The sequence below is a fragment of the Uloborus diversus genome, chromosome 7, assembly GCF_026930045.1.
Source record: "Uloborus diversus isolate 005 chromosome 7, Udiv.v.3.1, whole genome shotgun sequence".
NCBI classification, from domain to species: domain Eukaryota; kingdom Metazoa; phylum Arthropoda; class Arachnida; order Araneae; family Uloboridae; genus Uloborus; species Uloborus diversus.
The window spans coordinates 117,888,410-117,960,498 of record NC_072737.1 but is presented as its reverse complement, the minus strand read 5'-3'; the positions used below and the strand labels follow the sequence as shown (position 1 = coordinate 117,960,498).

General features: G+C 31.5%; 1 protein-coding gene across 2 annotated transcripts; it reads right to left on the bottom strand.

The window, feature by feature from the left end:
- Window positions 1-14,746: 14,746 nt before the first annotated feature.
- LOC129227035 (heterogeneous nuclear ribonucleoprotein H-like) lies at window positions 14,747-62,624 on the bottom strand. Of its 2 annotated transcripts, none has more exons than XM_054861670.1 (11): window positions 62,561-62,624; window positions 54,872-54,971; window positions 51,492-51,647; window positions 44,280-44,423; window positions 35,854-35,992; window positions 33,696-33,868; window positions 31,921-32,013; window positions 31,246-31,394; window positions 23,442-23,583; window positions 19,040-19,126; window positions 14,747-16,660 (listed from the first exon to the last, which is right to left on the bottom strand). In XM_054861670.1, the coding sequence occupies exons 2-11, from the start codon at window positions 54,966-54,968 to the stop codon at window positions 16,569-16,571; spliced, it is 1,272 nt and encodes a 423-aa protein (XP_054717645.1). In that variant the 5' UTR covers window positions 54,969-54,971; window positions 62,561-62,624; the 3' UTR covers window positions 14,747-16,568. The 2 variants fall into 2 exon arrangements, with proteins under 2 accessions (XP_054717645.1, XP_054717646.1); XM_054861671.1 differs by having other exon boundaries at window positions 31,981-32,013.
- Window positions 62,625-72,089: the final 9,465 nt, after the last annotated feature.

Genomic DNA, 72,089 nt, shown 5'->3' with positions numbered 1-72,089 from the left:
CCTGACACCGACTCTGACTCCTGTTCCCGACAATTAATCGGACTCCGACTCCCCGACTTCGACTCTGACTTCGTAGCTTTGGCAAACATTTATACACGGAGGACAAATGACTGACTCCGATTCTTGGATATTCGACTCCGACTCTTTTATCCCAAAATGAGATTGACTCCGACTCCGACTCCGCTGCTGTGGTTTTAACTGTGAAATAATTATTGTTGATATGATTTGTTTTTATTTTCACGCTAAAGTTTTAATTTAGGTATTTGGTTTTCGGTGAATAAACTCGAAAAATATGCGCAGACGATTTTTTTTTTTTTTTTTTTGACAATGAAAATTATTTCTTTAAGTTGACATTTTATTGTTTTTTTTTATTTTGGTAAGTGCATTAATTCGTTTAAAAAATTATTTTCGGCAACAGGGGAAAAAGAAACGATTTTTTTTTATATGATGTATTTATTTTAATGAACTTATAATTATTTTTTCGTTTTAAAAGCTGTTAAAAAATTTTTTAATGGAAAGAAGTGTATTAGCTGCTTTGTTTAAAAGGTACTGCTATTTTATTTGTTCGTTTTTTTGAAGAAAAGTAAGGAATATTTTATTCCTAGAAATCAGCTTAAAATATTAAAAAAAATATGTTTGAAAAAATTTGCGATTTTAGCTATTTTTGAGAATATTAATCAGGTACTAGAAAGTAGTATGGGTATACGGGAAAGTAGGCTCGTCTAGTTCTAGACGGAACTTCTTGTTATGATTGACTCAGTTCGATAGGCTTAACTCCATTAGAAAAAATTTAAAGTGGTGGGATACTTTATTCATGCTCTAATTAATTTAAACGTTACGAAATGCAAATCTGTTAAATTCACAGCCTTTAATAATGCAAATAAATGTAATGTTTTAATTGGAAGGCCGAATTTGTTGTTTTGACAATATTTTTGTGTTCGGTTTCGAATTTTTCATTATTAAGTAGTTGCATTAGCATTACCCCCAAAACTATTTAAAAACTTAAATGATGTTTTGTAATCTTTGTGTTCATTTTATACACATTTATTTAGCGATCAATAATTTAAATACTAATAACAGTATTAAGCAGAAGTACTGCATTAATAACAATGTCCACTTTTATTACAAAATTCAAAATGGTGGTGGGGTAAGGAGGGAGTCTTAACACTCTTTTATTTTGTACATTACTTCAAAATGTTTCTCGCTAAATGACCACAGTAATCGCCTCTGGAAATTTCAGTAGTCATCAACTTGAGTCAAGCAAATGTTTCATGTATGAACATGCTCTAAAAATTTTAGTACTTAATAAAATTTCTAATTCATACCTTATAACATTTACTATAATTAGAAAAATTAACTTCTTACAAATCAAATGCGGTTTATTTTTCTTACAAAACATCAAAAATATTAAACATTCAAAAATGTAATGCAATCCATATTATTTTCTCTGTTTAACAAAAACACATGCGAAATGTTTCTATCTGTTTAAAAAATTAGCACGTAGCTTTCTTTGTTCAAGGTTTCAAAAATTACTAAAATTATTCTACTCATCATTCATCCGTTAATTTTGAATGAAATGTGATTTCTGAAAAAGTTCAATGCATTTTTATTATTATTATGATTTCTTATATTTGGAAATTTTTAGACTTTCAACCCAACTACCTAAGAAATTGAAACGAAAAATTGAAAAAAAAAAAAGAGAAGAGAAACCTCTGGGAAAGGGCCCTACAGACTTTGTTGTAGGGGGACCCAAAACTTATATATCCGGACCTGGTTTCTTTTATGAAGATTCTCTCAACGTAACTATAGGGCTACAAGCAAATAATGGTGGAATAATTTCTCTTCAACTACATATTGAGCTAATAATCAAAATATTTGAGGAGAATCTCCTAAGATTGCTGTTCTAAATTTAGATTATTTTTTCATTACGTATTTCTTACTTACAACATAAATGATTCCTTAGGCATTCCTTAGACAAAGATTCCTTAGGTGAGAGAGATTCGTTATGTCATTTTAATTGAAGTAACTATTGGGCTACAAGAAAATAATGGTTAAAGAATTTTTCTGGAACTACATATTGAGCCAATAATCAAAATTAATCTTATTTCAGTTCGTATTCATATGAATGTACTTTAAATAAAGTTTTAACATAAATCACTTTTGTGAGAATCACAAGATTTTTTTCAAAAGCATACGAGTAAAATCCTTTTGTTATAGAGAATTATATACCAGGAATTTTTATGGTATACATTTGGATATGGCGTTAAGGAATACTACCGCTCAATTTATATAAAAGCAAAGTTCTTCATTCTACAATATTGGGCATAGGATCTGCTGCTAGATTCATTTCAATTGCAATTTAATTAAAAGTGCCAATATACAACAAGAAATTAATGAAACGGACTCCAATGACTAAAATGTTCAGCGGCTATTTGCTGTTCGGAAGGAATTGTGACTTTAAATATATACTCGTATATATATATATATATATATATATATATATATATATATTCATTCTTCACGTGTTCTTCACGTGTTTTTGTGTGTCATGTACACAAAAATTCGAAAATTGAATTAAAAATTATAATTTACCATAAAAAATTAAAAAATTCATTTAAAAAATTTCAACACACACACACAAGACAAAGCTGAATGAAAGTCAACTTTTGCTGTTCACCAGTAGTTGCATAATTTTTACTGACTGTTTGCAGCTTCTTTTACTTTTGAAAACCATTTTGTAATTGAAATTACTTTTCAATTATGTTTATTGATTGAAAGATTATTATGTATCACGTCAGATTTTTTGAGAAAAAACTTTTTTTTTCATGTAAATGTTTACCTATTTATAAATTTTGTATGATTTGTTGGAATTCAAAATCTATTTTTTTTTTAAATTAGATTTTTAAATGTATGTCCCAGGCAACAAATTATTAAAGTTAAAACTCTGCAATTATTTCCTGTGTATCACTAGTCATTGTTGTATTAATCTTTTTCTTTAATTTATAGTAATTTCTCAGCTCGTTATGTTTCGCTTTAGTTTGAATTTTCACAAACACTAATGCAAAAAGTTAATCAGATGGTTGCAATTTAATTTCCCTAATTCAGATATTCTTGTGACATTTGCATTCCGTGAGTCGTTTTTTTTTTTTTTTTTTTTTTTTTTGTTATTATATTATTTCTTTCAATTCATCTCATCAGAAACAAGCACTCGCTTTGTCATGACTATAAATAATAAAATACTGGAAAAAGTCATAGTTTCCGCGTCAGCTCTATGTTTTAGTTTCGGGAACGCTTCTTTTACAGGCATTAAAGTGAGCAGATGGGAGTCAAATTCATCAACTAAAAAGTTACAGCATGCATTGCACAACGGTTAAGTAAGGGCTAAGGGGGGAGGTGAATGTGCTTTCACAACCATCCGATAAAAATGTTGAAAAATTAAATATGTTTATTTTTTGGACTATTTATGTATAATATTAGAAGAAAAGATAGAAGTGAAATATGCTTGTGAGTAAAAAGTCCATCAATTCCGCAAGTGTACTTTTCTTCCAAACGCAATTTAACTGCACAGTTGGATTTCAACAAAGCAAATGCCCGCTGCACACATCTGGCATCCATTCTTCAGAAAAAAAGCCAGGAATAGAGAACGATCACAAACTATCTTGCTATCATTGATCGGACATCGGGGTGGTAATTAGTATCCCGTCGTGTCTGTGGTCATGTGTTCCCCTCAACAAACCTTGCGCCCCTCTTTTTTCTTGGAATTCCGAGTCAAAAGCTATAGCAACCCAAGCAACTTCTGAGCCAATTCCGAGAAACTCCAATTCAACATTGGCGCCAAACGCGTGCTCACTTTCCCTGTATGTTAGCTTTTGTGTCATACCATCATTATTAGAAGTCGTTGTTTTCTCGGCAATACACTCACGCAGTGTCCAATCTTCTACTTTTACTATCTTTGCCCCCATCCCAAATGAAACAAAACCCCTTTCAAATTGCCCCCACCCTCCTTCTAAAATTTCCATTGGCGTAACCTGAACCATGGATCACATTCCCTCAAATTTTCGTAAAAAGTCACATTTCTTTAGGCAGACAGGTTGATCACGTTGGAAAAAGCACGCGCACACACACATATGCATGTTTTGAGATGAAATAGTGCTCTGAAAAACGTTAAGCACATTAGAGACGAGTATTCTTTGGAAAAGGAACGAAAAACTCAAAATAGCAGTAGCACAGTAAACGAACCTGGTCAATCCTTTGAATTATGACGCGCTGAGAAGAAATAAGTTGCTTTGCAGAACCAAGTTTTAAAAAAAATGGTTAACATTGATTCCATGTACTATTTTTTCTATTTCAAAAAATTGAATTTTAAAAATTATCCAATAAAATTCTTGTTACAGGGGGGTCAGAAGACCCTTTGACCCTCTCCTAAATCCGGCCCTAGTATATAAATGATGTACAAAATGCATTATCAAAGGTTTGCATCCAAAATTGTATTAGGGAAAGTATTCACTCAACGCTCTTTCAGAAAAAAAGAAAATATTTGCTTTATAAATTTAACGAGAGATATTTTTTAGAGCATGATAAAAAAATTATGACTCTACCGTTTATTAATAATAATTGCTACAAAAACTAACATTAATTAAAATTTTAGATTAATGATTCATTGCTTATAAAATGAATGGAATTAACGAAAATATTAAAAGATACTTGATTAGTCTGGAAAATCACAGTTCATGTTAAGTGTAAAGAAATAACAAAAGTAAGCATGATTAATTCGAATTATTTTCTCTTTTCAGAGTTCAAATTTTTAGAGGCATCTTTTTTTTCTTTTTTTTTTTGTATTTTAATAAGGAAAATTCTAATTACAATCTTGGAACTTAAAAAACAAATAACAACAGCAACATTAATAATAATAAACATAAGTCTTTGTTTTTAATCTTTCCTGATAAATATAAGAGGAACTAATGAATCACACTATTTTTTATGCCAATATCAGCTTTTTCCACCTGTTCTTTCGGCTTTCGTTCTCTCTGCTGAGTTTACTTTTTATTAAAACTTTTATTAGGCTTGTTCTGGTCTGTTTGTTTGGGAAAAGCAATTAATCTTAATTAACATGAACAATTGCAATCATAAAGTATAGTTCCTTAAATAAAAGGAAATTTATCTAACGGGTAAAATCATCAAATATGGGGTACCTTTTGTTTTTGTAACCTACAACTGCCATGACTGAAAAAACGAGATGATGTATGCATCACATGACTTCCTTTTACACCAATTTAATGTATTTCCCCATTATTGGAAAATTTAATGTGATTCAATAGTTAACTCTCTAAATATCACCAACAGTGGCCGATTTAAAACCAGTTTTTAAAAAAAATCGCCAAATTTGTCGCCAAGTTGGCGACAAGACTTGGCGATCAAAAGACTGACGATATATTGCCAAGTGTCCGCCAAATTATAACACCACTTAAGTTTGCATCGAAATTAACAATTATTTCCCCCCCAAAAAGATGTGAAACACCCCCTTTGGAACATCCGAATGCAACCAAAAAGGGAAATGCACAACTAGACCCCACTAGGAATCTACGTACCAAATTTCAACTTTCTAGAGCATACCGTTCTTGAGTTATGCGATATACATCCGTACATACAGACGTCACGAGAAAAGTCGTTGTAATTAACTCGGGGAATGTCAAAATGGATATTTCGGGTGTCAATACGTTCTTAGGCACTTATCCGCGTGTGGGCGGGTTGAAAAAAAAAACTCAACATTAATTCGGGGGTGAGCAAAATGGAAATTAAGGCCGAATTTTGAGTAGAAATTTATACAAAACTTTTACACAATACTTTCTTTTTTGTAAAAGGAAGTAACAAATGATAAGTGTTCAGCGAATAGTAAAATTCAGTGTTGTGGGATTATGATCATATCAATTAAAAAGCTTAAATCAAAAATGTCAGCGACGAATTTTAGTTCTGAAAAAAAAAAGGAGATCAAAAGCGTTCATAATTTAACTATTTCATTTTAATCTCGTTTAAAGTGTTATTGAAAACATGAAGGTGTTCTTTTTGCATAAAGAGAATTATAATTGATTTTTTTTTTTCATTTTTAACTTAAAATATCCCATTTAATTACATTTCTTACATAATTTGTACATATTACAACGTATTTGTATTCGTTTTTTTTTGTGTGTCACACTGTGCCTCAAGCATGTAACTACTATCCCCGCTACGGGACAAGTTGAGACAAACTAAGAGGCTACGCAAATTCCATTTTATGTCATGAAAAACGTTTACAATGTTGATAATTGTTTTATAAATATGTAGCTCAATATTCACTCTAATGATATGATGCACTAAATGTTTCACATTAGTTCAAATCCTACCGTAATATCAAGAATGACAAAAATGTCACTACTAACCCCGTTCTCCCCTAATTAAGATTAAAAATCATAAAATTGGTAAAAATGACGTTTTTTTTATCACAAAAATAATGCTTTTTTTTTATCAATGAACCCATTTGTTGCTCTAATATGAAGCAATATTGCCATTTGTGATTGTTAGTTACTTTATTTTTCAAGATTAATAAAAAATTATAAAACTATGATTTAAATATGAAAATTCTAATGTATGAAATTCTAAATTTCTGGTTCTCTCCACATAAATACATTTTGTGACTGGAAAAAAAAAAAAAAAAAACTAAACGGTTGATCTCGTCATTAGAAGTATTATTTTCTTCAAAAGAAAAAGAAAAAACTTATATCAAACGATTAAATTCGACTTAAAAAAAAGTAAATTGCTATGTTATAAATAATAGTCATTTTCATATTTTTTTGCAATATTTAATTTGAAAAATTTTTTATTGACTGATTTTATATGTTCAGAAGGATTTGGTTTTAAAATGCATATTTTCTATTTTGTTGAGTCGTTAGATACTTATTCTTACTTTGAAATTCAAAGGATGATATGGCTAGAGTTTTAACTTTAAAGAACGACATGTGGTCCAAAATTATGGTCTTCAGACTTTAGAGACGTTGAAGAAAAGAAAAACCATAGTCAATTTGCTCTCAAGTCAAATCCCCCCCCCCTTTCCTTTGTGTGTCATGGCTTGAAAAAAAAAAAAAAAAGATAATAAAAATTAATTTGAATTTTTGGCATCTTGAATTCAAATTATGTTTTTCGCAATCACGAGCGTGTGTGTTTGTGTAGGCGCATGTGTGTGAGTGCGTAAGTGTATGTATGCATGTGTGTGAGTGAGTGTTGTGTACGTGCGTGTGCGTGTAGGTGTTCGTGTGTGTGTGTGTAGGCGTTCGTGTGTGTGTGTGTGTGTAGGCGTTCGTGTGTGTGTATGTGTAGGCGTTCGTGTGTGTGTATGTGTAGGCGTTCGTGTGTGTGTGTGTGTAGGCGTTCGTGTGTGTGTGTAGGCGTTCGTGTGTGTGTGTGTAGGCGTTCGTGTGTGTGTGTAGGCGTTCGTGTGTGTGTGTAGGCGTTCGTGTGTGTGTGTAGGCGTTCGTGTGTGTGTGTGTAGGCGTTCGTGTGTGTGTGTGTAGGCGTTCGTGTGTGTGTGTAGGCGTTCGTGTGTGTGTAGGCGTTCGTGTGTGTGTAGGCGTTCGTGTGTGTGTAGGCGTTCGTGTGTGTGTAGGCGTTCGTGTGTGTGTAGGCGTTCGTGTGTGTGTAGGCGTTCGTGTGTGTGTGTGTAGGCGTTCGTGTGTGTGTGTGTGTAGGCGTTCGTGTGTGTGGGACATGGACTCCACCGCCCAGCAAAAGTGGATTTCGGGGGACAGTGCTCAGGACCAGCCGCGCCGCCGCCGGTGGACGGTGGTGCTGCAGGCCTGGTCCAAGCTGAAAAAGGCACGGACGCCAAAAATGGTCAAGTGAGAACAATAAGCAATCGTGATTGCTCAAAAAAATCCGTTTTTAATTATATATACACTTGAAACAAAAAATGTTTTTTTTTTTCGATTATCAGCGAGTCTATATGAGTCAAATGTTAGACATTTTTGACGCTAAACCTACTGTTCGTTTGAAGATGACAAGGGATTGCAATACCGGTATACCGAATACCGGTATTTGGAGTTATTTTGCAATTTCGTAATGCCGGTATTTAATGGGGTAGAATACCGGTATTTTCGATATTAGCTAAAAAAAATAAATAATTTTTAATTAAAGAGTTTTCAATTTAACTAATTAGATATCTACTGTTATTTTAAATATAAATTTCTTTTTCGATGAGACACAGTACTAAAACCAATCTATTGAAGTAAAAATGTGGCTTTAAAAGCACGAATATATAAAACATCAATGAAACAAGAAGTTCCGTCTAGAACTAGACGAGCCTACTTTCCCGTATACCCATACTACTTTCTAGTACCTGATTAATATTCTCAAAAATAGCTAAAATCGCAAATTTTTTCAAACATATTTTTTTTAATATTTTAAGCTGATTTCTAGGAATAAAATATTCCTTACTTTTCTTCAAAAAAACGAACAAATAAAATAGCAGTACCTTTTAAACAAAGCAGCTAATACACTTCTTTCCATTAAAAAATTTTTTAACAGCTTTTAAAACGAAAAAATAATTATAAGTTCATTAAAAATAAATACATCATATAAAAAAAAATCGTTTCTTTTTCCCCTGTTGCCGAAAATAATTTTTTAAACGAATTAATGCACTTACCAAAATAAAAAAAAACAATAAAATGTCAACTTAAAGAAATAATTTTCATTGTCAAAAAAAAAAAAAAAAAATCGTCTGCGCATATTTTTCGAGTTTATTCACCGAAAACCAAATACCTAAATTAAAACTTTAGCGTGAAAATAAAAACAAATCATATCAACAATAATTATTTCACAGTTAAAACCACAGCAGCGGGAGTCGGAGTCGGAGTCAATCTCATTTTGGGATAAAAGAGTCGGAGTCGAATATCCAAGAATCGGAGTCAGTCATTTGTCCTCCGTGTATAAATGTTTGCCAAAGCTACGAAGTCAGAGTCGAAGTCGGGGAGTCGGAGTCCGATTAATTGTCGGGAACAGGAGTCAGAGTCGGTGTCAGGTCCCCCTAAATTCTCGGAGTCGGAGTCGGGAGTAGGTCGTCAAGAGCTATTTCCAACAAAGTTTGTTTGAAGTAAATCCGCCTTCAAGTACGGAATCTACATTGACTTTCAGTTTCCCCGTAGGCGCTAATGTTAAGGGATTTGAACTGTTCAAAATTGAACGGAAAATTGTTCAAATCAAAAAGATATCTTATATACAAGTTTTTTATCAAAAGCTTTTTCCTACAAAGTTTGTTTGAAGCAAATTCGCCTCACAGTTCGGAATTGCTTTGAATTTCCCCGTAGGCGCTAATGTTAAGTTTTTTTGAACTGTTCAAAATTGAACAAAAAATAGTTCAAATCAAAAAGTGAAATATGGGAATGAGGTGTCCTCGCCGAGATCTTTCGAACAAAAAAAAGTTTGTTCGAATCGGACTATTCATTCAAAAGTTATTAGGGGGGGACAGACAGACAGACCGACAGACAGACAGACAGACCGACAGACATTTTTCCCCATCTCAATACCCTACTTTCCAATTTTTAATTTTTCAATATTTATTTAATTATTTTATTTATTTTTGACTTTTTTTTGTTTTTTTCACGATATTTTTAAGATGCATTAAGCCTTCTTTCATGCTTTTTTCTTCTTTTTCTGACTTTTACTGGGAAAGTAGGCTAAAAAGGTAGCGCAAAGATTACAAAATGATATTTTCATCACTAGATGGTGTGATGAATCGTACTTTCGTGAGTTTATGTGTGAACCAAGTTTTTTTTTTATTTTCTCCATTTTTTCGATTTGCCCTCTTGAGAAAATTAATTTTAAGTTCAATAAATGTTGGAACTTAAGGGCGTTGTGTTATGAGCAATTTGTTCGATACATTGTAATTATTTGTGGTATATATATATATATATTAATATTTGTCTCAACTGTACAGCATTTTGAGAACAACTTTCTTTGTTAACAAATAGTAATTTGTTGTCGCCGATATTAGTGTGCTGTTGTCTCGCTATTCAGTTTTACACTAAGCGAGAAAATATTTATAATGCCTTAAACATTTGCAAAGAAATAAGGCAGAATCAGTAAGAACATATTCTCAGATATTTACATAATTGCAAAGTTTTTTTGAAAAGAAAATGAAAACGAAAAAAAAAGAAAGAAAGAAATTAACAAGATCAAAGTCATTGTAAATTTCAAACTAAAGTGTTAATAAAAAGCCAACACAAACCTATTCTAATCAAGAAAAAAAAAAAAACGCTGAACGTGATGTTAAGACTGGAAAATAATTGTCGCTCAAAGAACAGTTACAATTAACTATAAAAAATAATGGTTAAAAAAATGCAATGCAAAAGAAACACCCACATTCGCATTTTTTTTTCAAAACCAACAAGTTATTATTTGAAGATGAAGGACTTCCAAGCAGCTACAGGAGGTATATCACGCGTTATTAACGATACCACCAGTCTGAGTGAATTCAGAAAGAATATTTTCAACTGCAGGAAATTTGTTCACTAAATTGAATTTCGGGCTTAGAAAAAAATTAAATTACATTACAAGCATTGTGTTTCTTTGCTATTACTGATTTTTTATTATATTTGTTCACAATAAGTAAATAATGCACTTTTTGAACGAAATAATAAAATATGTCACGAAACATTATGTTTTTGAACGTTTCTTGGAAATTTCCGGAATACCGGTATTAATACCAGCATTCCGGTATTACGTTTAAAAAATACCGAACACCGGTATTGCATTTTTGGTCCGGTATTGCTATCCCTAAAGATTTTTGCACGTGCTTTGTTGACCATGCAATGTGTAAAGCTTCCAAAAATTTAATTTTGACTAAATGAGCTATTAATAGGAAAAATTCTTGTTCCCTGACATTGGTAGACTAAAATTGGCGCCATCTATTGAGAAGAAAGTGAAACTTTTTGATGATGGACTGAAAAATCGGGAGAAAATCGTAAAAAACGGGAAATCGAAGCAAAAAACGAGTCGCCCGTCAAAAATAGTAGAGTTGGCATGTATGCATGACGCAACCGGTTGGGGGGGGGGGGGGGGGAGGTTGCCCCGCCCATTGCTCCCTCTCCTCCAGAATGCTGAGTTGAATGTTTCTCAAACATATTTACTATTGGGTGGAGGGGGGGGGGAGCGTCTTCGGAAAACAAAGTGATTTTAATAAGGAAAAAATAATGATGTTCAGTTAAAACTTTAATTTATTTTAAAAAGAAATCTTTGAATAAAAAATTCTCAATAGTTTCACCTACTCCCCCTCCCTTCTATTTCTTTTATCCTTGTTATTTTTATTTTTTCTAGTTCGCCTGAAAATAAGAACGTTTTCAAAATGCTACTCGGCCGAATCCCCCCCTCCCCGGCAAAAGCATTACAGAGTATCTCAAATTTCGTTTCCAGATCTTCAATTTCAGTATTTTGCGAAAGCTACCGAATACGAAACAACATCGCATGAAACTGCGTTCGAAAATTACTTAAAATAGCGTTTTTAAGAGGTTTAATTTCGAAAAATTGTCGGCCCTAATGTTTCCAAATATGGTCTTACAATCCCGTTTTTAAGACTTCAAATTCAGAAAATATTCGGAAAGGGGATTGGAACCTCCTTCCCTAAGTATCATCAAAAGTTAGGTTTTTGAAACTTGACTTACCAAAAATTTCAGTTAGAATTGCCATTGAACCACTTCTCCTAACATCATAGAATACTGCTTAGGTTTTTAAGACTTTAATTTTAAAAGAAATTCTAGGGGGAGCTCCAGAATTCCCTTCTTGTAAAAATCTTCAAAGTTGTCTGCAATTGCGTTTTTGCAAGTTCAAATTCGAAAAATTAGGAGAGAAAAGGGATCCACATCAATTTTTCAAAAAATAAAAATAATTGGGTAGAATCCCAGAGTTCCATTCCTTTTTCTAACGTCAATAAATATGGCCTAAAATCATGTTTTAAGGCTTCAACTTCTATAAAATTCCGCAGAGCTACTTGTACCTTTTCCCCCCATAACACCACTAAAGACCATCTAAAAATGCGATTTTCAAATATAAGTCTCACAAATTTTTGAGAAACCCCGGACCTCTTATTAAAAGAGATTTTTTTTTCAATTTGTGCCCCCCTAAAACTATTTTGGCAGTTGCACTACAGCTCTTGTTATGTTTTAAAAGGCATAAAAGTTTTATAAATTGTTCATCACTTAGAAATTACATAGTAGTTTTAACTTGGATATTAAAATATTTTCTTCTTCCAAAACGCATTATTAGCATATCAGAGGAGCAGCTGAACTTGGAATAATTTCGAGACATGAAGTAAAAACTTACACCATATTGCGAAATTTAATATTCACACATTATTTTTTGCTAAAATAAAATGCCAAACGTATTTTTTTCCATTTTATATTTATCTACAAAACCTCCCTTTATATTTTCCTGGAACGTCAGAGCATAAATTCACTCAAATAACATTTGCACTACGGCGCCAATCAGGCTTGGTGCCTTGCCTGCTAGTGAATAAATTTTATGCTTGTTTCATTCAAAAATTTCAATATGATTACTATTAACATTACTGTTGCAAGGCAACAAAATTTGAAACAATGGGTTTTATATTTAAACATTAAATGGGGAAATTACATGAAATTTGCTGTTTTCCATCCTAACTGAAATAATTTTATTTTAGAATTTTAATTTTTCAGCCGTTAGTTGTACATTAAGATTAAGCAAATCATTTTTTGAACATCTGAAGTCTCTAAGTGGTCTAATTGCTGAGATATAAGCAAAAGCATGCCTCAGATTTTTCCATGACAATCAGCCAAGTATCATAAAAGTATATTCAGTAAATTACCGCCCATTAGCCAGGGCTAAAGCAGAAATACGTGAAATACACCGCCAGCTCAGTCATTTCCAGCCGAGGACTGCAGTTTCGTGCTTATTAGCAATCATCAGCCCGGCATAGGAAAGTGACTGAGCTGGAGATGGAATGGAAAACCTCTTAAGGAAGCCAAGAGTGCGAAACAAGAGGGAAGCCAAGAGTGTGTTTGACTGAGCTGGCGGTGTATTTCACGTATAATAAAAGTGCTTAAAAATCATTCATTTTTTCTCTATATTTTTCTTAGATGAAACTTTGCAAATCCTTTGCTGAGAATAATGTTGATCTGAATCACTCCAACACATTTTACTGCATCTTCAGCATCTATGAGTAGACATATTCCCCCCCCCCTTCTGTACAACATAAGTTTCATGTATTATGTATTATTATAAAAAGCACTACACTCTAAATTCAAATTAAGTACAAGCAATACTTTCAAACATTATTGCAAAATGTCAGCATAGCACTAGTAACTTCATTATTCATTGAATCAATAAAAAAATTGATTTCTGTGGCATATTACTGAAAAAACAAGTTCAAATTCTATTCGAATAAGCTATGGCTTGGCCAATATTGTCTTATTGATCACTATACTTCTATGCAACTTTATGAAATGTCACTGTTCTGCAGGCTCTAGCCTTCCAAAGAAAGAAGTGTTGTGAGTGGTTGGTGGAGGGGGTAGTGCCATAAATTGGAAGTTCGAGGTTACTTTAGAATCAATAAAAATGTGATTTTACTATAAAATGAGAAATACCAATAGTTTAATTTACTTATTTATTTTTCAAATTATTAAAAATAAAAACCCCCTTAGAGGCAAGGTGGGTATGTATGTGTTCATGGTATTAAAATGTTGCAAAAAACATTTGTAAAATGGAACAAATTAGAGGGAGCGGGTCATGTAAAAAACACTAACTTTAAAAAGGACCACCTTAATATGTGAGGCAGAAAGAAGAAAAGGGATGTAAGTTAACATCTTAAAGTTCTGAGTGAAACACGATTAAAACTCCGGTCCTAGGTAAGCTTTCATTGACATTTTTTTCTTAATCATGCTATATAACATCACCTACCAGGGCTATCTCTTTCCCTAAAACAGAGGAGAGATTCACCTACCATATTTATGGGTTATCTCCAAATTTTGACATTAGCATTGCATTTCACTGCCTCATATATATTGTCCGTTTTCTAGGAGAAGGCATTTTGCCCCTCCTTCTCAAACGCAGAGTTCAAGTTTATGTGGGGGTGATCAGCAAACATATCCTTGTGCTTGTAAATGAGACAACTAGACAATCTTCAATTTCGGTGTGCATTTTAATGTACAAAAAAAGTCTTAGCGTCCTTTACATCACTTGCTTCACTTGTCTGTTGCTACTTTCGCTATTTTTACGTTTTAAAAACTGCTGCTTTTACGATAAAACACTATGATCCAAATATGCCTTCTGCTGAATATCATCATTGAATACCACATGACAAAGGCAAAGTCAAGTGCCTTCTCATGGAAAATGGACAATAGTCATGATTTCTTTCAAAAAAAGAAACTAAATGGTCTATGTATGCAGAAAAGAGGAAATAATGTTTAAAAAAAAGTTAACTGCATAGTGATGGTGTTCGTTCAAAACTATGTTATATTTCCTGAGTCTTTTAACTGCAATTATTTAGGTACTTATGCTATTCACTTCATCAAAAATTAAAACAATATTTCTTTGATCATTTTTTTATCAACAGTTTTATATGCTAACATTTCTTTCGGACAAACAATTCATCAATGACATCACCGTAAAATGATGTCACAGATGAATTGTAATGATATAAAAACATTTCTATTAATTGAAATGGAACCCCCCCCCCCCCCCCAAAAAAAAACTGATAAATAACACAGAGACTTTTGACTTTATTCAAATTACATGGGTATATGTGAACAGAAATGGAAATTTATAATGGCAGCTGATGCATAATTTTCATAACATTTAACAACATAATGAATGAACAAACATAGAAACACTAAAAAAATACATGTTTAGGAAAAGAGTGAATCAAGTATTTATTATGTACAGAAACATATTCACTGATTGGACGCCAGCAAAACATTTGAAACTATCTCCTCATCCTAATATATTTATATAAAAAAGAAGAAAGAACTAAATATTGATCATGCATAAAAACACAATAATTGATAATTCTTTGATAGAAAGTCAGTAAAGTATTTAAAATTATTAACTTGTATAAAGTTAAACTCTGCAATGTTTTATTTGGAACTGGAGGGGGAAAATGTGTAGATTGTTTATGTCATGATTAATTTATTTTAACCAAATCACACATAACAATTTTATTATATACAAATTTTCATAATATAACTATAAGAAATATTCAAGTATCACAATAAATAGATGTTTATTCGTAAAAGTAGATAACTTATAAAAATACAGATAATAAATATCAAGCAAAATTAAACAGTAGAAAAATTAAAGAATCTAACAGTCTAAAGTATTGCTTTTAAATCAGTAGATACAAAAAGGAGGGGGTGCATATATATATTTTTATATGTATATATTATACCATAGCAGAAAGAGAGAAAAAAGATAAATATACTTAACACTGGAAAACTCAAAAAACAAACACTTCATTTTTGAAGATTTATAAAAATCTGAACTTGAAAGTGATGAAAAGTCAAAATGGACAACATTTAATTATGAAAGTAGTTAAATATAATTTTACGACAATTTCCTACTGTTCTTTATACCACATTTAATCTTCCATGTAAAAACTACTTGCAGGCAATAAAACATAGTTATCAAAAGTATCAATAATGGCTCGGAATTATTCAATTTTCAATCAATTATAAAGAAGAGAAATATTGAACTTTTTGATTTTTTTAGTCATCATATTAAGAGGAAAACATCAAATAGACCTAACTAAAACGAAAAATAGTTGAAATACTATAAATAAAGAGTTAGAAATAAAGTTTAAATGCAAAATTAAAAAACTAAATGATATTACTTTTTAAAAAGTAAAAAATGTCAAGTAAAATTTAAAATTATTCTGGAATATCTGGAAAAACCAATGAAACACATTTAAATGGAAATTATTACATTTTAATAAATAATAATTTTAAAGCGTGTACTCGGGGATATTTTCTTTGTGAAGCACATCACTAAGCTGGCATTTAGATGACAATTTTAAATACCATGATCCAAGTACATTAGACTTTTAAAAAAGATAAAATTACAAAGACACAAAAAAGTAAACATCAGTGCGAGCAATCTTCATGCAACTTCAGCAGAGCACATAGGGATTTTACGACGGCACTTTGAATAAGTAGCACCCTGTTTTCCAAAAGTAACAATCTTATCAATAACTCGCATGCTTATGCAAATGTCTACATTTGAAGTAAAAAAAACCTTGAAGATATAAAACAAGCTATTTACAAAGAAATCCTCATGTGACAAACTTTCAGATTCAACACTCAAATATAACAGTAATAAAACTTTTTTCAACCGTTAGTTATGCGATTATGGGTATGATGACATGAGCAAGTGGCACTAACAATTACATAAACAAATGACTTGGCAAAACACAGTGTAAATGACTATGTTAGCTACTCCAAATACAATTACTCACTGGAATGACCAGAACTTATAATCAGTATGTGAATGGAATTAATGATTTTGTGTAAAAACAACTTGCATCAAAATGCTGAATAATTGCTACCACCAATCATGCTATTCATCCCTGCATGACCTTGATAGCCACCATTGCCACTTCCGCTGTAGTAGCCACCTATAATAAAAATGAACATAGAAATTCGGATCATACATTTAAAATCTATATGAATGCAACAAAGACTGTTATTTGAATTTGTACGGTGATCATTTGCTCAAATGTGTTTAAAATAATGCACATTACTTAATATTCTATTTAACTTGAAAAAGTTGCAAAGAATTAAATAAGTGATATTAAATTATATTTAGTTAATCATCATATGCACAACTTTAGCTGCTTTGAAACAAAGTTATTACAGCAATGCATTTTTTTAAAATTTACTAGCTTAGAAACTTATGAGAAAATAGTATTGATTTTTAACATTACTCAGAAAAGTGTCCCAGTAATGAGTACCCCCTAATAAATACTTCAAATTTATATTTAATTTAATAGTTAAAACCTTCGAACTTGCTTATAACGAGCGCGATGGGACCGCGATATTTGCTCACTATAACCGAGAACTCGTAAAAAAAAGGGGGGTTTGTGAAAGAAATTATAAAAATTTATACATGCTTGCTTTTTTATTTTTATATTTCTGTGCACTACCAAAGAAAATTAATTATTTGATTTGAACTCTTAGAGCAGGAATTAAAATGTACGGAGCAAGTCCAATCATAGGCTTAGCAAAAGTTGACCCAAAGACCCCAAGTCACATGACTCAACAACGACAAATGGTTGGCATGTTTTGCGTGAAACAAGCAAAAGAAACCCAATTTCTTCCACACTGCTTTGCTTTAAAATCCATCACGTGATTTGGGGTTTTGGTTTCATGAATGAAAGTTTTTACTCCCTCCATTTTATTTCTTCTCAATGCTTGAACTGTCCTATTGTCTCTTTTTTGTTATTGTTTTCGAGGAACGTCGGGTTTGAAATACATTTTCATTTGCATATGTGGCTTCAAAATAGTTCGAAGTTTTTCTGCACTTCAGAAGTGAAGTATGTCGAGGGCTATTTAACTTCAATAACTTCACATTTGTCTTTACGCCGGTCACTTTCATTCTTTTTTTCTCTTTCTTGACGGAAGTATATCTTGGAAATGATCACATTCTCTTCAACAAATATATAATTTTTAAATACTTCTCTACAAATTCCAAAAAAAAAAAAAAAAAAAAAAGGGTTGTATCATCACTTGTTCTCATGATTTATGTCTTATAGGCTGTTTAATTTTTGGCTAAATTAAAAGTGTTAATGAAATTTTTCCAAAAATAGAATCATCTTTTCTGATGAGGAAATCAATCATTTTATGAATTACAAAAATATTGCTCGCTTTAAGCGGGGTTTGCTCGATAAAAGCGAGTTTTTTTCCCATAGACCACTTTTTAATTTCCTCGCTAAATCGGAGTTCTTGTTAAAACAGGGCTCTCTATAAGCGAGTTCCACTGCATAGAATTTTACTTAATAAATAAATATATATATATATATATATATATATATATATATATATATATATATATATATATATATATATATATAAGTGTATTTAACCCATTCGGCAGACATTGATCAAGATAATTGATAATATCTCAGGGTTATAAAACATCCAGAAAATTATCAAACAGTAAATAAAAACTGAATTTTTATTACTATTACCTGAATTGTTTATTGTTATTAAAACATGAACATAGACAGGTATTTTTCCTGAGCAATTAAAAATATTTATTATGAATTAATTTTGGACAAAAGATCAATTCAAAACGTAACAAAGATGAGTAGTTTATCTAATTAATTCATTGAACTTTCAAAGTTAAAGAAAGAAACAACGAGCTTTAAAATTAAACAGAGAGAGAGAGAGATGATTGAGAAAAAAAAGGAGTATGAACAATTTTTTTCTTCTACTTTTAAGGACTTTTTGTTCAACCAAGTAAAAGTACTCAATGGTTTACACTATTTTTTTTTGATTCCTTGCTCATCAAATTAGTTGTCTAAAAAATTATATCAACACTGGTTTGTAAACAATGAATAGTCTGTAATTGATTTTCCATAATAGAACAATTTGCAGTTTTCTCATCTGATCATGAAAAATTTTGACATAACTAAAATTTTAACAAGTTGCAAAACCTAAACCATTAGAGATTCATCAAAAATCTTCAGCACACATTAAATACATAAGTGGAACAAACATGCCACTTCATCGAAATTCAAGACTATGGGAGTTAAATCATATTTTCTTGGTTGACTTAGCCCAAAAACTAAAATCAAGTTAATAAATAAATAAACTATTGTAATAGCAGTAACTAAAAAATAGACAAAATAAAAATATTTTCAGATTAATAGGAAAATATAGGAATAGAGTATTGCAAGGCCAGCTAGCTTACTGTATAAAGCTTTGAGAAAATGCTAAAGTTAACTATAACTACATAAAAAGTATGCTACATACAAAAATTGAGAAATTTTTACCTCCATATCTGTTGCCTCCATATGGTCCAGGTCCAGTGCCCATAGGCTTAGATGAGGAATTTAAAAACAATTCAATATATCGGTGCTCTGAAAAATGCAGAGTACACTCATGCACAAACTATTTCAAATCTTTTATTAAATCAAAATTAAAAAAAAAGCATTTGCATAAAATCCAGGGATTTAGAGACGTGTTTATATAAAACTAGAAAATTGCATGTCAAGGTATGAAGGGTGAAAAGGGCTTGCTCACTTGAACGAAGCAATTGCCTTCGTTAGGTAATATTTTGATAGTTTCTATTTTCACCCTAACTCCAGTATATTAACCCTAAACTTTGCATTCATTGTTGACCATTTTTTCATTTCTTCATTCTCCTAAAATCAGTATTACCAAGAAAACAGTTACCTGATCCAGTTCAGCCTTGCCAAAATAAAGCATTTCCTTGCGGGTAAAAAATTGCCAAAAATATTATCAAATTATAAATAACTTATTAAATTTGTGCTGCTTCAACAATGAAATAATGTCACTACACATGCTATGGGGCGAGTTTCACTGTTGTTGACATCAGAGCGTTACTTGATGAGTGATTTTGGCTATTATATATATATATATGAGGATTCACATTATTTCCACCAAAATTTCTCAGTTTTCACAAAAACAGGTCAGATGAGAAACTCTCACGTAGCAGACTAATAATATTGCAAACTGCTTTTAGCAGTTTGCAGTGTGGATAAAAAAAACTCAAAAATAGTTTTCAAGGTAAATCAACATTAATTATAAAACTTACGAATCAGCACCACATTGATAATGCTTAAAGATAAAATGATGAACTTAATTGCATGTAAAATGCAGGATTAAATGTTTTAAAGAGAAACGAAAGTTTCGGCAATTGTTTGTTTAAAGCAAAGTAAAAAAACTTGTCTACAATTATCCCACTTTTGCTTACTTTATGGTGTTGAATTTCAATTTTTTTTTCACATTGAATTTGACCTATTATGTATTTTTCAGAGTATAATTCATGCATAAAGTTTCAAATCTACAGTTTTTGAGAGTTATCACTGCCTGCATTATGCAAACAACTTTTTTTTTCAAGTAAAGTAACATAAAACTGACTATTCAAAATTACTATTTGAAATGTATATTCTAATAGTATGTAACAGTTAATATATAATATAAATTTACAGGAAAGTGGACAAGTAAAATGGTCGACTGTCTGACTTTAAGATTCCAGCTCTATACGATATTTGGTTCCATGCTCAGTTTTCTGTTGTTTACCAGGAGTAGCAATGACATACATAGATAGAAACATAGATAACTTTTAATATTAGATATTAACACTATATTATTAACTCATTTTTTTTCCCCAGTCTCAATGACATCTGTGAATATAAGTTTCTTTACTGAAGATCTGTGGTGTGATTTGGATGCAATGTGGGACACTTCCAAGATTTTTTTTTTTTTTAAAATTTACGATACCAACATATTTTTGGATATGGGGCTTTTAGTGAAGCTTATACTATGGTTTTACAAAAGGAAAAAAAAAAAAAAGAAAATTGTTAAAAAAAAAAACTTGAAAGAAAACGATCATTTTGATATCTTTAAATATTCAGGAGGGGGAGGGGGATACCCACACGAGTCCTTCCACTTGCTTTTGAATTTTTAACCACTCTAGCCCCCAAAAGAGTGTTAATGGAAACATAATGTTCCCCTTTAAATCAAAATAATGGTAATAAAATTGTTGAAAATTGAAAAAAATAGGGGGCACCATATTCAAAAAAGTTATGCATCATGGGGGGAAAATGGTGATCATTTTTGGATTTAGGAAGTCATTTTACACAAGAAATAACAGGAATAGTGTTCAAAATACTTTTTATTTCTCTCAATGTGAATAATTTGTTCATTATATATATAAAAAAAACTTTAACATTAAAAAAAATTATCATTTTTGAGTACTATATGGCAGACCTAAATATCGCTTAAGGACAACAGTTTTCTTTTAAAAATAATGTTACACCTTATTGTTTACATCAGTCAACTTGAAAACTTAAAAAAAATAATATATATATATATATATATATATATATATATATATATATATATACTGAAACAAAATAAAAAAAAAATAGAAAAGAATAAAATAAAATAAAATGGAGTAAACCACAAGCCCAATGCTGTGCAAAGCAGCCCAACAAACAGCCAGGTAAATATTACAAAATGCAAACAATAAACACATAAGGGATTTACAAAATTAAACAAATAAGAATACTAAAACTAATAATAAGACTAACTTAATGAAGCCAGAACTCCTCAGCAGTGGAACCTTCATCCTAAGGTCAACAGACCCAAAATTGAAATTAAAAACTAAAGAGAGGATGTTCAGTTCCGATAAAGCTAGCATTCAGGAATACATAGGGCTAAACACACCGTATGCGAAAAATGAACACAGATTTCTTTGAACTAGGACCTATTAGTTTAGGAATTATTAGGAACTATTAGTTTTAGTATTCCTATTTGTTTAATTTTGTAAATCCCCTATGTGTTTATTGTTTGCATTTTAGATGTATATATATATATATAGATAGATAGATACAGTGAAGCATCGTTTATATGTTTCTAGAGAGCCTATAAATGAAAATCACGTATAAAAGAGAAACATATGAAAGGTGCTTCACTGTGTATCTATCTATCTATATATATATATATATATATACTAGCCGCCTGCGGCGACCATCTGGTTCGCCTTCTTAGGCCATTCGCCTTTCTATGCAAGCAGCCACCTACGGCGACTGTTTGGCTAACTTATCATTTACCTTTTTACTTCAAGTTTGCCGCCTTCGGCAGCTGTTTGAATAAATTTGACAGCAGTATTAATCAATCCATCTCTATCTTTTTTTGTGCCATTCACATTTTTAAGCCAAGATTGCCGCCTTCGGCGGCTATCTACCCTTACGATCTATCTCTAAATTTTCCATCTCTATTTATTTTAACCTTCCCGCCCATTTCTTAATAAAACAAAGATCACTCAAAAAATCGCTTTTTTTTTAAATTTAAGTAGAGCAAAAAAAAAGTAATCTCCAAAATACCCCGTAGTGTGGAAAAAATTGCATTTGACAAAAAAAAAAAAATCTCGCTGTTTTTATTGAAATAAATGCGCACAACTATGAAATGTAACCGAATATAGATACAACAAAACGTCCAGCTTGGGCGGGGAGGGGGGGGGGGGGGGGAATCGAAAAAGAAATAAATGCAATCCCTGAATAAAACAAAAAAAAAAAGGAAAGGAAAAAAGCAAGCGCTGCCGGTAAAACACGTGGTCATCACTTCATAAAATGTAGAAGTAAGCTATATTGGTAAAAAAAAAAGATTAACATTTGTTTGCGATTAAGATTCCATCCTAAATATCGAATCGAAATCCAAATAGTGACGTCAGAGACATAAAGATTGAAGAACGCTTTTTTTCGACCGATGCGTGAAAGACATGTGTTCAGCATTAAAAAAATTGTAAAAAAAAAAAAACTATTGCATATTTTTAAGAACTTTTTTCTTCTGAAGAGGGCGAAATGTTTTTACTATTACCAACTTAAATTTTAGAAACGAGGCTTTAATACTTCTCGCAGGATGATATTAGAAAAAAATAAACCCAGGAAAAAATGCAAATTAAAGGCTTTTTTCAAAAATTCATAAAAAATTCAAAAACTGCTCTATCTTCAAAATTTTTTCATTCATCATATTTAAAATTAAATTTCCTACACTATAGTATAAAAAATATTTGTGTGGTGCGATTGGTTCGGGGTCTGTGAGGTAAAACGTACTAAAAAGGGCAAAAAAACACAGAAAACATTAAATAACTTTTTTTCTAATTAAAATTTCAAAAATCGAAGCCCGAGGTGCACATCTTCGACAAAAACTGCAACTGTATACCAAATTTCATCTTTCTAGGCCTTACCGTTTTCCTGGGAAGCGCGCCACACACACACACACACACACACAAACATCTTATTTTTTTATATGTATAGATATATAGATTCTTAGTAGGAAAAAATAAACTTTAGGCTTTGCGCAGCACACCAAATATACATATATTTTTTGATTTGAGTAAAATTTTATGTGGCATATGTGAGTCTATAGGGCCAACTTCTTATTAACCTAAAATTTTGAGTTTCTCAAAAAAAAAAAAAAAAGTATCTTTGATGCACCCTACTATCTAGCAGATCACATGGTTTTCATAGCTATCATACTCAGGAGGGGGAATGCCTTAGATATGTTACAAACAAAACTAGTGCAGTAGCAAAACAGAATATTATATTACTACACTTGTGGTGTACCCACTTTAGGTAAAAAATCAAATTTCTAATGAGATTTAATAATAAAAAAGCACAGCATAATCATAAGAAGGTCACATACGCATATTAGCTTTATCCTTTGTCATAGCTTTTACAGCATCTTCATGTGTAGCAAATTCAACATCAGCTTCTCCAGAGGGACGCCCACTTCTGTCATTCCTTAGACGCACATTCACCGGACAGATATTCAATGGCCGGAAAAACTATTTAAAGAATCAATCTGTTATGATATATCTGAACAACATTTAACATAAGTGTAAAATTTCCCATCCATGTGAAGAAAAGAGCAATTTTATGACTCAATTTTTAAATTTAGACATCTTTGGACTTTTAGCCAATAGCAACAGGCGCGATCTTTCCACATTGACAGCAGAACATATTAATGAATTAAAATCTGAAAATTACAGAAAAACATTTAAAAACTTAAGACTAAAAGTAATTCTAAAGCTTATGTATATCAACTTATCTGAATTTTGACAATCTATTGTGCTCCACAAAAGCTTTTGAGACTGGCAGAAAGCACAGACATTAAAAAAAAAAAAATGAAAACTAAACTCATCTTTTCAACAACAGCTATGAATTCGGAACAGACAATATTTTAGTAAGCAGTAAGACAGATAAGCTTCACTTTTTTAAAAAAAAATCTTCAAGCTTGTTATTTGTTACTTTTCTTCACAAAATTATCATCTGCTATGAATCAGAAATTCAACTTTATATAATTTGAATTCTGTGACCAGAAACCACAGATGAAACCTTTTAAAAACGAAGATCAGCCTTGATTTAGAATATGAGATCAACTTGAAACGAAGAATAAGGAGGTGTTCGAAAATATCCCTTGAACTTGAAGTAAAGTTTACAAAGGGCAGGTTTTTAAGGACTTAACATACTGGAATCATTGAGCATTTTTTTTTAATGAGATACTTTAAATTTTCATTAAAATTGGAATAAAAATCTTGGAATACTTTTTTTCTGGATGAAAGGTACCCTATGTTCTATTTTGCACCCCTGACAATGTAGAAAGTTTCATGATGATTGGGTTGAGTAGTTAAGGTGTGAAAACAGTAAACAAACAAACTGAATTTTATATTTATAATATTAGTAACAGCAATTGAATATGAATACATAAACGAAGCTAAGTAATATATTATTTATAATACCAGGGTTCATACTCTATTTGGATGAAAAAATTCCATGACTTTTCCAAGACTGTTTCATGACTTCAATGAAAATTTTCATGACCTCGTTACACAAAGAGAATAGCACTATTTAATCTCAAACTTGGTAATATTTGGAAATGAACATTAGCAAAACGTCTATATGAATGCTACAGCCTCATAGAAGCACTTACTCGTAATGGAAAAAATATAAGTGCACAATTAAAAAACTAAACTATTCTTATTTGTCTTCATCATATAAATTTAAGTAAAGTAAAAATGCAGTGAAGCGAATATGATGATGCTTAAAAGTCTGATATTTTTATAAAAACAGGCAGAATGATATTGAATGGGACAAAGGTTGAATGAGTCATCACTAAGTTTCAATAAATTTGCTTCAAAAGTTACCTTTTAGTGTCAACAGTGCCTTTAATCATCCACTTAACTTGACAGTATTTTGGTTCTTTGAAGTAAAGCCACATAGTTTTGTTCTTTATGTTTCTAAACCAGATCCTTTTTGAAAAAACCATTCAGTAATTAATCAATCTTCTGATTCAAAAGTATATTTGTTTTGTTTACAAATTTGCATAATTTCAAATGCATATAAATTAATAGGTTCAGAAATTCCAGAACACGTTTAATTCCCGACATTGAAGTGGGTCGCATGGATTAGTTTTGCGTGCCGTATGTTGGGCATTACTGTCTTAGAGCATTAGAATTCCTCTTTTTCTGTATTCTATCGCCTGATTTAAGATCTTTATTTTCTAAAACATTCAACAAACTAAGATAAACTCTGATAAATTTAATAATAAAGTCTTTACAAGTGATGGAATCGAACTCGCATGCAATTGAATTGCTCTTTTTTGAGTGGGCGTGGCAAAACTAAAAACGTGAAATTTTGCTACTACAGAATATGAAACATAAGAAGTGTTGAAAATAACAGAAAATTCAAAATAAATGATGTCCAGGCAGTAAAATCACACCGCAAAAAATGGCAAGCGGTTGCGACAGAAGTGGATGCAATGAGATTTCAAAATTCAGATTTGATTTTTGGATCGTTCAATTTTCCACTTTTAAAAGCTTTTATTTTCTATACTGTTAAATCACTCAAGATTTCTAATGTTCCTTTAGCTACTGTTCCTTTCCCTTTGTCCAGGTAAATTTTTTCATGACTTGAAATAAATTTCCATGACTTTCAATGAGAATTTCAATTTTCCATGACTTTTCCAGGTCTGAAATTCTGTTATTTTTTTTCCATGACTTTCCAGGATTTCCATGACCCGTACGAACCCTGTAATACACAATGAATTTGAAGTATTGTGAGAGAAAGAAAGATTTACTACAGCTCACACACACACAAAAAACCCATCAATTTGCCAATTAAAACGTGTTTTATTTTTATTTAAGCATTAGAAGCAATTTCAATCAGATAACATTTAAAATTAAATTTTTTTCCATAAAGAGTTATTAAATCTAATTGCTTCCAAACAAAAAAAAAAAAAAACTTGATAACTTTACTCCAGCAGTATTCTTTCTCATTCTTTTTAGTGTTAGCCAAAAACAAAGATAGATTTAACAGCAATTTTAAAATGTATTGTGTAAATAAAGGTAAGGTTTCAAAGAAATTCTGGAAGGAAGTCTGTGGCGGACCTGCATCCAGAAGATTCCATAGCACCTACAGCCTTGAAATTTTGTACAAAATTACTTCAAACCCAGGGGGTGTGCACCTGGGGTTTTATTTTTTAAAATTTGAATTAGTTTTTCAGTAATTAATTTTTCAAGCTCAAATTTTGCATAAATTGCCTATTAAAGGGGAGCCTGTTAAAGGGGTGAAAAATTACTTGCATATATTAATATTATATATCGTTGGAAAGGGTAGAATTTTCCGCGTTCTACGCAGTTTGTTTCTTTGCTCTAACTTAAATATGGAGGGAGTTATTTGGGATTTTAGCTCAAACTTTTTTAGGCTTAGCTAAAATTTAGGCACTACTTTCTTCATTAAATTTAGCAGTAAAAAGCGAAGGAACCCACAGCAGCTTTTTTTACTTCAGATCTAACTCGACCTATGGTCCAAAAATTGGGCTTCTATCTCCAAAGGAAGAAAGTTACAAGTCGTTAAAAATCAAATTCGAATAATCTCACATCCATTTAAATTATTGATGTTTTATTTGACGTTGCCATAGTAACGTCTTTTCAATTCGCATTTTTATTTCTTAATCAAAAACTTTGTTGTAATTCTTGGTATTCTAGTGGGTTTTCTCCCGTTTAACAGGAGCATATTGGCAAAGTTCTTATCAACCATGTGACAAAAATCCTCGACGCAACAGTATAGTTCTATTCGGAACTCCAGCGCTCGAATACGCTACCTTGCGGTGATTTACAAAACTGCAAATGAAACTAAAACATTGCCATGTTGCGTTCCACGTGTGTCTGTTGACGTAAACACAGGCAGTTTGTTCCGAGTATTTATTAATGCAATCGATGTGTCTTAGTTTGCTTTCAGCTACAGAAATTAATTCGTCCCTTAGTAGTATTCTCGAGCTTCTCAAAATTATGTTAGTTTTCATTATTTCCTTAATAATTGGTGAAAGCGAAAATTCTGGATTAACAAACTTGGATAACGTTATACAAGGTAAAAAATTTTATTGTTTTGTATGAATTTGTAAGAATATGGGGGTTTTTTTAATCTTAAATTAATTAAACTTACCATATTTTACAGCAGCATTTAGTTGGAATGGACAGTATGCAAAATATTTTCTTGAATATATTATCGTAGAACAAAATGAATAACCGAGAAAGAATTTACTTTATTCCTTTTATTCTCAGCTGAAAGGTTTCACCAAATTTGTTTAGTTTTAGTATAGTGCGAGCAAAGTAGCCTTGGCGAGATTTCGCGTTTTTAGTTAAACCATTTTTAATTTTTATCATGAGTGGAATAAAATGGTAGTAAGATTACAGAATTCGATAAGTGAAAAGAAATAATGGTCAATCAACTGAAAAGAAAACTACCACCATATATCCGTGAGAATTTTGTTGATGATTTGCATAACATGACACAATTAAATCGTAACTCAGAAATTAGAAAAATCGAAACAGAAAATTTTTAAATTAACCGATTCGGGAATTCGAGAGAAATAACTCAGCTACAAATGGAAAACAATAAGCGCCAGCCAAGCAAGGCAAAAAAGTATCATCTTCTTTCGATAACAATTTGTAATGTCATATTGAATTTTCTAGCATTAATTGTTATTCTTGTCAGGCCACAATTATTATTTAGTTTTATCAAGAATTGATAAATATCGAATTCAACATCGTGGAAATGGCTGCTTAGAACTACGAACTACGTAGTTTGCATTAATCTTTGACGTTTAGTAATGCTTCTTGAATTCTCATTTCTTTCTACGTGGGCCAGAATATCCACAAGACTTTGAAAATTAATTTAAAAAGAATAAAGCGAGAAAATCATACGTACGAACAAAAATCACAACACTTTTAGCATTTTCTTCGTTACCATGTGCGTTTGTTTTAGTTTTTAAGTCCGCCATTAGACAGTGACTTCAGTGCCCCCTATAGTTCGTTGGAGTTGCGAATAATAATTTTTCTTCATGGGAAGAGTTTCAATTTTAACGGAAAATCTAAGGCTCAACTCAATTCAAGCCCTGAACTAAAGAGCAAAATATATTGCTAGAGACACAAATATGAAAGTGACTTTTCAAAAGTACAAAACTGCAGTTTTGCAATGCTCAGGAGCCCCTTAGCCCTTACGGCTCTTCAAGTTGGTACAAGTTATTTTGAAACCCGGGAAAGAGGCTTTTTGTTCCAAAGGGAACAATACATTTTTAATCTGTTTCTTTCTAATTGACGATTTAAATTTTTGCGAATCAAATAAGATTGCAAAACAGTCTTCGGGGGTTGGTGAGCGTCAGCGAACAGGGGGCAGAGCCCCCTAGTATATATATATATAACAACATTTACAGCTTTTTGAGGCTCTGAATTAACTTTATGCGATTCAATAAAACAATTACCAACTTTTTTCAATGTTAAGCCTATAAGAAGCCTCAATTTTTAAAAACATAATATTTTATCTATTTCTTGAAACTTAATGAAAAAATACTAACAATAAAACTAAAAACCAACACTGACTATCTGCAAATTTTTAATACAAAAAATTAATTTTAGTATTGTTAAATTTTTAGATAAAAAGGCTTGAATAGGCATAAATGTTGAAAAAATTTTGATTTCTCACAATGTACCTTTAAAATAACATTTTCTTTGTCAAGAGTTTGTTTAAAACAAATCTGTCATTTAGTTTGGGGCTTATGTATGCCTTTCAATTTTAGATAGGTGCATACGTTATTATTATTTGTTTGAACCATTGTAAAAAAAAAAGGGGGGGGGGATGCTTCCACTGAAGGTAAAATACTTACACTGAAAAGAGTTTTTTTGATGATGAAAGAGTCAAAGATTTAAAAAGAACCACGCACATGATACACATTGTTTTTTAGAAAAGATCAAAAAACCGGAAAGCTACTACAATATCTAAATACTAAAGATAGAAACTATTATTTTAAAATAATCTCAAGCAAAGCAGAAGCAAACCATTATTTTTAAGATAAAAAATAACTGATTTCTGTCAGTTATTTTAGTGACTTTTTTGCTAAATGAAATGTATTGTTTTAAAGCCACCTTAAATTTAGTTTAATAACAATTAATTCTATATCAGCAATTATTCACCATGTTAGTTTCTTAATCCTGTTTTAAAATGAAGCAAACCTCCCCGAAACTATTCTAGTATTTTTAAAAAGTCTGAAAAATAAATAATATCTTGTACCACTTGTGTTATAGCGACCTATCGTTATAACTAGTGATGTTCCGGATATCCATATCCGTGGGAATCCAAGGGAAAATAAAGATCCGTATCCGTTACTTTTTTGACGGATCTTAATTCTAAAAATTTTTAAATATTTGAATAAAAGACTCTTAAATTCCGTTTAAATCAGGTTTTATTCCCTATTTAAATTATAATGTATCATTTCCGAGTTCAATTTGTACCCCCTCTTCAATGCAAAAAGGGGTAATAAGTTTTAAAATTGTGTATCTGTGTGTCTATTTCTGGCATCGTAGCTCCTAAACAGATGAACCGATTTTGATATTATTTTTTCCGTTCAAAAGGTGACTTGATCGAAAGTGTTCTTAGCTTGGCCTCGTTTTTGTAGAACTTTAATTACCGGGGATAATAATTAAAACCAACCTGACGTTTTTCATAATTATGGTGGTAAAAACTTATCCGTACGTTAAAAATATTGGACCTAATTGAAAGAATTAAGTTTTCTGCGTTTGATATTTGTTTGAAACTTCCAAGTTATGTACAGTAGGAGCTATAATCTCGTTAAGTACATTTTAGATGCCATTCTAAGCCTTTATACGCGTGATTAGTAGCGATTTCATAGTCGAAAAATAAGGAGAAAAAGCTCAATGATTCAAAAATTTCTATCTGCTGCGAGTTCATATTTGTGTTCTGACACGCGAAATTCATCTTAATATGAGGTCGGCCTTCTGGGACATTTTTTTTTTTTTGGAATTTTTAATTTAATATTAGTTTTTGTTATGGATTTGGGGTTTGTGTTATTCTTCATTTTGGTTTTTCTTGCCATCTTTCAAAAAAAAAAAAAAAAAAAAAACTAAATTCTCTATTTACTGTTTGTAAAGATGTTCCCGGCTCTGTTATTTCGTCGGTCGGAATAAGTTGGGTGGAATGGGTCAGCGCTGCATTTATGCTGAAATAAAATGCGAAAATTATTTCTAGCCTGTCCATTGGCAACTTTACACTCTTGCTCCTGTATCCTAGATCTATCGAGCAGGCTAGAAATAATTTTTCATTCTATTTAAGCATTAATGCAACACCGACCCATTCCTTCCAACTCTCCCTCAATTTTAACGGAGATTTCTTTAGAGTAAATCATAGTCGTTATATTTTCGCTGTAAATGACATTTTTTGAAGAAGCAGTGCCAAAATACCCTGAGGGGAATACCTTCCGTAACAAATTTTACACTTGGATAGTTGAATTGTGTAAAGAATTTTTGAGGTCCGTATCCGTATCCGCGAATCTTGACACTATTGATCTGTATCCGTGGATCTACTTTTTTAAGGATCCGGCACATCACTAGTTATAACTACCGATTTTGTTTGGAGGAAAGGGGTTGTTGTAATAAAGGTTGATGTATTTATATTTTTTCCAACATTGTTTGTGGAAAGTAGACTAAAAAGTAGCTAAGTTTGTTGCAAAGTAAATTTTCACACCCAACCCATTAAAAAAAGCAAATGATTCTTATCAAGTATTGCAGACTTTACCAGGTTGCAACATTGATAATTTCTCTCCTCCCTCCCCTATGGCAATTTGCAAAGTTGATGAAGAAAATGGGAAATATAATGATGCTGCTTTTTTTCTTAAAATGAATTATTTGGTAAATTTGCAAAAAACTACTGACTTCATTGACTGAATTCTAAAAACAGCAACCAAGTGCAGAATTCTGAGTTTTACCGACTTCTAAGCAGTGATCGTTTTCTAAGCAGTTTTATGTTCAGTACACATTTTATGCTCAGTGTACAGTACTAATTAGTAGATTTGCTTTTGAATTTCAAATGCTTTAAGCAATTATTGCCTTACTGAAAAGGTTACATATAGTAAAGTAAATCCATAAAATTCATACATCATAAATATCTTGTTCAATTGCTCTGAATGGCAAGCCTCTCATGTGAACACAATGACCAGTTGCTCCAAAAGATCTGCCCCCAACTGGTCCGAAGTTTCCTCCAAATCTTCCGTTCATTGGGTTGTTCATGCGACCACCATAGCCATCTAATAAATTAAGACAATTAGAACAGATGTTAGGTTGAAATGAGATTTTTTGAAGATTTTTTCAAATTCTACACATTTTACCATATTAGTCCGCACCCCCCCTCAAAAAAAAAAATAATATATATATATATATATATATATATATATTAAAAACTGCAATTACATAAACACATAAAACATTATTCAATTTAAAAAATAACAAACGAAACAATAACAATTAAAGTAACAAAATTTTAGGGGTCAATGCTGCATAATAATTCAATTGAATGGGGAAAATAATTAAGCTATGTTAAGCAGGTTAGTACCAAAGAAAAGAAGTAACATATAAAATTACAAGAAAATAATCTGAAATTATAATATTCCAATTAAGTATTTTTTTCAAAATAAGCATAAAAAATATTAGAAATTGAAAAAGGCAATTAAAATTACATGCTACCACAACAAGTGTTCATGCAAAATTAATACATGATCTCAAGCCATTATATTATAGCCTGCAAATGCAATTGTTATTAATTCCAGAACTTACCCATGCTACCAAAACCTCCACCACCAAACCCAAATCCACCATAACCATTTCCATAATTACCAGAAAATCCATTGTAGTCATCATCCATGAAACCTGCAGCAAATATTACAATAAATTAAAATTAATTGCATCATAAAGAAATTTATTGATAATTTGTAAACTTGGTTTGATGAGGTTCTCACTGAAGTGATTGGTTAAAAGCAAGGGTGCCCATATGCAAAATTTTAAGGGAGGAGAGGGCCTCAGATATTTTCCAAATTTTTTAGCAGGATATTTTCCCCGTAGAAAAAGATTTCAGTACAGATTAGAGTAATTAAAATTTGACATTTTTAATAACTTATTCATTAACTACTGGAGAAGAAAAGTTTTACATTTTTGCAAAGAAAAAAGTACTAAAAGCAAGGAAGTTCTAATTTCAACGGGGGAAGGGTGTGCTTGAACCCCCACTTAACCCCCCCCCCATATGGGTGCCCTTGGTTAAAAGTATAAGTGCTAATGATGCTTTTATTATTTTGAGAGAAGTTTTCATTTATACCCTATTCTTATTTTTAAAAACAAACCTTAAACAATTAAATCACTTAGCAAAAGTAAGCACATCCTCATCAACCCAGGTTCATGACTAAATAATAACTGTTCATCGTATCAGCAGTTATTTTCGTTGATAGAAAAGATAACCAAATGGGAAAGATATATTAGTTACCTTCTCATTTTCAAAAGAAAGTTTTAAAAAAAAGTGTGCTTTTTGTAAGCGAGTGATATAAATATTATTTTTATGAATAACTTTTTACACTTTTACAACTCCCAGAAAAGTCGGAAGCGTTAAAGACCAGTTAAAAACAATTTTAAGAGCAGGAGAAATTTATTTTTGGGGCACAAACATAAAAAATTGTAGCAAAACTGCAATATATTGCAGCAGAAAAAAACTGAAGATGTATAGCAGATCAAACAACTTTCTTAAAAACTTTTAATTTTTATTTAAACAAAGCAAGAATTAAGAAAGATTTAACAAGCCATGTAAAGTTAAGGAAAAATTCACTTTCCATTATTTTTGAAGTACCCTAAAGCTATTAAGCCATAAGTTACTGCCCTTAAATCAATCCTTAGTTAAAAGAAATTTCACACACCAGTCAGAGTTTGCAGCAATGGTGGGATTCAACTTATTGATTGCAGGCAAAGCTTGGGTATTAAGCAATTAGTTACCACCCTCAAGCCAGGGCAGAATCACTGGCAATCTACCAACAGCTCGGATGTTCGATTTAGAGACTGAAGTTAAGTCTTTGTTATGAACTCATCAGTCTGGAATAGACAATAACCGAGTTAAAGGCAAATGTCATTTCATTGAAACTGAGAGTGCCAGTCAACTGGTGACTAAAATAAACCTAATAAACCAGCAGGAGTCTGCAGCTAATTCTTGCTGGTATGATTAATTGCAGTACGAAAAATTATAATTGATTCTGAGATAGTGTGAAGCATCTTGAAATGAATACCAAAGAAAAAAATTTAATTGCACAAAGGATGAAGGTGAATTGAAGCAAAATCTCATGCAAATTAAAGAAATGGTAACTGTGAAAACTAAACTCTTTTATACATAAAAGAAAAGTAGAAATATAATTCTAAAGTATAAAATTCCACTTTTCTTCTTAATAAAATATTTATTGCAAAAAATGTGACAAAATGTTCCCAATATCTCCCCCACCTAGAAAGTAAGGGATCGACTAATACATGGCTCATATTTTCTGTTAAAGTAGGGGATATATTTTTATACAACAACTCACCTCTAAAATTTCTGCCTCCTCTTCCCATGCCATATCTGTTCATCATGCCACCAAACCGGTCAGACCTATCATATGGACTAGGCCTATTGGGAATGAGAGGTCTCATTTTAGGACCAGACATGCCAACTGCCAACCTTATTTCTTGAAGACTGCTTTTAAAGATTTCAATGTACCTAAGTAACATAACACATGTTAGAATAACATCAGAATATAAAACACAAATGAAAATCATGTAATACAACCACTTCTTTTACCATTTTTATCACTGAAATACACTTCATGTAAGAGCATTAATGTGAGCAATGAAAATCAATATTGGGAGTTAAACCCAACATAATAATGTATGACTTTTATAATATTCAAGCTCATACAAAAGAAAAAGCAAAACATGCAATAGATGTTAATAAAGTACAAAAAGAATAATATAAATTAATTTTTGTCATCAGCAATATGCAATAATACAAGATCAAAATAACAAATGCAAAACAATGTGCAAGAAAATAGCTAAAATTATTAGACGGCATTTAACAAGAATAGTATAAGGAAAGAAGACAGTTAAACATAGCAACACAATTTAGCCTACAAATTGGTAAGAGAAGTGGTTGAAAGAATTAACTAACATATGCATTGCAAGTATCTACCACTTTTCTGTTCAACTTCTGCCTTCGCATTAAAAGTGGCAAATTTTGATCAATTTTAAAGAATTTTTGTACCAAAGCCCTTATTTGATTGATCAAAGTTTGTCAAACATAGATTACATCTGACAGTCAATAAAAAGAAATGAAATCATCACATATTATTTGCACAATATTGCGATACATTAGAAAATATACTAATTCTTGAAAAAACATCAATTCAACACACTATAAAGAACTAAATATGAAATTTTAAAAAGATAATTAGACTAACACAATGAAGAAATCAAACAGGATAAAAATGCTAGTTTTAAAAATTTTATTCAAGCCTATTTCCTATACTTCATGTTCGAATTACAAAAAATCCTTCAAGTCTTATGGTCAATGTATAAAGAGAAGAAAGAAAAACATTTAATCTTTTAATGGCTTTACAGAAAAATTGAAACTAATTGATTTCTTCAAACTGCATAATGGCTATATCCAGGCAATAAAAATTTGATTCATTCGGGATATCTTTTTCTAATATACCTAAATTTTTAAAACATGTAATATGCTAGTTTCACACAATATTTTGGTAGCACAATACTAATTATTTAACATATATGCACTAAAAGGTGGTTTGATTTTTAAAGGGGAAAATCTTTAGACACTAGTGGCTGGTAATAACAGATTCAGTGGTTGCCATTTTTCTTTGAAATAGTGGTTAGTAATTTTAGCACAAAGTACTGAACGATATATTTTCTAATTTTATTGAAATCCGAAACATGAACTTAAGTAATACATTTCTAAAATTAGATCATAAAAGCTGCAGTTTGACATTGGTAGAAAAAATTCTATCAATTAAATTTTATTTTTGTCAAATGTTTTGGTCTCATAAAAAAACTTTATATAAAAATAATTAGTATAAAATCAATGTCTTGAGAAGCATGATTTTTTTAAGGTACATTGTTTTTCATGTTCGTAACACTTGCATATTTCTGTTGCATTTATAATTTCAACTACACAACTGGTAATGGATTTCAATTAAAAACATCTTGATAGGCTAGTCTTCAAAGGGTTTGCAGTGCTTGTGAAAGCAAAATGAGAAAACTGTATCAAAATATACATTGAATTCACATTAAAAAGTACACAGTAAAATTCATTAAATACAATTTTAAATGGAACAACCACCAAAAAAAAAAAAAGTCAAACATATCTCATAAATATGAGATGCTTTGCATTGCATCTCATAATAGTATGCAGTGAAAGCAATAAATGAAAAGTTTAACAATATAACTTTGGGTTATGATTATTCATAAAATACAACTAAACACTAAATACATTTAAAAAATAATTTTTCAAAAATTGAATCAAAACAAAGAGAAATTGAACAAATAAACAATTGAATTAATAAACAATGAGCTTAAGGCAGAAGCTGAACAGAAACCGTGTCTCAAAATAAGTACATAGACAGAAATGATGGAATAAAAAACAACAGGCCCAAAAAACGGAGTGACACCGCTAAGGCAGCCCGTCTTGCCCACCTGTGCCCAATTTTTTCCTTGTGTTTCCCCATCGCCTTTTCCGCAATATCCCTGGATGAAAACTGCACATAAGCCTCCCCAGTGCTCCTCCCCTGGTAGTCGGTAGGTAGAGAAATACCATTGGGAACAATCTCCAACCCTTTAATTGAAATCCAACCCAGTTCATACATCATAATAAAATTTAAAAACACTTATGAAAATCAATACATATGAAAGCAATAATAAATGTTATAAGTGTGCTCTAGGTTTTTTTTTTTTTTTTTTTTTTGAACGTTTAATACAGTCTAATTGAATTAGAAATTGATTTGAAAAGGAAATAGATGCACGCTATTATTAATTTAAATATCAGTTCTTAGAAAACATAGTCTGCAATTTTATGTTTTTATCATGGGCGGTCATCAAAATGTGAGAAGCTAGATTTCAACTAAGAGTAAGTAATAAAATTTCATAATTCAAGAACCTCTTGAAGAAAACTATATAGCATAGAATCCAAGTACAAATTACTAATACTGTGTTAGTAATATATACAGTAGAACCTCTGTTATCCGAACCTCTACTAACAAAAACTTTCCATTAATCGAAGTCGGTTTTGGTCCACTTTCTTCCCCATCATCTATTATCATCTAAAATTTTCTCTTAACGAACATCCATTTTTAACCCCCCCCCATTTCTTTTGTATGCCAGTCGTCCGTTCCAAACTACAAGTATAGATAAATACCATTTTGGAATTCCTTCTCACAAGCTCAATTCTTGGTATGAGTGTACTCTTCCCCCAGGGTCGGATTTGGAAATGTGGAGGCCCCGGCGTAACGAAGGAGTGGAGGCCCCTAATCAGGGTTCGAAAAGATCATCATATTTTCGAAAATATCCGATGTTTTGATATATATCCGAAAATTTTGATATATATGTATAGATAAAATATTTTCGACTCGTGAAAGTTAGGATATCTTGTAAAAATTTTATTGTGGGGGCCCCTTTGCTTTGGAGGCCCCGGGGAAATAGCCCCGCCTGCCCTCCCTAAAAACCGGCCCTGTCTTCCCCACTTTCAAGTGTCCCTGTTTTAAACTAAAGCATACACTATTTCGAAATTTAGAAGGTCATACTGCGGAGTCCCAGAACAATCAAATGTTATTCCACCGTCGGATTGTAAGCAAGTGCAAAGAATCACCTCTTTCGTCATCTCAAGAACAGAGAAGTTTTCTCCGCAGCAGAATTTGAAAAGATTGAGGTCACTTTGTGTCACTTATTCTTTGTAGACAATTCTATTCCAGTAAAAAGGAAAGGAGGGAAAACCCGTTTGCTGTTCTCTGTCACGTTAGGCATCTGGCCAGAATTCAAAATTTCCGTGCTATTCATTTGGTTCTCTTTTTCTACCACTATATTTTAGATCAGAATTTTCTTGATTCTCCAAAAGAAGAAGGTGATGATGAAGATGAGAATGATTCTGGAATAAATAAGATAAGTAACAATGATGCTTTTGGAGGTTTTTCAAAAGGTCCTGTTTGGTTGGAACAACAGGAACAGTGTGATTCCTCTGAACTCATGATCTTAAGAAAACTTCGGGATAGAGTTGCACAACAAAGGACAGCCAATTTGTACCAGATGAAGCTTCCATTTAAACCATTGTAAATTTTGTTTCAGGAATAAATTAATTTCCATTTATAATTTAAATTTATTTAACAGTTGAATGGCAATACTACATATTAAACTAGATTAGTGTTCCTGCTAGGCCATTTTTGAATGGCGCAGCGCCCTGTCCTTCTTTTACATTGCCAAGTACGTCTCGCCCTTTTCAAAAATAACAATATGCGCCAGATGCTTTTAAGATGCCTCAAGCATCGTTTGGACCCGCTGCGATATTGGGGCAATTTTATTTGTCCAGCGATCGTCTGTAATTATGCTCATGTCTTGTCATTGTCCCCAGAATTTCACACTGAAAACGGCCATAATTTTAGAGATGATTCTTTTCTAAAAAAGTTAAATTTATAGTGTTGAGAATGAAAACATAACTTTTAAAATTAGATTTGTCTGTAAAGTAAAAAAAAAATATAACAAAGTGAAAAAAATAATTTTTTTCTTCATGTGCAGCTTACCTAGTATAGCAAGAATTGAAAATAAATAAATTAATATTTAATGGTTGGTTACCTTTTTCTTTTTTATTAATATTCCACTAAGAGTGGAACTCTATATTCAATGAAAATTTTCATAATATTATTTCAGGATCAAAAGAACACCTTGCAGTTGACTCCTTTTATCACCTAAACCATGAAATCCCAAAAATTTTAACAGACAGTAAAACTTAAACCATTTGAGGTTCTCCAAAAGCATTTTTTTATACCTAAAGAATAACTATGCCAAGCTTCATTAAAATTTGAGACTGAGGGTGTCGAACCATTCTTTTGATTGATTTTGCATGGAAGGAGCAAACTAGTAAAATAAATAATTAAAATCATGAATTAACCAAGCAGATAAAAGGTGGCATATGTTAAAAAATCTTCCAACATTAAAAACAATTGAAATATTTGCAGGAAGCAAAAGGATTGAAATCTTAAAGCATATAATCTTTGGCTAAGTACATTTTTGATGATGACATGTTATGTTTCCGAAAAAGATGTGTTTGTTAAAATTGCAGAGGATGAAGATTTGAGAGGGGAAAATCAAAAGTATGAGAAAACAGGGACCAAAATGTTAAGAGAGATCTGAATCTTTTCAGATTTTAAGAGAAATAGGAGAGAAGGAGAAAAGGTGTTAAAAACCAACTGAGACAGCCGGAATTCTGGCAAAAATCATTAAAATCTCATCCCTGTAACCAGTGGCGGATCTAGCCGATCATTTTGGAAGGGGCCATTTGGAATTATTAAACACTTACTTTGGATTTTTGTCCTAACTGTCACTTTTCAAACAGTGCCAAATCATTGATTTTTCCAAAAAAATACTGCCCATACCCGTCTTTAAATTTTTATGCCAACTTAGAATTTAAAAATAACAATAGAAATAGGGGGAATTTATAAAATTTAAGATAAGATTGGTAATAAAAAATTTTTCATTTATAATTTATTGCTTTAAAGAAATGGACATCAATTTTTAGTTACCTTCGAGGGCATTTATGGAGAAGCATAGGAATAAGGGGCAATCCTCCAGAAAAGTTTCAAAATTAAAGCCATAAAACACAAATTTAGGTTCTCTTTGATCTTGTATAGGTGTGCTCAGAGAACAGCAGCATCCATAGATCGTCCTTGTGTCCTAAGATTGTCCATCGTTTGCGTCAAGAAATGATGTATACGATGAAGCAAAATTTTAGAAATAAAATAGTTTTGTTTCAAGAAGAGGAATGTAAATTCTCTCTCATTTAAAACTTAAAATTTCTATTAAAGTAACACTCATGTGTTATTTTTTAAATTTTCCTCATAATATTTTCTTTCTTTTTTTTCTTTTAAAAAAAATTCCTACATTCACAAGGTTTTGGGAGGGGCCATGGCCCCCCTCTAGATCCACCCCTGCCTGTAACAAAAGAATAAGTTATTGTAGATGCACACATGGAGATCACTTGATTGTAAGAATTATTAATTCTAATATCCTCAGTTATACTATTTCTTTTATTATTTCTCAGCGTTGTATAACAGAGGACTACTGTAATCAAGTTTGTTAACTCGGGTCACAGATAAGAATTTAAAATAAGAAAAAGCTAAAAGGAAATAAGCGCAAATAAAAGCATAAAGAAAAAAGCAAAACTTGTGGAAATTAAAGCAACTATTTTTGAGCTTGTAGTCTGCTTTCCACACAGGATGCTTTTGGCTGACATTTCACCATGCAGGCCTCAGGAGTCTTCTAAGCAATGCTGCGAAAAAGCCAGAGATATATCAACTGAAACAACAGCCAGAAGCATTCTGGATAAATCATGGCCTGCAATCCTTTACAATAGTTACATTAATTATGCTAATTGTGAAACCTTCTGTTCTTAAAGAGGAATTAAAAATTTTTGCTATCATAAAGCTTGACCTTAGGGAAAGGGTATCTAGCCTCCACCTTTTGAAAACACTCCTCGATGACAGATGGTTGTAAGACATTTAAGAAATATTTTTATCAAATGATAAAGTAATTTAAATAACTTCTTGACTATGGAGCTTAGTTTCTCAACTTAAGTTAATACCTATAACACACTTATATAAAATAGTTATAGAAAAGTAAAAGGCATATATAAAAAAAGACAAATTCAACAATCACACATACATATAACATACAACACAACAAAATTTATACAAAAGATAACAACACTAAATACAATTTTTAAGCAATTAATAATATAATATTGAAGGAAAATAATTTAAGAGTTTGAGTATAAAATTTTCAATTTTTGTGATAGAGGACAACAGTTGAATTAGTTCCAATGTTGTAAGGACCAAATAAAACATAAAAAACTGTAATAGGGATTTAGCATGTTAAAAAACAATATAAAAGGATTTAAGCACTTAAGAAAATTGAGTGTGCTTAAAATCTTGATTTTATATTGTAGAGGGGTCATTCTTCAAAAAGTGTTAACTTTTAAGTCATAGGCCTTTTACAGTAAAAACTTTAAGGAACAATTCATTTAACAATGATTTTTAATTTCATCAAAAATATATCTATTTAAACCTGCCAACAATTTTTTAATAATTATTTTTATTGTAGTATATTTTTGATCCCCAACATGTGAATTCTCACCTCCATGGCATGTCACACACTTTGTGTGACTGCTTATGTTGCTTAATAACTAGTTTCATTAAAAGTACATACTTATTTATTTATTGTTCCCTTCACAAGTGTCTCAAATACTAATTGTTTAAGTACATTTTATTGTTTAATATTGTGTTTTAGTTCATTTTAGAAGGACAAGGGGTCATGTCACACAATAAATTCTCAATTCGGTTACACAAACACAAAATGCCATTCCTCAATGACATGGAGGTAATGAAAATTCATCAAATTTTATTTTCTATGATACAGAAGATACAGTTGAAGTTTTGAGATTTTTGTCAAAAAACAAGAAGATTGATTTTGCTTTTAAAACTTAGTGTGGTTATTCTAACTTTTCACCTCTGTGAACTTGAATTTCGGGGATGTGAATTAATGTAAAAAAAGTGAACATGTTTTCATATGTTAACATGTGCAGATTATAGCAATGAAGAAAAAAATTTTCCATGAAAAATGTATCTATTAGGCCTATATTAAGGGAAAGATCCTCACTTCTGTGAATCTCACCTCCGTGACAAACCTTATCAATCATTATTTCTAAGGTGAAAATAACCGATGGAGGGGAAATACATCAGTAATCGACATTCTACCAAAATTATAAATTACCAGTATATCCTCAAATTTACTAAATACTATTTTTAACATACATTTGAAACTACTGATTAAGCCATACTTTATTTAAGAGAGCTGAATATTACATTTCTACTAATCATTAAAATAGCTGATTGTTTCCACAATAAATAAAATTACTACTTTAATATTAAATTAGCCTTGATTTTTAAATATTAAAAGTTTTTTCTTTTTTTAAATTTCCGTGAACAAGGCATTTTTTAATTATTTTATTTACGAGTAAAATAATTAGAACTTAGCTGGGCCATTGTTTATGGTTAACCATAAACAATGGCCCAGAAAGTAGGTAACACTGAGAAATGTAGGTAACACTTTCATGTAAGAATGAAAAAAAAAAAAAAAAGAAAACAAAAGGTTCTGATATTGAAAAATATTTGTGTTCAAAAGTTACTTTTTCTGGAGAATGACCCAGAGATGAGTCTTGAAAATCCAAGGTGATTGGGGTTGACGCAACCTAGGATTACTGAAAACTTGGATTATCCAAACCATTCTTAGCAATTAATAATAATCACTAAACCGACAAAAGAAGAACTGAAAGTTTTGTACTCATTGAAAATTTCCCACTCAATTCTCAACTAAAATTTCCATTTTCACTAGCCATGAATTTAATTTTCCAAGTTTTTGTTGATGCCTGCATGCATTTATGTGTGTACAAACTTGTGGACACCCCCCCCCCCCAAAAAAAAATTGTTTTAGCTGTAACCAGTCCATTTTGACAAGTTCTGTAGAGACTTTGTTCTGTCTCTTTCAGTCACTTATTACATGATGCAGCGTTTTATTATTTTACTGCACAAACTTAAAGAAGTTTTATGATAGCATAAGATTCCCACTTTCAGATTTAAACTTAAATTATTTCTTAGTTAATAAATAATGGCTATGTTTCATAGGAATGAAAGGAAGCAATGTGGTGTCAGCCTCAGATATCTTCTCGTTCAGTCCAATAATGTATTGGAGATTTTACAAAAGAAAAAAACTTTGAATTTTAAGATATTTCTCTCTTTTTTTAGGCACTTAAAAAGGTAAAAAAAAGAGAAGTGGTTCAAAATGGCAGTGACAATCTATGAAAGTCTTCATTTTGGATGCCTTGGACTTAAATAAAAATTACTTGATATTTCACAGCAATTACTGAACATTCATAAATATAGATGATTTCTAATTATGGTCAGTTTATTCTATTTGAAAAATTAATTTGTTTCACATGAGGTTCATTAATTTATTTACTAACAACTGTGCAGCAAAAACAACCCTCTCAAAATGCTCCAGACACCATTCTTGCTGATCCTTAAGTAAAATAGCCCACTTTTCAACTATGACCAGTTTTCTCCCATCATATCCCTCTTTTTGGCTATGGTGCTCCTCAGTTTTTTCCAACTTTTGACAGCTTCAAAGCGATTATTTGAGACTTGGATTTTTGAGACTCTACTGCATTCGTATGGTGCTGACAAAACCAGGCAAAAGAGTTGAAAAATCATTTCTAAGGAAATACAGTTAAATTTCCATACATTTTGGAAAGAAAAACAGCTTTACATGAAATCCTAATAAATACAAGAGTAAAAATATACAAGCCCAGGATTTTTCAAACCGTGCATAAAACGAATTGATGAGACAATTCTTAGACTTTTTTGCAACATGCATAACTGAAAACTTTGAAATGAGTGAAATTAGTGAGACTTGGCAAGAATAAGTTCAATGATAAAAATTTGGATGTCAAAAGAATTTTACAAAAACAAGTAAGGATTTTTCAAATTATATCTCTACAGAACCAAAATTTGGCCTTCGAAAACATGGCATGGCCCAAAATCTTTATACTGAAACTATTGTTATTACTTCACTGAAGTCACCTACAACTTTAAGGCTTAAAAAAATGATTTAAAAGAATTATAAGTTAGGTAAAAGGGATGATAAACATTGCAAGCAGCAAGAAAAACCATTTAAAAAAAAAGGTACATTTTATTGTATTTCTCGAGCAAGAAAATGAAATAAAAATGTTTATGTTTTTATTAAATTGCAATGCATAAACGGAAATGTGCATATTTATTCATTAGTATTAGTAGTGTACTATAAGTATTTCTATAACTATTGTTAATTTATTGCATTTAAGCTTATTTTTGGATTTTTCACTTGTGATTTCACCTTGCGCGAAAATTTTGTTGTCCCCTTTGGCGGTGTATAAGTGAGAGGTCACTGTATTTCATTCCTGATCTGAAGAATGTAAAAAAATATAATGTGCCAGATCTTTCTGTACTTCCTTTGCTGAAATTTTGGATAGATGTTGAAACCTATTTCAAAAATTTTTTTTCCCAACACATCTTTGACAATACTGAATTTTCACTGCAATAATTGGAAAAGACCGAAGCTTTACCAAAACAAATTTCATTCTATTCCAAATCATTCAGCATTAAGTTTTAATTTCATCAATATGTCAGGAAGAAACAGGATGATTGTTAATTGGCTGTTAAAAATTTCAAATCAGTAAATGAATTTGTCAGTAAAGCGACAGGCTCTCAGCATTTTTACAATCAAGCAAATATTTTCACTAGGAAGATTTTACATTTGTACTAAGCAAAGAATACTTAGTGTTTGGTTACATATATCATTTTACATGTTTAACACTTGAAAGTTAATTATGGACATTGCCACAGTTACTATAAAAATGGAAATAGCATTAGAAAGTTTTTTTTTTTTTTTTTAATTGAAGAAAACAATTGTCTAATATACAAACAACCGTTGTAGAAAATAACTAAATGATTTCAGTTTTTAAAGTCATGTTTTTAATGCGTCGAATAACAAAATGGAGGTAAAAATAAATAAATAAATGCTAGCTAGAATATCTCATTTTTAAAGCAAGTTCAAGTGATTTTACGATAACACATAGGCATATCACTTTAACTGATACATGATGAAAACTGTTAAACTTCAGTATATGAAAATTCTAGTGTACTGGTTTTCTATGTGAAACAATAATGTCAAAAAAAAAAATAAATAAACAGATACATTTAATGATAACAGAATAACCAAATCTTACTTTATTCTGAAATTAAATTAATTTTTTTCAGTATGTCTACCTGAAAAGAATTGAGATATTTCTTCTTTTGAACAGCCAAACGGTAAACCACGAAGCCGAACACAACCATCATTGAGTGAATCTTCTTGATGAGCACCACTGCGCTTAATAACCCAGTCCATTTCACTCTTTTTTGATTTAAAGACTATAAAGAAAGTAAGTTTGAAGTTGTTTTTTTACAACAAATTTTAAATTCTGAATTAATTAGCAGCATTAGTACTTACAAAAGAAAAAAAAATCTAGCTGAAAGAGGATTTTAAACATTTCCACCAACCAAGTACAGAAAGTAAACAGAATGAGTACAAATTATGGAAGAAACCAAATTAAAAATTATATTAAAAAAAAAAAAAAAATTAATTCCAGATTTTTGTTTTACACATACATATATGTGTATATATATACATATCTGCACAATCTAAAGGTCAAGATTCAGGAAATTTCTAAGTGGCCAGTGGCCACTAGACCCAAAAAACTTGGTGACCACCACTGTCGACAGGTATTGAACTACAAAATGAGAGAGGAGTTTTTACTACTTTCATGAAAAAACAGATAAATAGAATTTTACAGAATTACATTTTAAAAGCTATAAACATGCATTTTTCCCCCAAAATAAATAGATAAATAAATCCAGGCCTGGATCCGCATAACCGCAGACCCCGCAATGCGGGAGGGCCTACGAGCCTTAAGGGGCTCAACGGCTCAAGAAATCGAAGACAAAATGGAAACAAACTAGCACTAAGACTTATTAATGTTACAAATATATACTGCTGGCCTCTGGGGAGGAGCCCTACAGATTTTGTTGTAAGGGGGCACAAAGTTTATAGATCCGGGCCTGAATAAATCAATGAAAAGTCAACAGAAAACTGCATTTCAGATGAAATGTACAAAAAATACAATTTCCTGATAAAATTTCACTTTTCCAGAAAATAACTAATTTTGTTTTTAAAAGCATAATTTCTGACCCTTTTTATGTTATTTTCAGTAGTTTGCACTGAGGTAGGTATCCCATTCTGTTTTTGGAAACTTAGGTATTTAAAGTCTTGTCTGCTTTCATCTTGCGAATGACCAAACATGGCGACTACGTGAAAAATTTAACATATGAAAGTTATTTAAATAATTAAAACCCCCTCAAAAAACAATAATTTAGATGAAAGAGTCAGTTTTTAGCACATTAGCGTCTAAGCAATATGTATAAAATAATATTCTGAAGATAAAATTTGAAGGAAAAAATTTTACATTCTTCAAGAAAATAATTAATTATTCAGGAGAAAAAAATACAGCACATTGTGTAATGTTCAATATTGCAATAGACACCCACTTCTATTTTTGGAAACTTAGGCACTTAAAGAATCTTGTCTACTTCCATCTTGGAAGTGACCAAATATGGTGACTGCGTTAAAAATTAAGACTTAGGTTAGTGAATTTGTAGCATAAAAATAATTATAAAGTGTAAAATCCTCCTTAAACATCAATTTAATTGAACTGTTATAGCTTTTAGCACATTAGCGTCCAATGCAATAAGGATAAGATGGAATTTAAAATACAAAATTTTTCATTTCTCAAGGAAACTTTTAAATAATAAAAAAATAAATAAAATGCTTTATAGCCTATTTTGCGTTTTAGTTTGCATTTGCATAAACATCAAATTCTGCTTTGTTTTTGCAAACTTAAGCACTTAAGTACTTTGCCTACTTCCCCATCTTGTGAGTGACCAAATATGGCGTCTATGTTTAAGACGTAACTGTATTGCTGTTCTGGTCAAAAAACGATCTTCCTTGATGTGTTAATCTTCAGGCGCATGCTTCAAAGCGATTTATTTTTTCTTTCACCCTCTTGAGTTTGTGCATGATTCCTGTTTATCCCAAGATTTTTTTCTTAGGAACAACAGGGCCTGAGGACATTTTTTTAGGTCGCAACGTGGCGAGCGGCGACAGTGAATCTTGACCTTTAGCACAGTCAAAAATTTAGCTTATCGAAAACATGCAGTCGATACTCAATTTAATTACCATCTCTGTCTCACAGAAAAAGGTCTTTATAACCAGTATTTGTTATAAGAGGTAGAATTAAAAAATATATATAAACGTGCATCATGCATATTCCGTTGCTTCAATAAAATTGGCACTTTTTCAAAAATTCCAGTAAGATGCTCAAATGTTTTTTTTTATCATAGGATTTTCTGAAAAAATATGGGTACAAAATATTGTAACAAAATGTTATACACACTTTAAAGTGGAAAATACAGGGAAAAATTTATTACAGGCTTACATATCATTTATTTTCTGAAGATAAAATCAGAACCTTTTTAGCACACATGATATTTGTAGCACATGATTTTCCATTTCAGTTATAAATGATAAATAGTGTTTTTCTTGCCTTTCAAAGAAACAATTAAAAGTCCCTTGAGCATTTGAAACATTTTTCATACCAGGAACTTTCCTCTTCTTCTTCATCTGCTCATCATTAATTTGTTTTTGTGCACAATATCAAGAGATGGTTCATCTTCTGACAGATGTTTGACACATTTTAAATCATTATCGATTTTAGCATGACTGTCAAAGCTTAACACTTCATCCAATTTTATTTTCTTAGAAATTTTTTACAGCATTTCATCTTGAAATGCATGACCAATCACTTCAGCAGAAGATTTCGTTTCCTTTTGCTTTTTAAAATCAGCATGATGTAAGCAATTCTTGACGGTCTTCAAAAAATTGATTCCATCCTGCTTTAGAGAGATGCAAAGCTGTAAGGATATCCACTTAGTAATCTTCACCTTTGTGAAGTGCAGAAATAAATTCTTAAAAACCATGTGATTCATACACCAAGCTGCAAATACATCTATCAAAACTTATTTTCTTAGGAATCCGGGAACTTTACATTTTTCCTCCCTTTATTTTTTCTGTGATGTGGTGATTGGTAATACTAAATGACCTATACAATATATTATACTGTAAAAACATATTTTAAGTATAAAAAAAAAACTATTTTAATTTGATAACTTGGAAATATTTGGACATAAATGAGCAGTTCATACATGATTGACAGCTGAAGTAGTTAATTTATAGACAATCTACACACACAAATTTTCAATACATACAAACATACGCTTTGTACATTAACTTATGTAACTTGCCTAAACACGTGCAAAAGCATTATCTACATAGTTGAAAGGAAAAAAAAGGTGCATTTTTCATTTCTTGCTTCAGTGTAGTTTTAAGAAAATGAACTCACACAGTAGTACTATAGTTCTGGTGGTGACACAGCATGTGGCGTACTGAAATACTTTACTCAAATACACAATAAAAATAGAAAGAACTTTCTTAATTTATGTAATCACGAAACGGATGTCAACTTGAGAGCTGAATGGCATTTCTATGCAATATCATACAGTAATGGACATTGTAACGGAATCAGAAGAGCCCTAAAAAGAATTGATACTATAAGACTAGCTAGCAAAGAACTACTAGAAGTTACATTTTAATTCTTACAGAGATGTATACCTTCTGCATTTTTTGCTACTAAACATTGCATGTATCCTTGTGAGCATTCAGTATATTAAACTAGCTGAAAAGGGGAGAAAGGTTTGACTCTGCAAATAAAATTCCCAATACAACATTTAATCACTGATTTATGCCACCGTATTTAAATACTATCACTGTAAAATTATTGTCCCCTAGCAATCAATATAAAGAATAGTGTGTTACTAAAAAGACTATCAAAAGAAAATGTCCATTGTAGTCAAAAAAGTTATTACATAGCTTGTGTTGATCACTAACTTTAGAACCCCTGTCATTGTCTTCCTCCTAGTACATTTTCAATATCAAATTATGAATGTGCCTTGGTAAAGCATTCCAAAACGCCATATACTTGAGTCACCATTACAACTTACTAGGTGACTACTAGGCGAGTTCATTTTTTCAAAACAACACTCAAACAAGAAATAAAAAATGCACTTCTTAAAATTTAAATTTTGTATATATAATGCTTTTGCATATGTTTAAGGCAATTTAGATATGTTAATGTACAGAGCATATATTTGTGTGTATTGAAAATTTGTGTGTGTAGATAGTCTATAAGTTAACTACTTAAGCTGTCAATCAAGTATGAACTGCTCATTCATATCCAAATATTTCTAAGTTATCAAATTAAAATAGTTTTTTTTATACTTAAAATATATTTTTACAGTATAATATATTGTATAGGTCATTTAAGAAAGTGCAATGAAGTTTGGCCAAGAAATTTTATTTTTAATTCCATCCCCTTTTGGTTTACAGGGGTCGAAAAATGTCATTTTTCTGATCTTTCAGGGGCTGTAACCAATAAAGGGTAAGCAAACACACAACAACAGTTACATATTCTTATTAGCATGGTTCCAATGATTAGTTTTTGCTGCATTTCATTTTGTGTTTCCATCCCCTACGCGAGTTATCCCCCTTTGATATGAGTAAAAATTTTACATTTGACCTTGAACTTTAGCCTATTGCCATTATTTTAATTATTAAGTTACAGCCACGTAACTCAGCATGTAAGACTATCATTTTATGCACTTCAACATCCAAGCATAAAATTAACTGCCAAAATGTAATTCAAATAAATTTTGGCCAAAATGCAAAGGTCTAAGAGTCCCATTTTTGACTGCGAAAATCACTTTTGATGACCTCTAAAAAATCAAGGGTTAGAGAAAAAATAAAAGTGGTTTTAAACATCATTCATATGCATCTTTTTGGGATATGAGTTTCAAAAAAATTAAAAATGGTCAAGCGCACTCATCCGTTGAATCTGTATGGAATGACCCTATTATTAAATGATAAAGTTCTTGTTACTACCATTTCAAATACTAATTGATACCTACTAATATTCATTGCAGTATTTATTTGCTTAATATGTTTGATAGCAAATAAATACACTGCAGTATTTATTTGCTTATTTGCTTAAGCTTATTTGTATTTCAACTGCTTTGTACAGTTAGTCAAGTCCATGTGGGGCAAAGTGAAATAGTTCATTTCATTTACTTATTCAATCTTTTATCAAATCACTTACATATTCTTTCATTATTTATTTCATTTGCATTCCATTTAATAATTATCTTATTTACTTATTCACTTAGTTATTTCCTTATTCATTCACTATTTTATTAACTAATTTTTTTCTCTAATTACCTTACTTATTTATTCCTTTATTGTTTCATTTCTTTTCATTCATTCGTTATTTCCTCATTTATTTGGTCAAAAATTAAATAAAGTATTTCATTTTTCACATTGCCCCATGAAATTAGTATGTTGTGGCCATCATGAAACTTTCTTCTAATTCTAATCCTTACCCATGCTTGACGAGTAAACAATATTTTTCAACAAACACAAAATTACACACGCCAAAACTTAACGACCATCCCAATTCCCCGATTTATCTCAAAAGCAAATCAAAGAATGAAAATTGAAAATTATTTTAAAAGCCTTGCTTAAAATAGTTACAAACATCTATTTGTTAACAAACACAAGATGGCAACAGTTGAAAAGTTAAAATCAACATGATTTTCTGGTCATTTTCTAACAATTAAAATCATACCAAATATGCAGACGACAGTCTATTACAATTTATCTTTCTTATTGTTGCAATTATAAAGCTATTTTTATTAACACAAAAAAAAAAATCAGCCCCCCATGGAGCAATTGGCGCCAAAATTGAACTAACGTCTGTTTACATGTGGATTCATATTTATTCCAAATTTCATCCAGAATGCAGCATTACTTTTTGAGATATGGCACTCACGATGGAAAAAAAAGAATGTTTGATTGTGCCACCTTCTTTTCAGCTGTTGACGCCAAAATATACTCATCTCTTATACCCTGTAAAGGCTACTTGTCGATAAATTGTTTGATTCTCTTCATTATTTCTTAAGATACAGCAGTCACAATTGACGACAAAAAAGTCTATAGCTCAACCCCCATTTGAGCTATTGACACCAAAATTGAATCAGCACCTGTACCTGTTAGGGACAACATATGGACCAAATTTTGTTTAATTCTACCTGTTACTTCCTAGGTAATAGCAGGCATGCATAACTCAAGAAACATCCCATTGCTCTATCCCCTTTCGAGGAATTCACGTCAAAAACCAATGGGTACAAGATCATATAGGGCACATATGTTTACCAAATTTCGTTCGATTTCATGCGGTAGTTTTTGCTGTAGAGCGGCCACCAAAAACTGGTCACACACATATGTGACACACACACAGACAGACATTTTCCAAAAACGGTCGAAATGGACTGAGCACAGTTCCTCAAAACGTTTGACTCGCAAAATTCGAAACTCGAAAATTTGCATGAATCCAATACTTTCTTCTAAATATTAGATATAGAAGAAAGTAAAAAGAAGAAAAAATTTCCACTTATTTTTGGATGTACGAATTTACTGCCAAAAATTTTAAGTAATTTTTGAATGCATGTTTTAGTCTTATTACAGTAAAATCCCTCTAATACAGACACTAACAGGACAAATTTTTTGATCTGCAATAGAGGTGTGTCTGCAGGACAGGACAGGGGTTTAATAATGTTATTTGCCTTAATCAAGGAATTAAAAATTGTCTGCATTTGAGGGGTGTCCATTAGGAGGAGTTTTAATGTATATTGTTCTTTCTACAAGTACCATGATTTTCAGAACAAATTTCCAACCTGTTTTTAAAAAAGTAAGTTGTCTTAACTTTTTTACTTTAACCCCACATTCTCCTACTTGACTTAATTAACGTGTATTATAATTTTGTAAATTCAAGAGTTTTTACAAGTTGGGGGGGGGGGGGGGAGATTTCATTTTAATGCTGAAAAATCACAAGAAAGTTTGAACTGGCCCAAAGTTACCCTAAATGACTATAAAGGGAGGACCAGACAAAGTTTATTTTCTGATTTGATCTTCCAGTGCTTTAAGGGTGTCTTCCCCAAATTTGTGCACTGAAAAAGAGAAAAACCAAGAAAAATCCTTTCAAAAAATTCGACTACTGTCAAGCAACGCTTAACAATTACTTCACTTTTACAAGCAGGGATGCGGGGGGACAATGACTGCACAGGATGCTCTGGTTCTGAGACAAATACATTGCTGCAGGGCAACAAGTTTCGAAAAATTTGATCAAAAGTCAACACTAAAAAGTTTATCTAGAGTGAAATATAACTTAAAGTAATTTTTGAAACATGAATGCTTAAACCAATTAAATATATTTATACCTTCAATATATCGATGACCCATGTGATCATTATGTTTTTCTAAAGCTTTTGCTAAGTCCTCTTCTCCGTCTACTTCAACGTAGGCTTCTCCACTGGGGCGACCTTCTCGAGATAGAGTCATGTGAATGCCGTCTGATCCACTTTTTATATTTACTTCTAAACACAAAAACAAGAAAAAAAAAGTTGAACCCTAAAAACTGGTAAGTCATAGTCTTGACAAGAGTAGGTACTTGGTATGTTTTACAACTTTTAGTTCAGAGCTTTTTGAAGAAAAAGTTTAAAAAAAAAAATCTTATGCCTGTCTGTGGCATTTCTGCCATTAATCGATGAACAGCCCAATACAGGGTTCATACTCTATTTGAATGACAAAATTCCATGACTTTTCCAAGACTTTTTCATGACTCCAATGAAAATTTTCATGACCCTGTTACATGAAGAAAATAGCACTATTTAATCTCAAACTTACTAGTTTTTGGAAATGAGCATTAACAAAACGTCTATATGAATACCACAGCCTCATTGAAGCACTTGCTCGTAATGGAAAAAATACAAGTGTACACTTAAAAAACTAAACTATTCTTATTTGTAAGACAAATAAATACTTTTGTGCTGAACAGTAAAGTAAGAAAAAACAACGTCAAAAAAGCACAAATTGCCAATAACAGCAGACAAGTGTTTCGCCGTTACAGGGAACGCCTTTTTCAATGCAAAAAATAATGAGTTTATGGATGAAAAGACATCCGACAAAAGATGCTGTTACTTGCAATTTGTGCTTTTTTGACGTTATTTTTTTCTTACTTTACTATTCTTATTTGTGTTCATTATATAAATTTAAGTAACGTGAAAATGCAGTGAAAAAAATATGATGCTTAAATATGTAACTTTTTTTTTAATGAACAGGCAGAATGATATTGAATGGGACAAAGGTTGAATGAGTGAGTCATCAATAAATTTTTTCAGAAGTTTCAATAAATTTGCTTCAAAAGTTACCTTTTAGTGTCAACAGAGCATTTAATCATCCACGTAACTTGACAGTATTTTGGTTCTTTCAAGTAAAGCCACATTGTTTAGTTCTTTTAAGTTTCTAAACCAGATCTTTTTTGATTCATTACTGAATGGTTTCTTCAATCTTCTGATTTAAAAGTATACTTGTTTTGTTTACTTATTTGCACATTTTCTAGTGTATATAAATTAATAGATTCAGAAATTCCAGAACATGTTAGATTCCTGACATTGAGCGTAGCAGTGGGTCGCATGGATTAGTTTTGCGGGCCGTATGTTGGGCACTACTCTTTTCGAGTATTAGAATTCTTCTTTTTCTGTATTCTATCGTCTGACTAAAGATCTTTATTTTCTAAAATCTTCAATAAATTAAGATAAACTCTGATAAATTTAACAATAAAGTTCTTACGAGTGATGGAATTGAACTTGGATGCAATTGAATTGCCTTTATTGAGTGGGCGTGGCAAAACCAAGAATGTGCAAGTTCGCTACTACAGAATATGAAACATAAGAAGTGTTGAAAATAACAGTTTATTCAAAATCAGTGATGTCCAAGCAGAAAAATCACATCGCAAAAAAAGGTAAGCGACTGCGACAGAAGTGGATGCAATGAGATTTCAAAATTCAGATATGATTTTGGGATCGTTCAATTTTTCGCTTTTAATAGCTTTTATGCACTATATATAGTGTTAAATCATTCAAGATTTCTTTAATGCTTTTTAAATTACCGTTACTTTCTCTTTGTCCAAGACATTTTTCCATGACTTGAAATAAATTTCCATGACTTTCAATAAAAATTTCAATTTTCCATGACTTTTCCAGGTCTGAAATTCGCTTAATTTTTTTCCATGACTTTCCAGGATTTCCATGACTTGTACGAACCCTGCCAATAAGATGAAGAAGTAGAACAATAATATGAAAAAAATTTAGCACCCTTAGAGTTGTTTAAAAGCTTAAAAATAATGGGGCACTTCCCCTGAGATTATCACTGTCTATCTTACCCTAGCGACACAGAAGTCAACAGGGTGAATCCTTTACTCCAATTCTATGCAGATGTTTTTGCAAATAGACCATGTCCAGTGACTACAGGAAAACAAGCCACTCCAACAGACCGAGGAAATGAACAGGGCCCAACTAACTCAAAGGGAGGTCCTAGGCCTACAATAATTTGGAAGCCCTCTGAAGACTATTAATTTGGTTACAAATTAATACTTTAGTCTTCAGTGTAATTTTTTAAAATGAAAGTGTAAATTTATTAAAATGAAAGATGTTACAGGACTGAAGTTTAGCACTGAAAACAGGACAAGGGGTCATTGTTTTAAGCTATTTAAATCTCAGGCTAACATAGGTATTAGGAAAAATTATTATTATAGCAGGGTAGTGGAACCTTGGAACAGTTTATCGGAAGAGGTGGTAATGAGCAAGGGAGTAGATAGTTTTAAGAGGGCCATTGATCTTCACTGGGGATTGTAAATTGACTAGGACCAGTCTAGCTGGGCCCAGAGCCAGTTGCTGGTCGTCACTTTTGTATTTGTATTAAGTTTATTTTCAGTGGGAAAATATTTGTAAGTAACAATTTGAATTCATTTTGTACTGTGGTACTATACTATAAGTTTTATTCTTTAAATGAAAAAATGTGTTTGTTTACCAATGGTCAAAGATGAAAATTGTTTACAACTCAGTTGCTGAACATTAAATCATTCGACCAAACTAATTATTTGGTTAGCTAGCCAAGTATGCAGCACACCAAATACCAAATGAATATTCAGCACATGAATAATTTAAATCCACATTATACTGCAAAATTACTTATTTTTGCAGTCCTGCTTTTTAGCCTGCGAGGCCAAAATTCAGACCTTGTGGAATGTATCGATTTTAAATAATAAATTAAATATTTTCATATAAAATGGCTGGCAAAATTTTACCTTTTCGCTTGCAAAATCCTTAACATCTTCATTTTTGTGCAAATTTTGGTTTGTGAAAATAAAGGCTTTTAAGGTAAGTTGACAAGTCAGAGTATTGGAAATAAAAATGAAAGTATTTGGAAAAGATCAAACTAGTAGAAGACAGAAAACTTTTACACACTATTAAAAGAGTGAACATCTTCTAAATTTGCATTTGATTAGCAAGCATTATAGTGTGTTTGACTTAAATTTAATTGTTTTAAGTGGTTGTGTGGGTGTTAAAAGACAATAAATACATTTAACCACGACATTTTTAGTAAGACTAAATGACTGCATCATTACCAGATAAAAAATTATGCTGATGTACAATACCAACATCAAGGACAAGGTTCAATCCTGGCATTATCATCCTTGTAAAACAGATAGATATGCATCAGATTACGAGAAATCTACAACAATACAGAAAATTAATACCTGAAAAAAATTTCTGAATTTCTTCCTTAGTAGCCGACCACGGTAAGCCACGTACACGAACAACATAGCCTTCATCTTCTGTTCCATCTGCTGACATATTCTGAAAAAGTAGCAATTTAAGATCAATCAGAAATGAAAATGTTTTCCATACACAGAACATTTTGGCAAAAAATATATAAGTTTCTCTCTTTACTAAAGACTTACAGGTTATTAGGAAAGTTTTGATGTTTTATTCTAGATTACACTACAGATGTAAAATTTCCAGAGCTTTTGAGGTGGTGATAGAAAATCATTTTTTGGGGGAGAAAAATTATTTTTCCAAAAAATAACTAGTTTTTTTTAATAGCGTTAAAGCATTTTAAATAATACACAATTCATACTCTTTCCCTTTTCAACACAGATACATTATCCAAATTAGCCTTTCTGTTTCAAACCTAGAAGTAGCTTTCCTCGTTCAAAACACCAAAAATTATCCCAATTAATTTTTTCTGATCCATTCCTGTTCGAGTCCATTCGGATTCCACCATTGATTTCAGACAAGATTTGATTTCTGTAACTCGTCAAATTTATTTTGTAACAGTTTATAATTAACTAGAGGACTCAACAGACATTGCTCTGTTCAAACTTTATAAATTGAAAAGTTAAAAAAATTCAATAAACTATCAAGTGTTTGAACCGTTCTGTTGAAAAAAAGAAGTAAAAAAAAATGTTTTAAGCTGCTATGGTGTCAGAATTTGTATATTTATTACAACTTGATTTATCTAATGCCCACTGAGCAGTTGTTTTATTAACTATTTTTTCTCTCGTACTTGATGGTTTGTTCTTTCAGCCATACTCAAAACATAAAAAGCGTCCTCAGATATTAAGTGTAAAAATCTAACTACCCATTTAGAACAAACGGGAAATCCAACTGCAACGTCCCCCATATGAAAAAGAATAAAACAATCGAAAGGATATCATTTAGAAAATGATAAAGGTAAAAACAGTTCTCTGAAAATCACTCATCTCTCCCCCTCTTCCGATGTAAAATAAACACATACTTCAACTAAAATGACTAAAAACTCTAAAAACGAAACACAATTCTTTGCAATTTGAAATATTTCGCCAAATAAACAAAAAATAGAATAAATTACATAAACAGTATCTTTAAAATGTAAACAAACGGTTGCGCAGCTCTATTGTTTATAGCCAAACCACCACGTTACTGTAATCCAGTCGATCAGTAAGAGCCAACTCCAACCGATTAGTGTTCGATCTTTTGCACCAAAACTTTTTAAGCTTCATATGTTGCCTAATCTGTTCTATCCACCAAAGATAAAGATTTTCCACTGCACTGATCTTTTGTGTACAGAACTACCCTGTTTTAATTTATCTGAACCAAAATAAAATTTGTTTCGTCTAATCAAATAATCTTTAAAGCATTCTTGACATTGGTGCCAAAACTCAGATGGATTACAATCGAGAAACAAAAGTTGTTAAGTATGGTACTTTCTGATCATTTAGTTAAGAAAACCTAAAGCACCGATCCGGTCACATGGTTCAACTACGACGACAGAATACATGTTTTGCGTGAACCTTGCAGTACCTTACTTTAAAATATATCACTGGACCTAAAATCGTTGCGTTAAAGAACTGAAGGCTTCACTCTCACTCTCTACGTTTTATCTATTCTCAGTTGACATATGACAATAGGAAATTTCATTATAAAAAGCAGAGCTGGCTTTCTTATTGTCCTTTGGCAATGGGTTAAATATTTATTTCAATTCTTGCTCAATAATAGGTTAAAATAAATATTAATCATTTGGGAGATTTTGCCATTCAATGTTTAGATTAATTAATTAACAGTAACGTTTCTGATTCGATCCATCGCGCTTCGAAACCATGCTTGCCACAACTTAATTACACGCAAAAAATTTGATCAAAATCGGTCCAGCCCATGGGTGCAAGTTTGGTGATGTGTTCAAGACGGAAAATATTTTCAGCTCCCCCCCCTCGCCCACATGCAGGTTTAAGGAAAAATTTATGTGCATTAATGTTGTAGATTTTAACAATGCCAGTTTTGGAATCTGTGTTCGATTTAAATTTTAATCCTTTAAATTGCAATATTTCAGCCAGTGGCAAATCCAGGATTTTGTTCTGGGGGTGGCTGAGATCATTAAAAATTTGTCTCTTTGACCAATGATCATTGATGTAAACGAAGGCATTTAAAAAAAATCTATATCATAATTTTTGCCTATTTTTCGGGAAGAGAGCCCCCCCCCCCCCCCCGAACTCCTTCCCCTAAGTTCACTAAATTTGACTTAAATTTGCGATTTCCCCTTTTCATCACCGAAGATTTAAGAATTTAAATTCTAAAACTTATTGAGAGAGAAAGCCTTCGAATGCCCTCTTTTAAGTCTTTTAAAGATTACCTAAAGCTGAGTTCTGAATACTTCAGCTTTGAATATTTTTTGGGAAAGCGGAACCCCGAACCCTAAGACGGTCTAAAGTTGCACTTTTAAGACTCCAGTTTCGGAATTTCACCAAAAAAGAGCCCCCTCCCTCCCTCTTGACATTGCCAAAGACAGCCTAAAAATTTTAAGACTTCAATTTCAAATACTTTTCGGGAGAGGGTCCTAAATGTCATTTCACTCAAGTCATTTAATTATAACCTCAAATAGTTTTTAATACATCAGCTACAAAACATTTTCATGTTAAAACAACAAAATCATCTCTCATAAATTCACCAAAAATTGCCTAAATTAGTGTTTTTAAGACTCCAGTTTTTGATTTTTTTTTAAATCTCCCCCACCCCACTTTTACATCATTGATAACAGCCTAAAACTTTTTGACTTTTAAATTTTTAAGAGTTTGCAGAGGAGAAATATCGAACCACTCCTAGCTTCAAAAATGGCTTTCAATTCAGTTTTTCGATATTTTATACTGTAAACCCGGAGTAACACCCCCCCCCCTCTTAGATTGTCCAAGATATCAACGTTTTAAGACCTCAGTATCGTGAGTTAATTTGCGAACCCTCTTTGCAAAAGCAGCGTTTTTTCGCAAATTAGTGCTGCCGTTATTTTTCTCCTTTCCTTTCTCTCTCCCCGCCCCCTCCCATATTTCCATTCTAGCGAGGGTTAGATTCAATGACACTGAAATTTAGTGATTCCTCAAATCTTTGTAAAAAATGCAGGAATTGCGCATCTGTGTTTCCAACCAGCTTGAAATTTCTCCTCGATTATTTCCAAAATTCCCATTTTCATTGAAATCTTCAAAATCCCTGATCGTTTCCGTTTTACCTGGTATGTGGACACCCTTTGCTGTGGTGAAAACATTTCATCTTGTCAGCAATCGCTCTCAATCGGTGATTCAGATTCAACTTTTAAGACATTTTAAAACATAACTATATTTAAGTACATAATTTTCATTTAGGCGTGTAAAGTTTGCAAAAAAAAAAAAAAAAAAAAACCCGGAAATGAAAAAAACCAAAGGATGATCGAAAATAGCATGAGAAAAGGCTAAATTTTTAATTAGAGCCGATTATTTCGAAAAATCAGGGAGAATAACGAGGAACTCCTCGGTCTGCAATGCAGTGAGTTGGAAATAACAGAGCTACTCCTAAAAAGAGTCAAACGGCGCGAGTCGAAAAGCACGTTGCAAACAAAACAAGCACATGGCGGAAAACCGAGAGAATGTCGATGTGAATTCGTGGTTATGGAACGGTCCAGTAATATTAAAGCATATTTTTCAAACACTCAATTTTTCTTTTTTTAAGTAAAAACTGAAAGAAAGTCATCGAATTTCTTTCCGTCCCAACCTCCGTCTCGGAAATTTTGTCCAAGACGGAAATCCGTCCTGAAACGGAAGGTCTTGCACCCATGGTCCAGCCGTTTACAAGTCTTATGGTGACAAACGTACACACCGAAGATTCTTTATATAATTAATATAAGAACCAGGGTTGGCAAGGTTTTGGACACTACGGTAAAAACCACAGTAAAAACCCTGGTTTTACTATCCTGTCCGAAACCCTTGTGTCCAAAACTATATTTTTGGAAAAATTGTTATTTTGTGAGAAATAAAAAACAGAATAAAATGTATCAAAGTAATGTTTTATATTGAACATTTATTCAATGAGAACATTCAACTTATTTATGCAGCTGATTTTAATTTAGTTACATAAAAGTTGAATTCTTGATTAAAATTTCAACTTTATGCGTTTGCATGAGTTTGTTTTATTTTTTATTTTTTGATAATAGTAACCCAATTTCTCTATGTTTATGCATGTATGCAAATGAAAGCAGGGATGGCAAGGTTTTTACCATCCTGTTCAAAACTCATGTCTGAAAGTGTCCAAAACTATTTTTTGAAAAACTATATTTTGCGAGAAAATATCAAAAACAGAACAAATTGCGTCTTTTAAAAAACTATTTAATATATTTATTCAATGTGAACATTCAAGTATAAACATATATGTAACTAAGGTACAGATGTGATATAACCCCCCATTTGGCAACATCCGATTTTTTGCACAAAATTGAAATATTTTTCTCGCCAATGAGGCGATAATATTTTAGGTATGGCATTCCGAGCAAAACTAACCTGTGTTTGGCAACCCGATGGCAATCTTAGATCTGTTCAAACTTGTTCTTGGTTTCAAGCAGGAGAGATTCTTGTTTTTCGTGCAATATACCTTACAGGAAAGCTTGTTTTGTGTTAATTTAAATTCAGTAGTTGTGTTTTGATGAAGAAATATTAGAAAATGCCAGATTCTTCAAACTTGAAAGTTAATTAAAAGTAAACTCCAACTTGGTGTGTATCTATAAGATTCCATTGTAAATGTTGTTTTGTTTCAGACTAAGTGTGAGGATTTAGACCATAAAAAGGTAAGTTCTTTTTCTTAGAATTAAAAAAAAAACTCTCACTTCCGAAATTCTTTGTTTTTACAAAATCTTGAGGGTTTCTTGCAGTTTTTAACTTGATTTTTACTGTATGTCAATTAATTTTACAAAAATAGTACGGTTATTTTATTCTAAAAGTTAATTCTAATCGATGCCACGAATTATTTAGACATATTCTATAATCATGCCTTCTTTAGGTACTGAATTTCTGAAAATAAGTTGACTCTAGCATTTTATAAAAATACGAAGGTGTTATTTTATGTAAAATATAATAGGTATTTTGAAAGCATGTCTGGATAGCGAAGTAATGTATAATATTTTTGTATAGTTTATGTTTGGGATGGTTCTGTTGAGACATTTCTACTTTTCAATTTTCATACATCGAAATATGAGTAACTAAGCGTTTTTTTTTTTTGCTGAAATAGTTATTGATTTTGGAGATTTTTTCCTCTTTAAACATCGCAATTTGAATCGCTTTGCTCTTTTTTTTAGCAGAGTATGAGAAAAGTTTTTGTTCGATGAAATGCATGCTGGAAAATAGCTTTTATTTCTATTGGTACATATTTCATTGGTGAGCTGTTATAATAATTTTTTAATTTAAGCATTTTAAATATTTTCTAGTAATTGTTCTTTGTGTACAAAAACTTTCTAGTTTCTGGTATTTTTGAAGCGTATATTCGCGATGTTTTTTTTTTGTGGTTTTATGTTGTTTTTATATATATTGTGTTCTGAAATGCTTTCATCATGTTTTTTTATCTGAATTTTTCCTTGTTGGCACTAAAAAAGCATCGCTAAGAACGATGCATGACAAATGTTGTCCTACATTGTTTTCTTGGCGCCAACAGGAAAAGTCGCCAATGGTGGGGTATATGACATTAGTTCCGTAGCTAATTTATGCAGCTGATTTTAATTAGTTACGTAGAAATTAAATCCTTCATTAAAAATTTCAATTTGCATGCAATAGTTTTGTGCAATAAATGACATAAATGCAATAAATTACAATTTTTTTTAAGTTACAGAATGTACTATTTTAAATATGAACCAAAAAAAAAGAAAAACACAAGTTTTATAATATAAGTGCTTAATCATCAATTTCTTGTTCTTTAATCTATGATTTAAAAAATAATTTTAGGCTAAACATCGTGTAAAATTTGCAAAAATCATTTAAAAAATTTAAGCTTTTTTTTTGCATCTAAATATTGCACATTTAATAACATTCCTTTGAGTTATAACTGGAACTGAAATCAGTTGTTTCGGTAGTGTAGTGAATTTCCTTTCACAACTCTACCAGTTGCTCCAATTGTTATATAAGGAGTTTTTATGTAATAGTTATTGGCAATTTTCTAAGTAAAATGTTTTTTAAATGAACATTTTGTAGAAAAATATATTATCAAATACTCATTAATACCTATATTTATGCATTACGAATTTTGCAGTAAATACAAATTGATCAGATTACACCTCTTGAGCTTTAGCATAGTTTTGGACAGTTTCAGAGAGCTTTGGAAGGTAAAAACCACCTGTTCTGTCCTAATCCAGTTTTGGACAGTCCAAAACCAAACCCTGATAAGAACAGATTTTTACATAACTAAGTTCGGACCCCGGGGAGGGGTGCTCTTCAAAGCTTTAAAAAATTATATTGCTGTGTATATTCCAATGCCTTCTAAATACTAAATGCCTATTGTGTTCTCGCTTTTAATATAGAGCAAAAAAGATCCCAGTAAGAACAATTTCTCGCTCGAAAGCATTAGAAAATAAGACCGGAGAACACAATTGGTTAACTTCTAAATTTAGATTTTAAAATTAACCAATTAAGGATTTGATGTGAATTGTTTGGATCCATTCTCAGAGCAACGCCATTCATGAATTGCTGCCAGGCAGCGTTGTTTGTGTACTGGCGGAGGATCACTTTTAAAGCAAATCTGATAGGCATTTAATATTTAGGAGCCTTTGGTATATTCTCATCTGTTTTTTTCCCCCCTTGGGTGGCAGCGGCAGTAGGACTTGTATTTTCTTCTAATTTAATCGTAACACATATTTCAATCGGATTCTTCTTAACAAGTTTATATCTTTACAAATCAAATAAGATTCTGTACAATGTCTAGTGTTGATGTTTTGCTTAGATAATATTATGTCTTTATGTTGGCATTCATAGTCAAACTCCTGACACGAGTGCAATTCGCCAACTTGAAAAGCTGAAGGTCTCGGCGCAGACTGTGGCTTTGAAATTTTTAAAGAATCGGATCTTTGCGATATTAAGGAAGGGGGGGGGGAGCACCCCTGCTAAATGTTTAAAAAGTAAAGAAGAAGATGAATGAAAGCATGCAAATTGTAGATCATTTTCTAAAATTTAATTCCAAATCAGATGATAAAATGCTCATCTGTAAAAAAATGACACTTCAAAAATTCTATAATTCATGATTTTCAAATTTTTTTGTATATTAATGTAAACTCCGAGTTAACGTAAAGCGGACGAGAACCCACAGTATCCAAACATTGGTAAAGAAAACCACGAAGACATTGAAGACAGACTTCACAATGTGTTTTCAGGCTGCGGTACAAAAAATTCAACTAATTAACATTCGATTATAATCGCTAATAAAAGAAAGCAGGCTAAAATGCATTAAAAAAATTGCGTGACACGGTAAGCACGAAAGCAAACGGAACAACTTTAACCACATTGAACTAATCAACGGATTTCGTCTAAAACTATATGGTACTAATCAGCTACATTTTGACAAAATGTGCAAATGAACTATTTAGTACAGGCAACAGAGAGATCATTAGGGCAAAGAAACCATTTGTAACTTACTTCAAAATATAATTATTTTATTTACAATTTCAATAAACGACACTGGTCCGAAATTCGATTGAACCAAAGCTGAAACCGAGTTGAGTTGATAAAAAAGTGACAGAATTATTACTAAAAATAGCGCAAACACCAATACTACATAGAACGAATCTCAGGCTGAAAAAGAACAAAAGAAAATAATAACAGAACAGTTAAGTCACTTTAATTTTAGTTAAATGCCCATTAAAGAATGCATATTTTAAGTTCAGTATTTAAAAATGGCAATTTTAGGCATGATCGTAGACAGCGCGAATCTGCATAGTTATGATGAAGTATGATTGGCTCTTCGCTATGCAGAATCGCGTGCTCTACGTACAGTAAATAAAGCCGAACATGTGAAAACAGTGGAAAGAAACCCTTTGTTTAGGTTAAAAAATTAATATTTGGAAAGTACATTTGTTTTTAAAAATGTCTTCCCACAACAATCAAGCTCATGAAGGATTAAGCTTGGAAGATTGCGATGCGTTGCTAAATTTTCCTTACCATCAATACGGACCCAAAGTTGAAAATGTTGAAGATTCTGTACCAACAACATCTTCCTATGGTGAGCATAACAAGAAATGCTTGTATTTTAACTCTTTGAATTTATGTTTCTTGAACATAATAAAGATGCCTATCGTAATTAATAAAAACGTTACGTAGTTTACAATTATTTTATTTAATTTTTTTCCACCTGTTTTGCTCATTATAATTGGAATGCTATGTCTGTTTATTCAATTATGGGCAATTCCACAGAAATGGGGAACTGATGACCAATTTTTCAAATCCTTTTTTTCTCACAAATTAGGTATCATTTTGAAGCTTATGAATTGAATTGTATGAAAATAATTAAAATTAACACAAAAGTTTATTTGCAATCTTTTTCAATTGTAACCGATTCAGATTCTAGCCACTTCACTTTAAAACAAATGTAGCACAAAAAATGAGCCCTAAACAAAATATTTTTGTCTTTAAAAGCTTATTTATAACAGGCACTTTGATAAAATTACGTTCGACACTAAATTGCCTAAAAGTTTGTGCTGTATAAAATAGGATGGGCTATTTTACAAAACATTTTACCTGCAAATCAGTTACTATTGAAAATGTGCAATCTAAACAAAAGTCAAATAAATAGTTTTTTGTTATTTTACGGTGTCGGACGTAAAAAATGAATTACGTCCGATACCAAGATTTTTAAATTTATTACCTTGTTCTGATTACAGAATTTTTCTGATTTAAAATAGAAGGGATAGGGGACAGCAATAATAACTTTTCTTTATACTTTAGTCATTAAAATGTCTTTATAAACAGGTACTCTTACTTTAAAACATTTTTTTTTAACCATGAAACTGGTAATTGATTAATCACAACTGGTCCAATTTGTTACTTATTTTTTTCCCTAGAAGCACTGAACTTATAAGGAATAGTTTTTTCTTTATTTAAAGCATATCAAAATGCGGCAATTTTAAAGCAGAACGAAATCCAATCTGGCAAACTGGGCACATGCCATGCGTGAATTTCCAAAGAATTCTTTCAAACTTTTGCAATAATATTTGATACTTTGGATCATTCTAAACTCTCTGTGCATAAATTTATAAGTTACCTTTTCGAATATCTTAAAACTAAATAGTACCCAAGCGCTAAAAATATACAAGTTTTCTCAGACAGACCCAGCTTACAATTTAAGTCGAGCTACCTATTAACAAAATTAACATTTTTTTGAGCAGAAATTCAACACAAAATAAACCCTGAATTTCTTTGCAGTGTTCCCTGGGGAAGGAGCTGTAGACAGCATAGATTGTAAGATAAAAAAAAAAAGTGGTGTAATGTAAAAGCTGAAAGTAAAATATGGGGGGGGGGGGTCTCAACCAAATCAGACTAAAACTGCAACCAAAGGATTGTTGTCCTAGACAAGCTGGAATAGTGTTGAGCAGTATGCCACAAGAATTATGCATCTGTGGCATCTTCATTAATGAGCAGTGAACTTTAAGTACACATATCATCAGAAGAGACCATGCATAATTCAGCAACATTGTATCAATATTTGAGAAAACCCTTGTAGTACTGCATGCACTCAAGTCAAAGTAATTTCATTGAATAAAATTACTATCTCAGACACTTCTTCCTCAAAAACACTTAGGATGGTTGTTCTAAAGAATTATCTGACAGTGATGCATTGGATGAATTTGAAGATTTTGCACAACTTACAGTACACAACTGGGTTGCGGTTAACTATGAGTCTGTACATTACCCAGGATGCATTCTCCTGTTAAATGGTGAAATGATTGAAAATATCTGTGATATATAGGACAGAAGGGCACTTTAAATGGCAAGAAGCGGAAGATAAAATCTTCTATACAAAATAAAATATTTTTAAGAATTTTTTTCTACCTATCCCAATTAGAAGTGGCTGATAATTAACATTTAGGAAAAATATTTGATATTTAATGTCGTAATTATCTAAACATCTCATTTATTGTCATTAACATATTACTCAAGGTTAAGCAAAATTAAAAGTAATTTAAATAGATTTTAAACACTTTTGTTTACGTCCGACACCATGGTAATTTTGTACATATTACGTCCGACACCAATGCCAAAGTCCCTATTTTGGCACTTAATACCTCTAAAATTAAAAAAATATTTATGAGTTATTAATATTTCATCATTGCTCTTTGACATAAAAGTAGTTACATTGTTGCAGATTAAGCCAATGACCTGAATCTTAGATTTTAGTTTTGTTAGTCTCATTTTTCAGATTCAGCTCATACGTCCGACACCATGAGTTAAATATTTTTTTTCTTAAAATAAAATTTTATCTCAGAAATTCTTTTTATGTTAAACAGTTCTACATACATTAGTAAGTATTTTAAAAATATTTTGATCTGTTTCAAAATTGTTAACCAATAAATGTGTTGGTTTTTTAAAGTGAATTTCGTGCAATTCTTACGTCCGACACTGTGGAATTGCCCTTATTTCACTTTGAGGGGGAATTATCTTAACATTTAACTTTTGACTGGTACTCAAAAATCTTGCCAAACCAGTCCCTCATAATTAATATTGCTGAAATTTAGTGCTTCCCCGCCCCCCAAACATTTTTAGGAGAGCGAGATTATGGATCCTGATTATGTACCCTACATGCTTCTGATTATTTCAGTATTTCAAATTCTGACTATATTTGCCTCTAGAAAATTATCCTGTTTTGGTTTGCAAATTATATACTGCATTGGTGTTGCTAATTTTGTGCTTCATATTCATTTTAACTTTCCTTTCCTCTTATTGCATACTTGAGGACCTACAGGATTGCCATTTTGCCAAGCCCTCTCAGGAATTTCGATCCAGTAGCATCCGAGTTTGAGTCAAGCTTGATTATTTTTTATCTGAAAAATTTAGCAAAAACGATTCGGATAACAATGGAATATCAAATGTAGAGATGCTAAAATTTTGCAAAAGATGGTAAATAATGTTGCGCTTTGCTTAAATTCTGGATTTTCTTCAATAGTTTAAATCTGTCTTAAAGTGTTGATCATCATTTCACACTGTATAATTGCCCTTATTTCACTTTGAGGGAGAATTATCTTAACATTTAACTTTTGACTGGTACTCAAAAATCTTGCCAAACCAGTCCCTCATAATTAATATTGCTGAAATTTAGTGCTTCCCCGCCCCCCAAACATTTTTAGGAGAGCGAGATTATGGATCCTGATTATGTACCCTACATGCTTCTGATTATTTCAGTATTTCAAATTCTGACTATATTTGCCTCTAGAAAATTATCCTGTTTTGGTTTGCAAATTATATACTGCATTGGTGTTGCTAATTTTGTGCTTCATATTTATTTTAACTTTCCTTTCCTCTTATTGCATACTTGAGGACCTACAGGATCGCCATTTTGCCAAGCCCTCTCAGGAATTTCAATCCAGTAGCATCCGAGTTTGAGTCAAGCTTGATTATTTTTATCTGAAAAATTTAGCAAAAACGATTCGGATAACAATGGAATATCAAATGTAGAGATGCTAAAATTTTGCAAAAGATGGTAAATAATGTTGCGCTTTGCTTAAATTCTGGATTTTCTTCAATAGTTTAAATCTGTCTTAAAGTGTTGATCATCATTTCAGTTACGCTAAATGTTGGCGGCTGTCATAAGTTATAATTTTTTCTTAAAATAAAATTTTTTATCAGATTTTTTTTTTGGGCTGAACAATTCTACATACATTGGTAAGTATTTAAAAAAATATTTTGATATGTTTCAAAATTGTTAACCAGTTATATGTGTTAGTTTTTTAAAGTAAATTTCGTGCAATTTTTACGTCCGACACCGTGGAATTGCCCCCAAGATATTGATAGAACACAGAAATTTGTTCAAAACTTATAAACTCACTGATTTTTACAAAAATAAAAAAAAAGATTTTATTTGTTTACCTCTTAACAAAGCGTACTAAACATTAAATATTTGAAAAATCCAATTCCCATAGCAGATGCAAAGAGATTGCAAACCTCAAAGTGAAGGCATCAAGTGTATAAAAACGGCTCCTGAAAGAACTATTTTTGATAAAATTACTGTAGAATTTTATTTTAAAGTTCTATGATAAGCATATCATTAATATCTGGACACAGTTGAAGCAAAAAAAAAAAAAAAAATCAGGATTCATACACTCTGGGAAAACTTGGAATTGTCAGGGAAAATGATATAGTTTAAAATGTCAGGGAAAAGTCAGAGAATTTTCTAAATGTGCCCCAAAAAATTTTTTCCCCAGGGAATTTTGTTCTATGAGATCTTATCTTCATTTTTATCGATGTATCTTAAAGAATATTGTAAAAACTTTGAGACAAAATAACACTGGTAATAGAAAAAGTGGGGACCCAAAAAAAAAAACTTTTTTTTCCGAAGGAGTAAAGTTCCGCTTCGGAAAAATTGAAAAAAAAAAAAAAAGAATTTTTTCAACTTTTCAGGGTTTTAATTGAAATTGTCAGCAAAAAGTGATTAGAAATTTCTCATGCTTAAATTCTGATGCAACCCCCCCCCCCCCCCCCCCCGTTTTATGTTAAAATACTGTTTAGCATTAATGCAAGTTGTTGTATGACAATATAATTTGCATATAGATCAAAAAATGTTTAATAATACTTTTTGCAAAAAAGCTTAAACCAATAACCTTAGTGAAGAATTTATTTTCCTTCTTCATAAAACAAACAAGCATAACTTCAATCACAAAGCTATGTTTCTGCTGATTGTGCGAACCAAATGTACAGGATGTGGCAAAAAAAAAAGAGCAAGCAATTTTTCAAGAAACTCTATTAAAAACAAATAAATTAACAAAACACAAAAAATAACATGAAAAGATCTTTAGCAATCAATAAATTTAATTGGTTTCAAACTAGCAGCCTTTTGCAGCAATATAGAGATGCAACTGATTATTGAAATTTTCATTCAAAGGCAGCAAGTCCTTTAATCAATCCTGTTCCCTTTAAAGCAATTGGTTTAGAAAGTTCAAACTTATGTGTAGTGTAGGGTAGACCTTTGACTCTAAAACAGGCCGTACAGTGTAATAAATGGGATAGAGGTCGTCCACTCTAAAGATGATATCATGACAAAAACAATGCGCCTTGCCCCACTCGTCTTTTTGGCCATATAAATCAATGTGGAGTTAAAGGAAAATGTCCAGTCTACAATGCTGAAGTGCTCTTAGGCCCACAGAAGTACAATAACTCTAAAATGTCCTTCTGGTTCACTTTTTGATTCATTTTACGGTTCTCATCTGCAAAAAACTAGAGATTTTTCGTCGCTTGTGCTGATTCCATTTCAGACCAAGACTGACTTCGGATTTTGGCAATCTTTAACATTTTCTAAGGTGCTTGGTGTGTCTACAGACCAAACGCTATCGGTCTAGGGGTTATGAGTTGGTTAAACGGTAAATCAGTGAAAGGTATCTCTTTGAGTGTGGACTTGCGACCCGTCTCAAACGTTTCTGGCATCTTTGGTGTCATACGAATGCTTGAACTTTTTGAAACTCGTAAAACTTCTGTTTGAGCTGTTTTTTCCCTCAGTTGTACAAATTCTCACAAACGACTGCTCTCGTGGAAACCCAAGGATTTCATTGAACTCACTTTTGGATGACCTGAGGATCAACTGAAAATGTTCACTGTTCGTTTTTGTACACATTCCCGACTATCATTTCCAAGTCACTTAAAACGGTATGCCGTTTCAAATACTGATTGTCGAGGGACAACAAGCAAACGAACTGTCGTTCTACTTGGTTAAACAGTTTAAAATAGCAAGTATTTTGCTTAAAATTGTAAGAAAACCGAAAACAATACTTAATTAGGTAATATATTGTAAATTATTTTCTAATAAAGTTGAGAAACAAAAATAAATTAGGCACTCATTAAAATGTAATTACCTTTCTTCCATTCGATGATACAATTTTTGTCCGATATTTGCTTTGCCGCAACCTGTATACTGCCATGCTAAGCAAAAAAAGGGGAATTTGCAGTTGGGCTCAAGCTGATATATTGTATTTTAAAGGTGGCTCTTCCATACACTTGATTCAGATGTTTTTTGGTTTTCTAAAGAATTTTTCAAAACAATACTTCTTGATCAAATGACCCTAAAACATTTTATTTATTTAGTAAAATACGAAGCAGAGATTAACTTGGTTATTATAACTTAATATTGTTCAAAAGTGCTGGTATGACTACTTTTACTACTGTGCTTAGCCCGGCCGTATGAATAAACTGAAACTGTAGTTTCAGTTTTGGTTCAGCTTAAGAAACACCAATTTAGTTTTAATTTGGTCTGAGACTGGATTGGAAAAAATCAAAACTCAACAGCTTTCATTTTCAGACAGTTAAGTTACATTGTATTATTTTTCTTTAAAAAAAAATCAATCATGTTTGAAAATTGAAAATTTCAATTAATGCTTCAAGTTTCAAAGGCAATCTAAAATAGAAAATGTAATTGTTACAATTAGACACACATTACCCAATATTATTGGTTGAATGACGACTTGACTTATTTATGGTGTTTGATCATGAAAGCTCTCAGTTATAAAACAAAAAGTTTTTTTTTTTTGTTCTAATTAATGTTACCTTTATGCGTATTTCTGTCAAGCAGATATGTGGATAGCACATATTTCTTAATGCTTAACTCTTTATATGTTCCAAAAAACACAGAGCTATTAAGAAACCCTAATTTTATTCATAAAAAAATCAAATTTTCCATTTTTTCCAATTTTTCCTGAAAAAAAAAACCCAGTAAAAAAACGGTTTTTTTTCCACCATCTCAAAATTTCCGGAAATTTTACATCTCTACACTTGACAAAACTTTTATTTTCGAGTTAGACCGTGCAAAGTCGGCCAATGCAGCTAGTGCAATAACGAAATACAATTTTATTTTTGAAAAGAAATGAAAGGAGGGGAAAACCAAATTTTGTGGTGTGCTCTCAACCCACCATGCCTCTTTTTGACCTCTTATTTTTTTCGTTCACTAGCTGCTTATGGTTAAATATATTAGCTTTTTACCCCTTCTCATATTTTGATATTATTCTTGATTTTGTGCTTCTCAAATTAAACTGGAATTTTTTTTTTAATCGGATGAGTTTGTGGTATCGCTAAAAAAGTTTTTATGATATCCATTTCCTAAAATTGGTTAGTATGACATCACTGTTTAACTTAGTTTTTTTTTAAAACATGGGCTTTTTACTTTGTAGAGATGTTTCATTTTGTTTTGATCTTAAAGAATAGTTCCACCTAATTTGCCATTAGCTTTTAATTTTAAATTTAGTTGTAGTTAAAATTGTCATTCAATTTTTTTTTATTTTTTTTTTGAATGGGGAGAGGGAGATAGCTTCTTCAACTCTTTTTCTAAGAATAATATTTTAGTTAAGTTTCAACTAAGGCACTTCAAAAATATTTTTCTATTAAATTTCATCTCCCATATGCATAACATATATATCTATATTGCAATTTATTAAGAAATTGTGCTCATTTGAGTTGACAATATACTTACTCTTCGTACACATTACTTGAAATGCGAAAAGAAAAAAAATAAGAAAATGTTATAGGAATCTATAGTTTCAAACATTTACCCACCTTTTTGAAAAGTACAAGTGCTTCACACACGGTTTCATGAGTGGTCTGCGGAAGCCCTGGTGTATATTGTAACATATTTTATAGAAACGTATCGAGTACTCGGTACTCGGCCAATTTGCCGAGTACTCGGTACTTGGCCAAATTCTGATCAGATACTCGGCCAATATGGAGTAGTTGCAAAAAATTGAATATTGTCCAAGACAAATACTAAAATTTATATATAAAAAAAAAGCAAGCATTAATCATTTACAATTAAAATTTATAAGTCAAATTTAAATTTTGAGATTAATGAAGTTTTAAATGCTTTAATGGAATAAATCTTTATTTTAATGTCCCCAAAGTTAATAAAACTTTTTTATTAAAAATTATGCAAAAAATGTAAATATAGAAAATATGGAATTTTTGTATTGAAAATGGATTTTTGCTACAAACAAAAATTAGTTATAAAAAATATAAAAATACCTTTGCTTAAAAAATTAAAGGAAATAAAACAACGTTAAAAGCACAGTGCAGGAACACTGCAGACACGTGTTTTGGCGCTACAAAGAATTCCTTTTTCAATGCACAAAATGGGAGCTCGTGGATTTAAAGGCATCCAACAAAAGTTGAATTTTTTTGTCGAATGTCTTTACATTCTTTAGCTCACATGTTATGCACTGAAAAAGACGTTCCTTGTAATGGGGGGGGGGGGGGGCAGAAACACGTGGTCTGCAGTGTTCCTGCACATTTGTTTTATCTGCTTTTTAAAAATATTTATGTTTGGCGGACTAGAACTATAATTGATTGGTATACAGTGAAACCCCTCCTAACGGACACCCCTCTTATGCGGACAATTTTTAATTCCCCAGTTCCAATGCAAATAACATTATTAAACTCTGTCCTGCGGACACCTCTCTATTGCGGACAAAAAAAATTGTCCTGTTAATGTCCGCATTGGAGGGATTTTACTGTAATTTGTTTTAATTCCAACTTGATTAATTATAATCAGGGTTGGGTTTTGGACTGTCCAAAACCGGTTTAGGACAGGACAGGTGGTTTTTACCGTCCAAAAGTGTCTAAAACTGTCCAAAAGTGTCCGAAACTGTCTTAAACTGTCCAAAACTATGCTAAAGCTAAAGGGGTGTAACCTAATCAATTTGTATTTACTACAGTATTTGTAATGCATAAATATAAATATTAATGAGGTTTAATTAATGAGTATTTGATAATACTTTTCTCCAAAATGTTCATTTAAAAAATATTTTACTTAAAATAAAATGCCAATAACTCTATCACATAAAAACTTCCTTTTGTAACAGTTGGTAGAGCCATGAAAGGAAATTCACATTGCTAACAAGACAACTAATTTCAGTTACATTTATAACTCAAAGGAATGTTATTAAATGTACAATATTTTTTTAAATGCTTCATTTTTTTTAATGGT

Excerpts from the sequence above, each read along its gene's own strand:
- LOC129227035 (XM_054861670.1), bottom strand. The coding sequence starts at position 54,968 with ATGTCAGCAGATGGAACAGAAGATGAAGGCTATGTTGTTCGTGTACGT. Across the intron at positions 44,424-51,491 it reads GGGTCATCGATATATTGAAG|TCTTTAAATCAAAAAAGAGT; the intron begins GTATAAATATAT and ends CTTTCTTTATAG. Across the intron at positions 32,014-33,695 it reads AGGAGGCAGAAATTTTAGAG|GTTTCATGGATGATGACTAC; the intron begins GTGAGTTGTTGT and ends TATTTGCTGCAG.